This window comes from Phyllostomus discolor, chromosome 5 (genome assembly GCF_004126475.2).
Source record: "Phyllostomus discolor isolate MPI-MPIP mPhyDis1 chromosome 5, mPhyDis1.pri.v3, whole genome shotgun sequence".
In the NCBI taxonomy this organism is placed as follows: Eukaryota; Metazoa; Chordata; class Mammalia; order Chiroptera; family Phyllostomidae; genus Phyllostomus; species Phyllostomus discolor.
The window spans coordinates 146,782,317-146,854,405 of NC_040907.2; the positions used below are offsets into that span (position 1 = coordinate 146,782,317).

General features: G+C 37.3%; 1 protein-coding gene and 1 non-coding gene across 3 annotated transcripts; one reads left to right on the plus strand and one right to left on the minus strand.

The window, feature by feature from the left end:
* The first annotated feature begins 1,374 nt into the window (after positions 1-1,374).
* On the plus strand, positions 1,375-53,738 carry KIF11 (kinesin family member 11). Of its 2 annotated transcripts, none has more exons than XM_028512319.2 (22): positions 1,375-1,710; positions 9,277-9,409; positions 9,878-9,975; positions 10,062-10,140; positions 11,460-11,645; positions 11,762-11,886; positions 14,661-14,751; positions 15,676-15,918; positions 17,770-17,865; positions 24,525-24,613; positions 27,819-27,906; positions 28,577-28,765; positions 29,353-29,560; positions 30,484-30,656; positions 32,107-32,232; positions 32,856-33,014; positions 35,464-35,570; positions 45,525-45,804; positions 48,559-48,781; positions 49,916-50,064; positions 50,748-50,864; positions 52,713-53,738. In XM_028512319.2, exons 1-22 carry the CDS (start codon positions 1,634-1,636, stop codon positions 52,842-52,844), a joined length of 3,168 nt encoding a protein of 1,055 aa, XP_028368120.1. In that variant the 5' UTR covers positions 1,375-1,633; the 3' UTR covers positions 52,845-53,738. The 2 variants fall into 2 exon arrangements, with proteins under 2 accessions (XP_028368120.1, XP_035882892.1); XM_036026999.1 differs by having other exon boundaries at positions 1,410-1,710; positions 50,748-50,904; positions 52,713-52,830.
* On the minus strand, positions 40,748-40,855 carry LOC114498251. The gene has a single exon (XR_003684695.1). It is a non-coding gene; the product is annotated as a U6 spliceosomal RNA (small nuclear RNA).
* Positions 53,739-72,089: the final 18,351 nt, after the last annotated feature.

Below are 72,089 nucleotides of genomic sequence, written 5' to 3' on the forward strand. Positions count from 1 at the left end.
TACTGCAAGGTTAAAAAGTAGATGAAGGGCACGATCGCTTTTGTTATTTTTAAAAAGATCCTTCCATTTGCTGAGTGAATGCAGTGGGGAGAGAAGAAAAGAGGAAGCAGGGAGACCTACAATATTAAGGAAGTTAAGAACAGTTGTTTAGGGAAGAGATAAAGAAGACTTGAACTAGAGTGGTCAGCAGATGTGATAAAACCAACAGGATTACACTGGACGAGGAGAACAATAGTCTAGTTAGCGCCATTTGTCTGGATGAGAAAGATGAGGACAGAGGTAAAGGGAATAAAGGATTTCGCTTTGGATAGTTCCATTTTTGAGATGCCAGTGAGCCTTCTAAGAGATGTCAGTAGGTATCTGACTTTGCAGAATCTCCATTGACCAGCGATGGAGGTTTTAGACGTAGATGCTTTCTTGGGGGAATAAGGAGCTTTCCACTCCATCTGGTCATTAGGAAGCTAAAATGACGCCTAGACTGCTGTGGGGTAAAGGTAGCCCAAAAGCGCAGCTTCCCGAGCTGACTATGGCAAAGGCCCATAATTCAGTATTTCCCTAGGCTGGTATACACAACGAAAAAGGTGGAAGGAATCCCAGCATTGCCAACAAGCCCCTAAGACGCCTACGGAAAACCGGAGTCACTGAGCGTGGGCGGGACCCAGAGAGTGCTGCCTGCTGGGATTTGCAGGGTGACCCTGGCGGACGTTTTCGCAACTTCCTCTAGACGCCCACTGGACGTTGTGGCAGATACTTGAAGGGAAGCACCCCCTGATCCTGCATCAGTTACTGCAAAAACATCCCAATGGGCGTCTAATCTTCATTTCATGCTTGGAATCACTTGGCAATGGCGACTACAGTTAAAGGATACATTCAGAGTCCTAAAAATGACATGCAGTGTCTCTTTCATCACGAGTTGGTACCCGTCGTAGTCTTACCTCTTAACATTGCCGAATTATTTTTCCAGACTAGACGGGAAGCTTCCTCCGAGATAGGGACTCGCTTCGGATCTCTATCCTCTGTGCTTCCTCTTACAATTCTTCAATAATAATTATAATCATGGCCAGTCTTCCTGAGCACTTAACTGTATGTTCTAACCTATTTTACCCGCACTAGCTCATTCTCACAAAAGCCCTCTGAAACGGTTGCTATTACTTTCATTGTGAGGACACTTTTAGTTTAGGGACGTTAAGTAATTTAAGAAATACCGCGTTGAAGTACGACACTGTTTCACTGTTTACGCCTGCGTGTCTCCCAATGAACTACAAGTTCTAGTGGAGCACCTACGTATCGGCTTTTTACTTGCCCGCAGGCTACGCCCCAAGGGCGGGGCTCTGGAAATACTCCGCGTCCCATCGTGCCTTGCGTGCCCGCGCGGCAATTGGCCAGGCTACAGGGCTCGTTTTTCAAATTGAGGCGCCGAGACGTTGTTCCGTTTCTGGGCGTCCGGTGGAGGCGAGGTTCGTAATTTGACGGCTCCGCCGGTGCGGGACGGAAGACGCGTCCAGTCAGAGCCCCTCCCTAGTGGAGAGCGGGGACTCGGAGCTGCTTTCGTTGGTGTCCCTCTCCAAGCCGGTACCCGGCAGGGGAGGAGGTCGTCCCAGTACCAGGCTTTGTTTTGTCGGAGGGTTCCGTCATGGCGTCCCAGCCGAATTCCTCCTCGAAGAAGAAAGAGGAGAAGGGGAAGAACATCCAGGTGGTGGTGAGATGCAGGTAGGGCGAGGATGGTGGGATTCAAAGAGCCCTTCTTTGCTGCTGTGCTCCCTCCTTCGCGGTCGGAGAGGAATTTTAATTTCTAAGGGGACCAAATCTTTCTGTTTCATAGTCCCCCGCAGTCTATTGGATGAAATTACCCCATGTTCCTGTGAGGAGTAAATTAGTGTTTGTTTCTTTTATAAAAAGGGATGTGTGGGGGGCGCAAAAAATAATTTTTTCTTCCACCTTCTAAATTCTTTTAACTGGGCTAATAAATTAATGTGAGGCAGATAAGCAAGAGAAAATGTCCACAATTTATTATGGATGTACATTCAGAGGTGCCATAAGAACATGAGACCTCAATACGCATTGGGCATTTACGGTTTGATACACTGTTTTGGACAAAGGAGAAATGGGGCAGGGGTCTGGGGTTTCAAAGAAAGTAGGAAATTTACAGGTTTGGAAAAAGCAAATTCTTGCTAAACCACCCACAAACAATGGTACACAAAAGGAAGTTAAAAAACAGGCTTTGCTGGATTTCTCTCTGCCACATTTATAATAGTTGTATATTATGGTGCTAAGGTGATGCTCCCTTCGTTTAAGCATATTTTTGTATCTGAATTCGTTTGAGCAGGTAAGGAGGAGGGTCAAAGTTTCTGTGTCATTTGTTTCTTAACAACTAGCCTAAAATCAAAATCCCAAAAGGTGTATTTTGGGGTTGCAAAACTTTGGTGCCCTCAGAGATTTGTGTCAGAGGTTATAGTTTAAACTGCTATATTCAGATGGAGAATGTGATCACTGTTCTTTAGTGAAAAATGCATCCTGTTTTGAAAGTAATTCAACAATGATTTAGGTGTTGCTTCTATATGCCACTCCTTGCAGTTAGCTGGTTTGGAAAATAAGACTGCGTACCCACTTTCCAGATGTTTTGGCACTTACATTGTGATTGCCATCCTCTCCACCCCTACAAACGTAATCGATCATCTGTTTATTCTAGATGCAATGTTTTCTTAATTCCTACTAGAAGTAAATAAACATCAATGTATGTAAGGTTTAAAAATTAAGTTATAATACAGTGACTTTAAAAGATCAGAGAGACCACCTAAGCCAACATAGACATCTGGTTGTGCTACAACTTAGTCTCTCCTATGCCAAAGGAGACAGCTTTTTCCCGGTGGGTGGAGGTGTTCAATTCTCCCCTGATGGATTTCCAAATAACTTCTCAGTTTTAAAACTAGCTGGTACAGGAAGAACATACTTGTTGTTCAAACTGTTGCTTAATTAGAGATTGATTTATTTAGCTTTTTAGAGGCCTTCCACAGTTTTCTGGTGAATGTGTGTTTTGTGTGTCTCTTTGTTGCTGTTGTTTTAAAAACTACCAACTACCAGCAGATTTTCTGTAAATCCAAAAATATTCTAAGATTAAAATATCATTTTAAAAATGTGCCAATGAACTTTTCTAGGTTATTGTTTAATCGGTTTTGGTGACTTAATCGTACATATCAAAGGTAATAGCTAGCTTTTTAAATTAGGTGCCAGAGAGGAAATTAGACAGGTAACCTTATATCTAGCTAATTACCAGTTGCATTCTAGGGCTTCTGTTAATAATTGCTTACTTGAAGGTTTTTAAAAAATCAACAGTTTAGGCCTGGCTGGCATAGCTCAGTGGATTGAGCGTGGGGTGCGAACCAAAGTGTCACAGGTTCGATTCCCAGCCAGGTTAGCCATGACCTCCACCAACCGCACACTGATGTTTCTCTCTCTCTCTCCTTCCCTCCCTTCCCTCTCTAAAAATAAATAAATAAAATCTTTTTAAAAATCAAGTTTTACAAATGCAAATTCTTAGATTATTTTGATCAGTTAATAAACCTAGGCAGTATTACATTATTACATTCTTGTGTGGTTTTATTTTCTTTCTTTCTTTCTTTTTTTTTTGACAAAATATGTCAGGCCCATAAAAAGTTATAAAGAACCATGTAACAGACATCTGTACATACATCACCCAGATTAGAAACAGAACAGTCATTATACCTGGAGCCCCAGTGTTTCCTCCCTATTTCCCAACCTTCTCCCCAACCCCAACAGTTAAATATTACCCTGAACTTCATGTTTATTACCTCCATAAATTTCACGCTTAAGCTTAGAAGGAATTTTTTACTTAAAAAATTTTTATTTATTTATTTTTAGAGAGGAGAAGGGAGGGAGAAAGAAAGGGAGAGAAACATTGCTTGTCCCCAGTCATGTCTCCACTGGGGACCTGGCCAGCAACCCAGGCATGTGCCCTGACTGGGAATTGAACTGGCGAGCTTTTGGTTTACAGGCAGGCACTCAATTCACTGAACCATACAACCAGGGCTTTTATTTTATCACTACTGAAAAGTGCTTAGGTTGTGTGGTATAAAGAGAAGTTTTTTCAGATTAGCCAGGCTTTTTTGTTTGTGTGGTTTTGTTTTCAAATAGTCTTTGTAATGCAAATATGTTCTATCATTAGTAAATAAACAACTTAAGAGGTTCTCAGGGTGATCATATCTTTGCTGTGAAGGGCCTAGATAGTAAATATTTTAGGCTTTTCAGACTACATATGGTCTCTGTCACCTCCTACCCTTTTTCTTTTTCAGTTAAAAATTTTTTAAAAATTGACTTTAGAAAGAGAGAAGAAAGAAGGGAAGGATGGAGGGAGAGAGAAAAAAAGAGAGAAACATTGATTTGTTGTTTATTATTCATTGGTTGATTCTTTTGTGTATCTTCACCAGGGATCCAACCCACAACCTTAGCATATGGGGACAGCACTCTAACCAACTTGGCCAGGGCTAATTTTTTTTCCAGTTTTAAATTTTTAATTCTCACAGTTTATTATAGCCTGACTTCATTACTTGATTACATTGAATACAGTCTTTAGGATGTTCTTTTCTTGTACAGTAACATATGAAGAGAAGTTTTTATTCTACCGGTACATAGCTCAAGATAAAGGTATAACTGGAACTGAGAAACTGAAATGTTTTAATCAGGATATTGCTTTGATACAAAGACACACATATACACAAAACACCCCTCCCTTTTGTATACTCTACAGCTGGGGTGTCCGACCTTCTGGCACCTCTGGGCCACACTGGAAGAAGAGTTGTCTTGGGCCACACATAAAATAATTGCAACATGTAATCACACACAAAAAATCTCATAATGTGTTAAGTAAATTTGCGGTTTTGTGTTGGGCTGCATTCATGGGCATCCTGAGCCACGCATGACCCATGGGCTGCAGGTTGGACACCCCTGCTACAGGTTGGCACAAACCCTATGAAGAACATAATACAGAGGTTTTAGGATTTGTTATTTTTTTTTGACATTTTAATTTAAACAGGTGCTTAGGCAATGTAGGTATTAACATATCTGAATTACTCATATATTTTAAAGTATATAATTATTTTTTTAATGACCCAGATCAACCTCCGTTAAACAGTAACCCCATATGATGCCAGTTACCAAATAGAAAACAAAATTGTGAATCTGTATTAAATCAGCAGAGGATATTATAGAGAAAGGACAACTTGGAAAATAAAGACTTCAGAGTCATTTTTCCAAGTTAAGGACATTTTAGTTATTAGTAGTGGTTACAAATAAGCTGAAGGTAAATCTCTTTGAGGAGCTGCTTATAATTTACTTTGTTGAAAAGAGACTATCTCACTATTTCACTATACTATGATGCAAGTTTTTTTGTTGTTGTTTTTAATAATTCTCACCTAAGGACATTTTGTTTTCGTTGCTATTATAGAGAGGGAAAGAGAGAGGTATTGATGGGTTTCCTCACCTATGTGCCCGGACCAGGGATGGAACCCACAACCTAGGCATGTGCCCTGACTGGAAATCAAACTACAACCTTTTGTTTACTGATTTAACCAACTGATCCAAGTGTTTTTTAACCTTGAAAGGTTTTCTGAAGTTGGTATCTTATCAGCAAAGCATTATTCCTGGCATATTCCTCATAGTAGGACATGAGGTCCATGGTGCTGTTGAAACCTTTATTCTTTCACTGGAGGCTTCTAATCAAAACTGCTGCACAGTTCTTCCCTGGGCTATGTTGTGTGTGCTTGCTGATTTGCTGGACATCTTTTACTTGAAATCAGTAAGACATTGTGTGACCCAATGTTTGAGGTTTTAAATGGTGGAATGAATCTGCCAGTGTACTGCTTCTACCACCTTCAGACACCCAGTATCTGAATTTTTTTTTTTTTATTTATCTACTGATGTGCGAGAGAAGCATCAGTCAGTTACCTCTCACGCTCCCAACCCTGGATGTTCCCTGACCTGGAATCCAGGAATGCAGGATGACACCCAACCCATTGAGCCATACCAGTCAGGGCTGATATATATAGATATATAAAATATATCTATATATATTTTTAAATAACCTTTAAAATTGTCAATTTATTCTTTGACAAGACAAAGGCTAGATTTGTCCCACAGGTTGAAAGATATTATAAACCCCTACATGATATAGCTACTAGCTATCTTTCTGATTTCCTGCCTAACTCCCCTGCCCTGTCCTCCCCCTTCACACACACACATTTTAAAAACACATCTACCACCCAGGTGGGTTGACTCCCTTGGTTGGAGTGTGGTCCGTACACAAAAGGTCTCCAGTTTGATCTGAGGTCAGAGCACATACCTAGGTTTCTGGTTTGATCTCCATCGAAGGGCATAAAAGAGGCAACTGATCGCTGTTTCTCATTTCTATTTTCTCTCACCATCCCCTTCTTCTTTATTTGAAATCAATAAATATATCCTCGGGTGAGGATTAAAAAACTAAACAAAACACATGTACCATACTCTACTTTGGGGCCTTTGCAATTTCTTTCTCTGCCTGGAAAGCTTTTTCTACTGGAATAGTTACATGGCTGGCTCTCTCACTTATTTTGCTTAAATATCACTTTTATCAGAGAAACCTTCCCTGGTCACTCTAAAATAACAATAGCAACCGCCCAATTTCCCCATTCATCACTTCCTATCCCCTGGTCTGCTATTTTCATTTCGAATTTATCAGCACCAAATATATTTACTTGTTTGTTTTATTGTCATCTCTTCCTGATCCCCCTACACACACACATTAGGATAAAAACTCCCTGAGAGTGAGAACTTGGATGTTTTGGATTTTTTTCCTGATACTTGGTTATGATCCCTGCTATATTCCAAGTGCCTAGAAAAGTGTCTGTCGCATTATATGTGTTTGATGAATGTTTATGGGATGAATGAATAATTTAGCATAGGACAGGACTTTCTTCCCCCTCTTTTCAAAAAAAATTTCAGTTACAGTTGACATTTAGTATTATACTAGTTTTAGGTGTACAGCATAGTGGTAAGACATTTATATAACTTACGAAGCATCCCCTCCATAAGTCATTTATGACTTATACCTATACATAGTTATTATAATATTATTGACATATATTTACTATGCTGATCTCTACATCTCCATGACTATTTTATAACAGCCAGTTTGTACTTATTAATCCCTTCACCTTTTTCACACAGTGCCCCAATTTCCCTTCCCTCTGGCAACCATGAGTTTGTTCTCTGTGAGTTAGTTGGAATCTGTTCTGTTTGTTCGTTTATTTTGTTTTTTAGATTCCACATGTAGGTAAAATCATGATATTTGTCTTTGTCTGACCTAAGGACTTTTTAAATTTTTAAAATTTGTTTATGTGAGAGAGATGTTGGTTTGTTGTTCCACTTACATGTGCATTTATTGGTTACTTCATATATGTGTCTTGACCTGAGATCCAACTCACAACCTTGGCTATCAGGACAGTGTTCTAACCAATTGAGCTATTTGGCCAGGGCTTAAGGACTTTTTGAAACAATCTACAATCTTCCCTCCCTCACCATTTTGGTTGTTTGAATTTGAACATAACTCTAGTAAAACCAAGAAATTGATGGGTTTGTTAGTGTCATCAATAGAAACCTTGCAATTTTCTTTTAAAGATTTTTTTGTGTATTTATTTTTAGACTGGGGAAGGGAAGGACAAAGAGAGGGAGAAAAACATCAGTGTGTGTTTGCCTCTCGCACACCCCCAACTGGGAGGACCTGGCTTGTAACCCAGGCTTGTGCCCTGATGGGGAATCGAGCCATTGACCCCTTGCTTTGTAGGTTGGCATGCAATTCACTGAGACACACCAGGCAGGGCACTCTACTTTATATTCTTGGCCTTCCTTAGTATAAGTTGGTTTTTACTTAGTTTTGTTGAACTTTTAATAATGCATGCTGTCAATTATGTGCATTGTTTACATTTCAGTACATTTGGCAGATGACAGCATTACCAGATATTACCTGAGAGTTGCTGAGTTATATTTCCTTGGACTACAAATTTAATCTTCTGACCAGTCAAAAATGTGCTGGGCAGTGGGGTATGTCAGAGTAAGTTGAGGTGTTCTTCTTAAAGTAAATAGCAACTCAGTTTGTCTAGTGATGAGGAGAGAGATAATTTCTTATTTGGCACATCCTTCCTTAATATTTGGTATTCTTTGGGAAAAATGAACTCCGGTCAGGAGTATATCTCTCCTTTTGGCTCAGATGTATGTTAAGTACTGTATATAAATAAACCTATGGATGCCACTTTGTGGACCATGGTTTTTTGTTTTTTGTTTTTAAAGCTTTCCCATCATTCCCCTTAGGGTGACATTTGTTAAGCTGTGTAGTTTGACAGATATTTGAGTGCCTACTGGACGCTAAGCATAGTAGCAGGCACTGGGAAAACAGTAAGCTAAACAGGATTTCTTTCCCTACATTGCCGGTTGGTTGGTACTATAATGACTGGCAACATTACTAGCCCCATTTTAAAATGAGGACACAGTCACAAAGTGCCACACTAGCACTCACACTGGATGAGAGTCCTCGCTGTACTGAAATGCCTATGGAGGAATTTAGCTTACAGGATTAGTTCCTCAGGAATTCTTTGACATTACTCATGCCTCCTCCACCAGACTCTGTTCCAATCAGGACCACATTAAATCTTTACTGTATGTTCCCAACAGTATCCTTTGCATACTCTTTCTAAACATCACCTCTTGTATAATCCTGTTTTGTCACTGTTTGCTACTAGACCTCACAGTGCTGTGAGGACAAACTGAGTTAACACATACAAAGCACTTAGAATAGTGATTACCTGAGACATAGTAAGTATTCTACATATTTGTCATTATTTGTATCTTTTTTATTCTGTTCCACTTATCCACTGGCAGGTTCATATTTTGAGCACAAATTTGGCATATTCTTTCTCCTATATCATAAACTAACATGGTAAGATTCCAAGAACATGGAAATAGAATTCTGAAAAATAAGTTTGGCATCTTTTGCAAGTTAATTCTGTTAGCATCTACTCCAAGAAATTGTCAGAATTGTAATGTTTTACATATCCTTGAAAATTCAAAAAACTAGTAATATTTCTTGGTATTGAAACACTTAAAAAGCAGTATCATTTAGTCCCTATCTCTAATAGTGCAGGCAAAATGTCGCATTATTTTTGTCTCAGGTAATGTCATCAGTAATGTCATAAGTATGTATTGAATAACATCATGTATTTCTTTTTATAGACCATTTAATTTGGCAGAGCGGAAAGCATGCGCCCATTCTGTAGTAGAATGTGATCATGTACGAAAAGAAGTTAGTGTACGAACTGGAGGATTGGCCGACAAGAGCTCAAGGAAAACATATACTTTTGATATGGTACTTACTTCTTAAAATGCTGTTACTTCTCTGTTACTCACTAATGCAAAGGTATCCTAGTATACATACTTCCTCTAGGTTCTAGTGTACAGTGACAAATTTCAGTTGACTCTGAATTGTCCATGGTTTCTAGAGGGCTGAATGAGTTAATTTAAAAAAAATTATTTATTTTTAGAGAGAGGGGAAGGGAGGGAGAAAGAGGGAGCGAAACATCTGAGTGAGAGAGAAACATTAATTGGTTGCTTCGTGTTTGTGCCCCCACTGGGGACCTAACCTGCAACCCAGGCATGTGCCCTGACTGGGGAATCGAACTGGACACTTTGCACTTTGTGGGATGACACCCAACCAACCAAGCCAACCAGTCAGGGCTGAATGAGTTAATATATTAAAAATAAAATTATTAAAGTGGGTAATTTTTAAAATGTTTTTCTTGAAAAAAATGCTTTGATTTTTTTTTTTTTTTGATAGGTTTTTGGAGCATCTACTAAACAAATAGACGTTTATCGAAGTGTTGTTTGTCCAATTCTGGATGAAGTTATTATGGGCTATAACTGCACTATTTTTGCGTGAGTGGATTATTTTTCAAATTGATGAAAAGTTTTAATAATGTATGTGTTCGTTTCTTATTCAACATTTTTGTTAATCCTGACAGATATGGCCAAACTGGCACTGGAAAAACCTTTACAATGGAAGGTGAAAGGTCACCTAATGAAGAATATACTTGGGAGGAGGTATTTGTTGATTATAACACACTTTTGTCTCTGAAGTAGCTGAAATTTAACTGAATAAAACTTGGCTGAAGGACTTTGTCTTGAAATAGAGAAGAGTACCCATGTTAATAACAGCAGGAATTTATGATGAACTACTACTATAGTAAAATTAGTATATATGATATGCCTTCTGTTTAAGAAATATATAGTCCCATTGGGAGAGACTGGGCCAGTCCATATGGTACAGTTAAGTGATAAGAGAGGGGTCTGTCTGGGACAGAATAGGTGGAGAAGAATATTGTGGAGAAATGGAATGTGAGTGGGGTTTAGAGGGGAAGACTTTGCAAGGAGGGAATGAATCTCAAAGTTAACGTAGCAAGGGGCAGTATCATGGTTGGTATGATTACCATGAGCGTGCAAGAAATTAAGGCCACTGCATTGTTGAACATAGTAGGGAACAAATAGTACATTTCACAAAAGTTTTCACCAAGTGTTTCACTGAATTTAGTGACTAAGTCAATTAGTCATTATTAACATTTAAGTGTTATTAACATTTAGGTAGGTCCTTTTTTCCTAAAGGTTACATAGTTGAGGCATCAACTTTATGCATGGATAATAAAGTTATGGAATTGTAACTGTAGGAGATTATAGAATAGGCTTAATGCACAGTTTCAAAATTTAGGGATTTACAATAATTTTATTAAGGATACTTACATATTTGAGAATCAATCCTATTTCATGTTAGATTAGGGAATATACTTTTTAAAAAGATTTTATTTATTTATTTTTAGAAAGAAGGCAAGGGAGGGAGAAAGAGAGGGAGAGGAACATCAGTGTGTGGTTGCCTCTCACATGCCCCCAACAGGGACCTGGCCTATCATCCAGGCATGTGCCCTGACTGGGAATTGCACTGGTGACCTTTGGTTCACAGGCCAGCCCTCAATCCACTGAGCCACACCAGCCAGGGCAGGTTAGGGAATACACTTTTAATGGGCTATTTTCCTGATTAAAATGGTGATATTATGTACTCATAAGAACAGTTGGAAAGAATTATTGAACTTGGCTTTATAGGTAGCTTGATTCAGCTGGTTTTTGTTTAATGCTCAGTCACAAAGTGTCTGGCAGGCATGAAAGATTAGTGGAAGGTATAGAGAATAATTGCTGTTTAATAGACTTGCAAGTGACTTGGCTTCTCTAACATTAGCTTATATTTTTAAACTCGTTTTAATGTAATTACACTTAAATATACTATAAAGCAGGCCCTTGTTATATGTGTTTTAATTGCCACAGTAAATGCTGTTCTACCTTTATTTTAGCCCTCATTAATATTGCAATTTCAGGATCCTTTGGCTGGTATAATTCCACGTACTCTTCATCAGATTTTTGAGAAACTTACTGATAATGGTACTGAATTTTCCGTCAAAGTGTCTTTGTTGGAAATCTATAATGAAGAACTTTTTGACCTCCTTAATCCATCCTCTGATGTTTCTGAGAGACTACAGATGTTTGATGATCCTCGTAACAAGGTAACTTCAGTCTTTGGGAATGGAATGTCTGCAAATTTTAATGTGTGTTGCTTTGAGAAGTGTGTGTGTGTCTGTGTGTACCAATCTAATGGGTGCTTTTTTTGATATTTGGTCAGAGGGGAGTGATAATCAAAGGTTTAGAAGAAATTACAGTACATAACAAGGATGAAGTTTATCAAATTTTGGAGAAGGGAGCAGCAAAAAGGACAACTGCAGCAACATTAATGAATGCATACTCTAGGTAAGAAAGCCACTGTCCCCGCATGTTCCATTTTCTTTTTAAGAATAATTACGAACTTGGGGGAAATCAAATTGGGGTGGGTCAAAATATATGAGTCACATACCTAGGTGTTATGCTAGGTTGCATGTAGTAATTGGTTTGAGGTTTATAGGGAAGCACCAATATTGGAAGAATGCTGAAGGGAGAACCAAGACAAGTTGAACTATTAAGCAGAAGTATCAAACTTCTTTTAAGTTAGATTTTTTCCACCTCAAATGAAATTGTACATGGGATCCCAGATTAAAATATAGCTGTTGTGGTTGATTTGGGGATGGAATTCTCTGAGGCTTATCTTCTCAACCTTAAGAAGGTTTATTCTGAGCATTTTTCTGAAGTCTCTGTATGCACTTAAAAAGCAATTTGAAAACCCTCAGTTTAAGTAAGGATTAGGAGAAAGTCAAATGACTTTATTTTATTTCTTTAACTTTATTTTGGTATGATTAACAAAACTGTTTATATTTAATTTGTACAACATTTGTTTTCTCAAATAGCTTCATTTTAATGTAGGAGAATAGATAATCACTAACACTGACTTCCAAGGGGGAAGGGGGCATACTTGATAGCACCGTCTATAGGGTGAATCCCAGACTCTAAAAATGCAGTTTACCAAGTTAGAAGTAACTTTCTCCCTCTTGGTCTTTGAAGGAAACATCAGAGTATAATTGATAGAGCTTTGGGTTGGAAATTAGGTATTTGTGTTTAGTTCCAGTTCCACAGTTAACTAAATACAACTTCAGGTGAGTAAGTGAACATCTGTATATCAGTTTCCTGAGCTACAAAATATTGTTAGGACTAGATCTCTTATTTCCTTGCTTCCTTATTATTGAAAATTTGTACAGTATTCTATAACAATTATAACTGCAACTTTATACAAATATATATATATATATATATACATTTAAAGAAAGAACAAAAACAACATGGAAGTAATTAAAATCATGGAATTATGAGTGATTTTATAATTTTATTTAACTTTTCCTATAATAGCTTTCCATTTTTGAAACTTACATTATAAATGCAAATTTTCATTGAAAATTCAATTCTGTGATTGATTTGTAACTTTTATATAGAATGAAATGGAGGAATGAATTTAAGACTAGGTAAAATTTCTTTTCTCTAAAAACACTGAAATACAAAATTCCTATTTTGTAAATTTGTATAATTTGGGTCTCCTTTTTTTATATACATGTAGACTGGAATAAATAGCTCTTTTAAAAAAAAAAACCTTTTATTTACTTATTTTAGAGAGGGAGAGAGAAACACCAGATTGTTGTTCCACTTATATATGCATTCATCGGTAGCTTCTAATATGTGCCCTGACCAGGGATCAAATCCACAACCTTGGCATATTGGCATGATGCTCTAGCCAATTGAGCCACCCTGGCCAGGGCAATGTCACTTTTTATGAATGTAAGTGATAACGAGAAGGAAGACATAATTAAATTTTCCAAAATCAGAGTTGACGTCTATGCTTAATTTCAATTAATTGCAGTCTGAGATTAGGAATGGATAAATGTTGGTAGAAAAACATGAAATGTATGTTATGGTTTAGATGTATAGTTTATATTTTTCCTGTACATGTCCTTTTTTCAGTAATTTTAAATAATTTAAATTTTGTAAAAATGGTATTTATTATAAAATTTTTCAAGTAACATGAAAAGTACAAAAAAGAAGATTACCATATTCCCTACTATTAATGACATTAACACACTGGTCACCAGAAGATACAGAAAGGAAAGATGTCTTCGGATGTCTCTACAGTCGTGAGCCACATAACAGTGTTTGGTTATGATGGATGGTATATATGACAGTGGTCTCCTATTATTGTAGTGTAGCTGAAATGTTCCTATCACCTAGTGATTATGATATCACTAGGTGATATCACTGTTGTCAACAGTGTAGAGTTAAATTACTAATGTGTTTCCAGCAATGCTGATGTAAACAAACCTACTGTGCTTTTAGTCAAATAAAAGTAAAGCACATAGAATTATGGTTCTATACTATATACCATTTAGTTTGAGTAAGTACAGTCTATGAGGTTTGCATAAATGTAGCCCAACAACACATTTCTCAGAACATATTTCTGTTCATTTGTATGTGACTAATTTTTGTATCCTTCAGATAAAGCCAAATGTCAGTATGCAACATAAGATATACTTTGGAACACTTTATAATCTAACAGTGATTATCTAATGGTATTTTGGTAATCATTGTTATGTACTACTTCTGCTGTTCAGGGAAGGGAATTTTACCTGTTTCTTATGACATTCTCCAAGCAGAGCGATGTACTTTTACAGCAGTTGACACTGGCAGGGAGTAATCAGATATGGCTTGCCTGGTGCTATTTGAATTTATGGTAATGACATATTTCAGATAGTTCTTATGAATAGGAAGATTGATCACAAGCCTTCTCCTCAGACACACCAGCAGCTGTCCCAATCCTATCCACATTCACCTTTCAGAGGTGCCTGAGGATTCTGGTTCCTAAATCTTTTAGAGTGTTTTAAATAGCTCCTTGTTGTATTCTCTGATAGGCAGTAGGTACAAGAAAGCAAAAACCTAATCGTTGTTTTATCTACCTTCTGTCTTCCAAAATCTTATTGGTATCTCCAGTCAGATACTATCTTTTCTTTACTTTTGTGGATTAAGATCTTTCCTGGCTGTTTTCATTTTTTTACAGAAAGCAAATAGTATTTTGTATTATAATGACTGCGCAACTTGATCTTGTTTTCTAGTCGTTCCCACTCAGTTTTCTCCGTTACAATACATATGAAAGAAACTACAATTGATGGAGAGGAGCTTGTTAAAATTGGAAAGTTGAACTTGGTAAGCACCTATCTTAATACCAGTGTTTCATTCTTTTTGTTTTTTACTCCAGCTTTATTGAGGTATAATTGACAAGTAAAATTACATATTTAAAGTATACAATATGATAATTTGATATAGTATACTTTGTAAAATGATTAATACAATCACATTAACATATCCATTACCTCACATAGTTACTTTTTTTTTTTGTGAGAACACTTATGAAATCTGCTCTCCTAGCAAATTTCAGTATAGTATTATTAACTGTACTAGTGTGTTTCAGATCCCCAAACTTACTCATCTTATCACCGAAGGCTTGTACCCTTTGACCAGTGTCTCCCTATCTCCCCAACCTCTCTGCTCCCGATAACCAAATTCATCTCTTCTTTCTCCCTGCCTCCCCCGCTAATTACACATATAAGTGAGATCATACAGTATTTGTATTTTTGTCTTGTCTGGCTTATTTCACTTAGCATAATGTCCTTTAGATTCATTTATGTTGTTGTAAGTGGTAGAATTTCCTTTCTCATGGTTGAATAATATTTCATTGTGTGTATTGTATGTAGCACATTTTTATCTGTTCATCCATTGACAGACGCGTTTCCATGTCTTGGCTATTTTGAATAATGCCATAGACATGGAAGTACACATATCTCTGTGAGAAACTGATTTCATTCCCTTAGGATATATACCCAAAAGTGGGGTTGGTAATTCTATTCTACTGTTTCCTTCTTGATCCCCTCATAGAGCAGCCTGAAATTTTGTATTTCTAGAAAACATTTTTGTAGTTACTGGGTTATTAGCTTTGTAGTGAGTTGCTAATCATAGAAAAATTATTTTGCTGGCTATTTAATACATTATGTATAATACGGGAATGAAAGTCTTCAAGTCCAAATCCAATAGCCTGACAACCTTTTTTTTTTTTTTTTTTTTCAATTCAAGGTTGATCTTGCAGGAAGCGAAAATATTGGCCGTTCTGGAGCAGTTGACAAGAGAGCTCGGGAAGCTGGAAATATCAATCAATCCCTGTTGACTTTGGGAAGGGTTATTACTGCTCTTGTAGAAAGAACACCTCACGTTCCCTACCGAGAATCTAAACTAACTAGAATCCTCCAGGATTCTCTTGGGGGACGTACAAGAACATCTATAATTGCAACAATTTCTCCTGCATCGCTCAATCTTGAGGTAAGCTCTTTTTGAAAGGTTTCTGCAAGTGTGGTAGCTGAAATTCTTATTTAGCTATCACATTGTCTTCAAAGTTTGTTAAATGGCTTTGTTAATTCTATATTATAACAAAAAGAATCTGGACGTTGCATATGGACACTGAAAAAAATTTCTTTCTCCTTTCCTGACAGAGTTTTTAATTTTAAAAAGCCAGTTACTTACTGGCTTTCCCTACACAGTCATCAAAGAAAATTGCTGTGGTCATCAGCAGTATATGGTTACATGGGGTATGGAGATTTAATTGAGGACTTAGCAGTGGGTTACGTGAATGTTAGTATTATAGAGACTGCTTAGAGAGCAGTGAGGATGGGGTTGGGTGTGTGGGAACAGGTGCGAAAACTAAAAGAAGAAACAAAGATGGCAAAATCTACTCTTATTTTATTGTAATCATGTACTTTAAATGGAATTAGAAAAGCTTTGTAAGGTCTCTAACTCTCCTTTCCTTTTAAAAAATATTTTTATTGAGATAATTTACATACCATGAAATTCACCTGTTAAATGTATATAATTCAGTGATTTTACTATATTCACGGAGCTGTGCAATCATCACCAAAATTTAAGTTTAGAATATTTTCATCACTTCAGAAAGAAACCCTGTAACCCATAAGCAGTCACTCTACATGTGTCCCCAATCCCAGTCCTCGGTAACTGCTAATCTACTCCTTTTAATCTGTAGATTGGCCTATTCTGGGCATTTCATGTAGATGGAATCATATAATAAGTGTTCTTTTGTGGCTGGTTTCATTCATTTAGCATAATGTTTTCATTGTTCATCCATGTTGTACCATGTATCAGTATTTCATTCATTTTTGTGGATGAGTAAATATGAGGTCTGTCTGGGAAAAATCCAGCCATTGTTAATATAATGAGAATGGTTTCCACGACGTCCATGTAACCTGGCAGCCAAGGAGAGTGGACTGGAATGCATGTGTGTGAACTATGACAACTTCACTGTACTGGTCAGTGGGGGCAGTAGATGCTGTTGAGTGAGCATGTATGGTGGGTGGCCATTGCATTCAAAATGACTGAACGAGTAGCGCAATGAAGCTGCATCAGACTTTGTGTTAAGCTTGAACATTCCTCCACAGAATCTATTCAGATGATTCAGAAGCTATGGGCAATTGGTGATTGGCACCTTCATTACCACAACTTGCCTGCTCATGAATCATGTTTCATGCAGAGTTTTTTGGCGAAACATCAGATCACCCAGGTGACTCAGCCCTGCTACAGCTCAGATTTGGTGCCCTGGGACTTCTGGCTTTTCCCAAAACTAAAATCACCTTTGAAAGGGAAGAGATTTCAGACCATCAATGAGATTCGGGAAAATTTACAACAGGGCAGCTGATGGCAATTGGGAGAACTGTGTGAGGTCCCAAGGTGCCTACTTAGAAGGGGACTGAGGCATCATTGTCCTGTGTACAATGTTTCTTGTATCTTCTTCAATAAACGTGTCTACTTTTCTTATTACATGGTTGGATACCTTCTGGACAGACCTCGTATTCCATTGATTGGATATAGAACATTTTGTTTATTCATCAGTTGATTGAATTTACTGAGTTTTGAAGACTAGTTTAAAGTAAAAAATTACTTGATCAAGTTATTAAAAAGTTAAAGGCCCTAAAATCAAAGAGAAAGAAAAAAGATAAGGATGTTTTGGCCAATCTCTTTTTTAAAGGTTGGGTATAGTAGTCTCAGTAGATTTTCAGATTAGCTATAACCATAAATTATTAGTTACAAGTTACTACATAGTACATTTTGTGTAATAGAACTACAATCTCATATTATCTTAAGTAAATTGCCTTTTCATCACAGGAAACTCTGAGTACATTGGAATATGCTCACAGAGCAAAGAACATACTAAATAAGCCTGAAGTTAACCAAAAACTAACAAAAAAAGCCCTGATTAAGGTAATTGTGAATTTTTATGGAATAATACAATCTTTTTGACAATTGTGAAAGTAAATTGCAGTATATAATTGTTAAATGATTTGTTAAATTGCCTGTGGTGAGACTTCTCATCTGATGATTTAAACTAAATACCCTGTGTGTTAAAATACTTTTTCTAATGCTAATGTGTTGGCTTTACCAGCTCTATTAAATCAGCAAAATTTGAAAATATTTACATTTACAAAATTTATTTATTTATTTATTTATAGCTTAAGGGTATAATTACCATATATTAGGGTATAATTACTGTAGCATTCACCCATTATAAGTCTACAGTTTCATGATTTTTGTTCAATAGATTCCACACATGGGTGAAATCTTACGGTATTTCTCTTTCTCTGACTGACTTATTTCACTTAGCATAATGTTCTCCAGGCCCATCCAGATGTCCAAAGGGTAATATTTCCTTCATTTTTATGGCCGAGTAATATTCCATTTGTAAATGTATCACAGCTTTTTTTATGCCATTATCAACTGATGGACACTTGGGCTACTTTCAGATATTGGCGATTATAAGTAACACTGCAGTGAACATAGGGGTCTTTCAAATGAGCATTTTTGTGTTTCTTTGAATATATTCCCAGCAGAGTAATTTCTGGGTGATAAGAAAGTTACATTTTAAATTTTTTTTTTTTTAATTTTTTTTTTTTTTATTTATTTTTAGAGAGGGAAGGGAGGGGGAGAAGAGAGGGGGGGGGGAGAGAGAGGGAGAGAGGGAGAGAAACATCAATGTGCGGTTGCTGGGGGTTATGGCCTGCAACCCAGGCATGTGCCCTGACTGGGAATCGAACCTGGGACACTTTGGTTCCCAGCCTGCACTCAATCCACTGAGCTACGCCAGCCAGGGCCATTTTTAATTTTTTGATGTAAGTCCGTACTCTTTTCCACAGAGGCTGCACAAATCTGCATTCCTACCCACAGTGCACAAGAATTCCCTTTTTTTTACGTCGTCACCAACACTTGTTTTTTGATTTATTTATGATAGCCATTCTGACAGGTGTGCTATGATATCTCATTTGTTTTTTTTTTTTTTAATTTTTTAAGTATATTTTAATGGTTATGATATTACAGTTGTCCCATTTTTTTCTCCCCTTTATTCCCCTCCACCCTGCACCCCTACTCCTACCACCATTCCCTTCTCCTTAGTGTGTGTACTTGGATCCTACATATAAGTTCTTTGGCTTCTGCATTTCCTGTTATTCTTAACCTTCCCGTCTGTTTTGAACCTACCATTTATGCGTCTTATTCCCTGTACCTTTTCCCCCATTCTCCCCGCTCTGCTGATAACCCTCCATGTGATCTCCATTTCTGTGATTCTGTTCATGTTCTAGTTGTTTGCTTAGTTTGTTTTTGTTTTCTTTTAGGTTTGGTTGTTGATAGTTGTGTTTGTCATTTTACTGTTCATAGTTCAGTTTTTGCAGTTTTGATCAGTTCTTTCATTTGGGCCACATTTCTTTGTCTTGGGGCAGCTGTTACATTATAAGGGATGTAGCCTTAGGCATTTGCTAGGGCAGGCTTGTGGCACTGTATGTGGGGGAGGGGTCACAGGGAACAATGTCGCTTGCTCGGTTTCCCCAGCTTTGAGTTACTCCCCCAACTACCCACAAACAAATTGGGCCTTTCTGGTGCTGATTTCTGGGTGGGTGGGTTTGTGTACGTTCTAGGACCTTGTGTGTCTCTCCAACAAACTCTCCTGTGAGGCTGGGAGTTTTTCCTGCTGCCACAATCCCCACATATTTTTATAGCCAGGGGTTTTGAGGGTTTGGAACCCTGGGTTGTGCTGTCTCACTCCCCAGTTATTCCTCCCAGTTTATCTGCACACAAATGTGGGACCCCTAGTCCACCAGGTGCTGTTGCATCACCCATCCAGTCCTCCTGTTGCTGCCTTGCCCCAAGTCCTCTCCACCCCAGCTGCCCATCTCTGCCCCTCCTACCAGTCTGGATGAATGTTTCTTCTTTAACTCCTTGGTTCTCAGACTTCCATACAGTTCGATTATCTGTCAGTTCTGATTGTTTCTTATTTTTATTTGTTGTCCTTTTGGTTGTGCAAGGAGGCACAGTGTGTCTACCTATGCTTCCATCTTGGCCGGAAATAAATGTTTTTACTTTCAGTGTGATCCATTTTTGATTTTATGGATTGTGCTTTTGGTATCAGTTCTAACACCTCTGTCTAGCTCTATGTCCTGAAGACTTTTTTCTTTAAAAAAATATCTACATTTCACATTTAATTCCATGTCCCATTTTGAACTGACTCTTGTTAAAGGGGTAAAACTTGGGTCAGGCTGCAATTTTTTGCCTGGTGGTTGTGGCAGCGGTAGTGATTTTGTTGATTTAGATTGCTTTAGCATTCTTTGTTGAAAAGGCTATATTTTCTCAGTTGAATTGATTTTGTAACTTTGTGAAAAATCAGTTGGGTATATTTGTGTGGGCACATCTCTGGACTCCTATTTCTGTTGCATTGATTTATATATCCTTTCCCCAATACTAAACAGTTTTAATTACCATAGCTGTGTAATAACTTTTAGAATGAAGTACAATTTAAATGAAAGTATATGAGAAAACGTTTTTCCTTTTTTTTTTTTTTTTTTAAGATTTTATTTATTTATTTTTAGGGAGGGAAGGGAGGGTGGGGGGGAGAGAGAGAGAGAGAGAGAGAGAGAGAGAGAGAGAGAGAGAGAGAGAGAGAGAGAGAGAGAGAGAGAGAGAGAAAGAAACATCAATGTGCGGTTGCTGGGGGTTATAGCCTGCAACCCAGGAATGTACCCTAGCTGGGAATCGAACCTGGGACACTTTGGTTCCCAGCCCGTGCTCAATCCACTGAGCTAGAAAACATTTTTCTTTATAAAAGATTTCAAAATAGGCCCAGAGAAAAACTACATTACTTTTATATGTATTAGTTATAGAATATTAGGCTTTTAAATAAACATTATTTTATTTAGATTCTTGAATTTTTGAACCCTAATTCTTTTATTAAATCTAAAAATATTTAGCAGTAATTCTTTAATATTTATCAAAATATGTAGCCATTTTTTAAAATATATTTTATTGATTATGCTATTACAGTTGTCCTGATTTTTCTGCATTTGCCCTTCTGCACCCAGTACCCCCCATTCCCTCAGGCAATCCTCCCACCATTGTTCATGTCCATGGGTCATGCATGTAAGATCTTGGGCTACTCCATTTCCTGTACTGTACTTTACACCCCATGGCTATTCTGTAACTACCTATTTGTACTTCTTAGTTCTCTCACCTCTTCACTCTCTCCACCACACCCACCTCTCATCTGGCAATACTGGAAACCTTCTCTGTGTCCATGATTCTGTCTTCTTTCTTTGTTTGCTTAGTTTGTTTTTTAGATTCAGTTGTTGATAGATATGTATTTATTGCTATTTTACTGTTCATAGTTTTTATCTTTTTTGTACATAAGTTCCTTTAAATTTTTATATAATAATGTTTTGATGATGATGAACTCCTTTAGTTTCTTCTTGTCTGGGAAGCCTTTTATCTGCTCTTTGATTCTAAATGATACCTTTTCTGGGTATAGCAATCTTGGTTGTATGTCCCTGCTTTTCATGGCTTTGAATATTTCTTGCCAGTCCCTTTTTGCCTGTGCAGTTTCTTTTGAGAAATCACATGACAGTCTTATGGGAACTTCTTTTGTCTTGCTGCTTTTAAGATTCTCTCTTTATCTTTTACCTTTGGCATTTTAATTATGGAGAGGTCTTGGAGTGGGCCTCTTTGCATCCATCCTGTTTGGGGCCCTCTGTGCTTCCTGGACTTGCATGTCTATTTCCTTCACCAAATTAGGGAATTTTTCTTTCATTATTTTTTATAGATTTCTAATAGATTTCTAATTTCTTGCTCTTTCTCTTCCCCTTCTGGCACCCCTATGATGAGAATGTTGTACTGCTTGAAGTTGTCCCAGAGGCTGCTTACACTATCCTCATTTTTGGGGGGGATTCTTTTTTTTTTCTTGGTCTGATTGGTTGTTTTTGCTTCCTTATGTTCCAAATCATGGATTTGATTCTCAGCTTCATCCACTCTCCTGTTGTTTCCCTGTAAATTGTTCTTTATTTTTTAGTGTATTCTTCATTTCTGACTGTTTTTATGCTGTTCCTTGAGCATGAGTTCCTTGAGCATGAGTTTAAGTTCCTCAGGTGCAGAGTTCAAATCAGTGTTTTGATAAGCAAACTCTAGATTGCTTATCATCATTTTGTTTAGTTCTTTTTCTGGAGTTTTGGCCCATTCTTTCATTTGGGCCATGTTTCTTTGTCTCCTTGTTTTGGCAGCCTCCCTGTATTTGTTTCTATGTATTAGGAAGAGTTGCTTTGACTCTGTGTCTTGGTAGTATGACCTAGTATAGTAGGTGTTCTATAGGGTTAAGTGGCACACCCTCCCCTACTACCCAAGCTGGGTGTTTGAGGTGCGCCCTTTGTGTAGGCTGAGTACACCCTCCTCTTGTAGTTGATCCTTGATTGCTGTTGGCATTCAGGTGCAAGGATTAGCTCTGACCACTGACCACCAACCTCTGACCTCTGGAGGACCAGCTGTGTAGGGGCAGGGTGATGGTGTTCCAGCACAGTCTGTAGTTGTCCACTGAGTGAGCAGGTTCTGGGATTTGCCAGATGGTATAGGCCGAGGTCAGCCCCTACCTGTGTTCTGCCTGGGGCCACCCTGCATGAACTATAGACCTGTCTGAGATGTGTGCTACTTGTGTTGGGATTGGAGATTCCCAAGTGAAGCCAAACTGTGAATCTACACTGGCTGCTGCTAGTCCTAGGACTGGGGCTCACTAAGGCCAACTGTTGCTTGTTTGAGAGAATTTGGGAAGTTGTGAAGCATGAGCCATGGCCAGCCATTCGTATGGAAAAGCAGGTGGGTGGGCCCACAAATCGAATGGGTTGGAGTCTCATGGGATCTCCAGGGCAGGGCAAACAGTGTTAGCCAGGTTTTGGAGTCTCAGACATGGCACCAGCTTGTCAGCTGTGTGGTTCTGTGTGGGCAGGGTTTAAAAAAGGGACAATGGCCTCTGCTCGCCTTGATGCCAGACACTTCTGTTTCTCTTGTATGTCACTAGTGCCTTTCAAGCTGCTATCTCGGTGCTGAAGCTCAGAGGGAGTGAGTCTAAATAGGTGAGTCCATGTGAGGGTTCTTTAAGAGGAACTGCTTGGGGCTCTAGCAGTTTCTTCAACTGATTGAATCCTCGCTGGTTTTTGCAGCCAGAAGTTGTGGGGGCTTACCTTCTGGGCACTGGAACCCTAAGCTGGGGGGCCTGGCGTGGGGCTGGGACTCCTCTACCTGAGATATCCCTCCCTAATTTTTATCAACCTGACGTAGATGTGGCACCTGCTTGTTCTGCTTCTGCCCCTATTACCAGTCTGAATGGATGTGGTTTCTTTAATTCCGTAGTTGTCAGACTTCCATTCAATTTGATTTCTAATGGTTCTGAGTGATTATTGTTCTATATTTTAGTTGTAATTTTGATATGGTGTGGGAGAAGGCAAGTCATGTCTGCCTATGCCGCCATCATAACTGGAAGTCCTATATACTTTTTTTAGTAGTTTGTTTTAGGATCCAGATAAGGTTTACCCTTTGCAGTTTTTGGATATCTTTGGTTTCAGTACATTGGTTATCTTTGGTCTTAATACATTGGTTCTCCTTTCATCTCCCCCCCTCCCCCATAATTTATTTGAGAAAGTACCTGTATTATTTGTCCTGTGGTATCTCAGATATGTTCTCTTCTTTGTATTTTTCTATAAATTGGTAGTTGGATCTCAAGGCTTCATAGATTCACGTTTTATTGTATTTATGTATTTTTGGCAAAATTGTTTCATAGATGGTGGTATGTTCTCCCACCAGGAAACATGTCTGCTTCTTTATCTTTCTGTGAGGAATTGATGATTGATATTCAGTGATTTGATACCATTTGCAAAATGGTAATGTTCTAATTCAGTTGCTCTTAATTGATTGCCGGACCACCTCTATAAAGAGGATCTTGCGTTAGCTACCCAAGAGTATAGTTCTTACAGGGAAGGCAGGAAAAATAACTTGATTCATTTCCTTTATATGACAGTTTTGAGAATGAGTTGGTTTCATAACTTTCATAATGTCATTATAAACTCATGGACTTAAAATCTTTATGTTAACTGTAACTTAAAATTGTAGTTTTTATCATCACTGATATTTAAATTGTTTTTCCTTTGGTCTGTAGTAACCTCTTCATGTGAGTTCTTGAGTCCCTTTTCCTAGCCTAAGCTTTTTTATCTTCTCTCCTATTTTGTTTGACAAAGTGTTCTGGGTTCATCTCGAATGTTTCTTGCCCCATTAGAGTCGGACAATTCCCCAAGGAATCCTGTTTCTTGTGTGAAATGCTATTTGGAGACCAACCTGGGTACTGGAGGTTGTTGGTTTTTTTTTTTTTTCCCCAGAAGCCTGTGTTTTTATGAGTACATTTAAGGGCTCTTTGAAAGCTGTTGAAAGACTTTATTCTAAACAGATTAATATTCAATGAAAAACATGGTTATGACTTTTTAGGCCAACTTTATTTGTTGTATATCCTCCCAAAATCTCATTTTAAAAAAGTTAAGTTCTAAATTTACACCTACAACATTCTTGTTTAGGAATATACAGAAGAGATAGAGCGTCTGAAGCGAGATCTTGCCGCAGCCCGTGAAAAAAATGGGGTGTACATTTCTGAAGAAAATTTTAGGTAAGCCCTTGTGTCATTCATACATGTTCTTCGACTAGTCCCTTCCCCTTCCTTCCACTGGTATCCTCCTCTGCCTCCCCAAATATAAGCATTTTCTGATAACAGCCTGTTTGAAGTAAAATTTACTTATCTGACAGTAAATAAAATCTTATATATAGTTCCTCCTACAAATGCTTGTTTCTCTTTTGATATTAACAAGTAGTTATCAAACAGTTTAAAAAGTTTTTATATAATTTTATTTTTAGAATAATTTAATTATAGATTCATATGAAATTACAAGAAGAGTGCAAAGAAGTTCCGTTTGTTTTCCATTCAGTCATCCATTGGTTACCTCTTAAATAACTATAGTACAGTGTCAAAATTGGGAAATTGACATTGGTACAATGTATGTGTATATTTCTATGCCATTTTATCACATTTGTAGATTTGTGTAGTTCTACATTTAAGGTACAGAACTATCCTATCATCACAAAAATCTCCCTCTTGACACCTCTTTATAAGTAATATCCACCTTCTTCTCCAGTGATCCCTAACCCTCAGCAACCACTAATCTATTCACTTTTTAAAGCCCTGGAGTAGTTTGTTCAAAGGAAAACTTCTAATGAAGCTTTAGGTAGAAGCAATAACAACAACAAATTAAACAAAGGGCAGAGGATTATAAATTGAAAAATTTTTAGTGCTTTTATCCCTGAAGATATTAAGGAGGGTGACTTTCACATGGCATTTTTTAATAATAATGATAAAAGGTATTTAGAACTAATTAATAATAATCAGAAACATTTTAATAGAATCTTGTACTTTTTAATAGAGATATAATCATTCCAATAGTATATAAATCATTTAATAAACTCATTTTTCCTATGTTATTTTCAATTGTCAAGGTGCTATATTCTCCTGAATGGTTCACATGTTACTTTTACAAATACTTAAATTGATGTATTTTGAGCATCACAGCTTATTAAACAATATTTCTTTTATTCTTTCTGTGTAACTTCAGTTTTATTTACTTCTGTTATAGCCTATACCCAGTTGACAAAACCATTTTTACAAAAATCTTTTATAAATTTGTACTTAATTCTTAAACTTGATTTTTTTTTTTTGCATGTGTTTCTCTGGTTTTCAGAAATACTTCTTCACTCTACACATGAGAGTATTTCATTATATCTTTCAATTGTTCACTTTACAGGTATCACTATTTCATTTTTATATTTTCAAACATTAATTTTAATTGAATAAACATTTTATTTTAAGTTAGGTATCAGATGCTCTTGGTTGTTAGAATACTGAACTTAAACTGTCTTAAAACAGCAAGGGATAGAATGAATTTCAAGATTATTTAATCCAGCAACTCAAAGGTCTAGTTTCTCTCTGTTCCCACTCCTGTTCTTCATGGTGGCTTCCTCCTAGAGCTGGCTGTTCATCAGGGAATGATGGTCAGCAGCAGGGCAGCTACATGCGGTCATTCAGGTCTGTTGTAGATGAGAGGCTTTCTGTCCTTTTACTGTCAAAACTGGCCACGGGGATATCACTTAATGATAGTTTAGGCCTGAGTTGTGCATATATATGAACTAGTAACTGGAAGAGGAATTGAGTTGCCCTACCTGTTGTGAGCCAGTCAGGCTTAGTCCGCAGATCTCGGGATGGGGTCAAGCACCGCCATTCAGCTGAGTCGGGAGAATCGTTCCCTGAAGGAAATCTGGATGCTGGAAATGGGTGCTTAACCAATGAATATCTACAGAGGTTTTTGTTCCTTGATTTGCTTATATAGTGTTTTCTTCTATTAGTAGTCAAACATGAGACATTGGGGACTGATTGTCTAATTTTCTTATCTCTTTGATGTGTTTTAGATTAAGAAATAGCTTTATTTTTAGTTTGTAAATCCCATGATTGAAGATAGTGTTTGATTTTAATAGACAAAGTTCTTTCTTGGAAGTCAGAGAAGGATCACAAAAGCTGCAGCCAACATTTCAAACAAGATAATGCTTTATTTATACCAAGCTTAATAGACCTTTTGAAACTATATTATCAGTGAAATAATAATGTTGCATTACCTGTACATTCAATATAAGAAAAACATTTCAGCCCTAGCTGGTGTGGCTCTGTGGATTGAGTGTGGGCCTGCAAACCAAAGGGTCACTGGTTCGATTCCCAGTCAGGGAACATGCCTGGATTGTGGACCTGGTCCCCAGTAGGGGGTGCACGAGAGGCAACCACACATTGCTGTTTCCTTCCCTTCCCTCCCCTTCTCAAAAAAATAAATAAAATCTTCAAAAAACAAAAAGAAAAGCATTTCAATTATCCTATTCTATATAAAAGACCCACTTCCAATAAAGAACTATATATAATAGTTAATCAAAAGACTGTTAGAATTGTCCTCTCATACCTCAGTTCCAGCTTTTCCTTTAATCCACAATTCTCTAGCTAATAATTTGATAAGATTTTCATTCACAAGAGAATCTCTGTCATTTAGCACAGTGTGGAATAGAAAATTGTTGGTAGTTATGAAGGAACTGGCAGGTGGAGGAATGTAAAAAACAGCACTCACTCCCAAAACTTGCTAGTGCTCAAGAAATAAGAGACCCATTAAAGTGGACCAGAATTATCTAGTGCAAAATGTCAGTAGTGCTGAGGCTGAGGAACTGTGCTCTAGAGAGTAATCCTGTGCTCTTCTGAGAATTTCTGTGGTGATGTGATATTGGGGTATATTGGGTATATAAGTTAATGGTAAGAGGTATAATTGCCCTGTCTACATACTTTAACTTAGTTCTCCAATTTTTAGCCCCTTATTTCATTCCTTCCTCCTGTAATACCTGATGCCTTCAAGTCCCAAGCCTTTCCTGGATTTTCTATGTCCTATTTATGCTCCATATTTTTGATTATAGACACTTAGGTTGTATTCCCCCTACTTCTACTTTGTGTGAGTTATATTCTGTTGTTGTTGCTTCTCAATTTTTATATGCATATATTTCCCCCCTTTTAGGTAAAGATTCTTATTTTCAAAATGGAGATAACAGGAAAAACAATTATTAAACAAGAACCAAAAATACATTTGTTTTTCACAATTTATATTGACATGTAGGCATCATCACAATAGTGATAAATGGTACAGCTGATGTGTAATTGCCACAATTGTGTTGGAATAAATTGTATCAGAATTAGGAAAAAATACTAATTGTTAATAAATTCATATTAAACTTTGTTTTAGAGTTATGAATGGAAAACTAACTGTTCAAGAAGAACAGATTGTAGAATTGACTGAAAAAATTGGTGCCCTTGAGGAGGAGCTAAGTAGGGTAAGTATTCCAAACAATATTGAATGTTATGTAAAAAGCAGATATTTAAAGAAAATTTCAAAATGTGAGGGACCTGGTAATTTTTCTTTAAGATTTTTTTTCTTGCTGATCCTTACAGTAGAAATAAGTTGTATCATAATTTTATTAACAATTGTAATGAAGAAACTATTTTGACACTTAGCATTAATGCAACATTACAAAAAATTAACAGAAAATTACAAGAAATTAATTGAATTGTGTGATATTATTGTTCAAGCTCAATAGTTAATGCTGACACACTTGCTTTAATGTGTTTATCAGATGAGAGAATGTGATATTGGGAAAAAACAGATGTTAAATAATTAAGATGTAAAGACCTGTTCCTTCTGTGCCACCCTCACATTGGCAGTGTTGGCTAAATCCTGAGGAATTAAAACCACTACACTGTTATTTGTTTTTAATTAACTTACAGGAAGAAACTAGGTGCCATAAAAAAGGTGCTAACCTACCTGGTAACTTACAATTTGTTACAATTTTGCATGGAAACAATTTGTTTAACTTAAAACTTGTTACAATTTTGCATGGAATTAATTTGGGTTTTTTTAATATTATATTATGAACTAGCTAGGTGTCTCACCAACCAGTTCAGTATTTTTAATTCTTAAAAAAATGTTTAATATGTTAAACTTAGGTTTCAGAATTGTTCATGGATAATAAAAATGAACTTGACCAGTGTAAATCTGACCTGCAAAATAAGACACAGGAACTTAAAACCACTCAAAAACATTTACAAGAAACTAAACTACAGCTTGTTAAAGAAGAGTATATCACATCAGTTTTGGAAAGTACTGAGAAGAAACTTCATGATACTGCCAGCAAGGTTTGTCCTTTGTTTTGATTGTGTTTTCACTAAAGAAATTAGAGAATAGGCACAAGTAACTTACTTTGCTTTAGCATTGTGAAATTTTATTTATTTACCTTAAGCGACATTTTATATAAATTTTCTTCTCTGGAGATGCTAACTTAAGAAACCCTTTCAGAAGTTTTGTGAATAGAACATGACTTTAATATACTTTGTGGACTTTTAGAATAATGATGTAATGCTTTTTCCTGTGGTCATGATTGAAATTAATCAGTCATTGAGAGTTTAGTACCTTCTGATGATGGAAGATGTTGAGAGAACTTAATTTTTTATTAGGTGTACTTTTAAGGATATAGTAACACATAATGGGAAAAAACTTGTAGGGGAGCATAATTACTATAATTGGCAAAATCAGTTTTCCTTGCCTAGATGGCTAAGGAGGGGAAATAAATATTCCTAGATAAGTTAGCATGAGTTTAATTTTTTTTTTTCTGATGCAGCATATAAAACCTGCAAGCTTTCTTTAGGAGACAATCCTTGTGTAACACAGATATTTTTTGTCATAACCATCTGATCAACATTTATTTTTTAAAAATCATATACAGTTGCTTAACACAGTTGAAGAAACTACAAAAGATGTATCTGGTCTCCATACCAAGCTGGACCGTAAGAAGGCAGTTGATCAGCACAATGCAGAAGCTCAGGATATTTTTGGCAAAAATCTGAATGGTCTTTTTAATAGTATGAAAGAATTAATAAAGGATGGCAGTTCAAAACAAAAGGCCATGTTGGAAGTTCACAAGACCTTGTTTGGTAAGTTCAGGCATTTCTAATTATTCTAGTCTTTGTGTGTTCAGGGTGAGACTAATTTTGAAACTAATAGTTTAATGTCATAAAAAATGCAGGTGACAGTGTCATTAGTTCACTCCAGTGCACACAGTATCTGTTCAGACTAGGGTTTAATGCTTTCACTGCCTGTGCATTAAAACAAATCTTGGTTGTTGTTGTTTTTTTTTCTGTTTTCTATAAAATAACTTATGTTTATTAAACAATAACTAAGTATATAAACTTTAAAAGTAAAAGTTCCTTTAACCTGACCCTGCCTCATTCTCCATAGGTACTACTGTTAAATTTCTTGAGTTTCTAGAAATTTTCTATACATAAATATTTTGTATCTTTTTTTTTTTTTTAGAATGTGTATCTTGAATGTTTGCTGCATTGTCAGAATGTGTATATGTATCATTTGTTATCTTCATTTAGGAAAAATACTCTCTAAGTATTAGCTTATTAATTATGAAGGTATTATCCTCATAGAAAATTTGGGAGATACAGAAATGTAAAAATTGTTTTAAATCACCCACAGGCTAGTCATTATAAGCCCACCACTATACATTTTGTTTATCGATTTCTAGTTTCTCTTTTACCTACAATAATATTGTTTATTAAATTTTAAAAATGATTCATTTTAGAATATTCTAATTCTTGGTTTACTGTGAGTTACTAGCTTTGCATCTAGTATACCTACAGATATGTCAAATGCTTATAGAATACTGTAGAACAAATATAATTTATATTTAAAATTTTTCCTTATGTAGTGAGATAATTATATTAAGCTCATTTGTTATAACAAATTTCCACAACAAAGATATAATTCTGCCAACCTCTTTGAGGTGGTTGTAACTGTATTTAAATATGTTTATGTTAAAGCTTACATCTATTTTATTTTTTTGGTATAGGTAACCTGCTGTCTTCCAGTGTTTCTGCATTAGACACCATTGCTACGATAGCACTTGGATCTCTCACATGTATTCCAGAAAATGTGTCTACACATGTTTCTCAGATTTCTAATATGATATTAAAAGAACAGTCAATTGCAGAAGAAAGTAAAACTGTACTTCAGACATTGATTGTTAGTAAATATTTTAAAGTATTTTTGAAGGGTTATGTTTGCTAAGTCTTCAAAAACAATATTAAATATTTCATCTTAGCTTTATTAGATACAGTGATAAACACATCACTTTAAGAAAGTAGGTTTAAAGGGAAGAGAGGTGGGGGACTCAGAAAAAAAAAAAGAAAGAAAGTAGGTTTATATTTTAAAGATAAATCTCTCCATTGTTTTCTTGCCCAGAAAGATTAATTTCCAAATGCATACAGCCAGCCTTTGAAACTTTTTTCACTTATGTCTTGTAACATTAAAAGCAAGAACTATGGGCCCTGGCTGGGTCGCTCCACTGGTTAGAGCATTGTCCTGATATGCCAAGTTTGTGGGTTCCATCTCTGGTCAGGTCACGTAGAAGAATCAATCGATGAATGTGTAAACAAGTGGAAAAACAAAATTGATGTTTCTCTATCCCTCCCTCTCTCTCAAGTTAAGAAATGGGAATTAAGAAAACAAAAAAGAGCCTCCTAATTACTAAAAAGGATAGATTTAGCTCCAGATGAAGTCAAGGACCCATGACTTTGCCAGCTGGCTCAGAAGTAGGTAAATTATTCTTTCTGTAGGAGTCCTGGAATGGTCCTGCTGATATTACACTGACCCAACCAGAAAGAGATATTAAGTGGTTAATTACTTAATTTTAAAACTACAGTAATGTAAAAAGATGTGCAAGAAAAATAGTTTAGAATATAGAATGCTCGAATCACAGAACAATTTGTGAGGCCAAATCTGTATGATCAAGTCCTTATGGGCCTTAACGATAAGACTCTCTTTCACAGTTCTATAGAAGTCACTTGTCTTATTATACTTAATAATACCTCCTCCATACTTTATTGCATTGTATATTCTTTATTTTGTAATTGTGTGATTTGTCTAGGAAGTTCTTTGCCATATCACTTCTTTATGTAGGCTCTTTGTTTCCCTTCTTGAGATTGACAATAGTTGTTGAACATTTTCCAAGTAGATACCACAAATGTTAGCTGACACTGCCTAGATTCAGTGCTTGTATGACATTATTTGATAGATTTCAACACCAAAATTTGACAAAGTTAGGAGATGCTGTCAATACTAACTTTTTGGAAATTGATTCATTAACTAGATGATCTGTATTTATTGATGTCTTTCTACCAGGTCATAAGCATTGCTTGAGTCAAAGAGATGACTGCTGCTCCCACAGAATGATTTGAAATTAGAGTGATACTTCTTTCCCAATGAATGATAGCCTTTCAAAAAAAGTATTTAATACTTTTTACAGAATATAAACTCTTGTAACAATAGGCTTTAAAGAATAGAAAATGGGATACTTAGAATTTGAATATGAACATATTTAGTTAACAAAGTATTTAAGAGATTTAACCAGCCAGGTTTATGGACAGGAAAATATTACTTTTAAAGACTTGTTTGTTTTTATTTTTAAAACCAGAATGTACTTAAGACTGACCTTCTAAGTTCACTGGAAACAATTTTATCCCCCACTGTGTTGGCTATACTGAAAATTGATAGTCAGCTCAAGCATATTTTCAAGACTTCACTGACAGTGGCTAATAAGGTAATACATGTTATCTCAAAATCAAATTGTTTAAGAAAAAAACGTAACTGTTGTCACACCTGGAGATTTGTCTACATGCAAAACTCATGGGTTCTGAGAAGGAATCTAAGAGGAAGAAGGAGCTACATGCACTCTGCCATTGATGTAGTCAGCAGAATCATGGCTAAGAAAAGTGAGAGGGAATGATAAAGATAAATGTTAAAGCTCACAAAGTAACATGCAGCATGGTATCATGTGGTGGGTGAGGAAGATACATGTATGTATGCATGCATGTATGCCTAATTATACATAAAATGTCTTTGGAATTGTTTAAAAATGGTACGAATCTTTCAGGTGAGAGTAGGAATGAGGTTCTAGGGACTAGAGAGAAGAAAGGACTTTGCATAATGTTTTCTACCTTTTCTATTTTGTATGTATTCAAAAAATAAAAACAAACTTAAATTTTTTTTAAAGATTTTATTTATTTATTTTTAGAGAGGGAAGGGAAGGAGAAAGAGAGAGAGAGAAACATCAATGTGCGGTTGCTGGGGGCCATGGCCTGCAACCCAGGCATGTGCCCTGACTGGGAATCAACAGAATTAAATTTTTTAATTTAAAAAAAAATTAATGTTTTTCTTTCAAAGATAGAAGATCAGAAAAAGGAAATGGATGGCTTTCTCAGTATGCTCTCTGACAATCTACGTGAACTACAAGAAAATACGATTTCTTCCTTGGCTGAGTCACAGAAGCTATGTGAAAATTTAACTGAAGACCTGAAGACAATAAAGAAAATCCATTCACAGGTATCTTATTTGGATGATTTGGAGAGTGTAAAAAGAAAGTTTTTTTATGATCTTTAGCTCGATAATCCTTGTTACACAATCTGAATGTTATATAACTAATTTAGAAACTTGAAAATGCCAAAGCCACTGTTGCTTTTAACAGTAATTAATGTAAAATAATGAGAATGCTTTTCTCAATCAGTTACTATTTGAGAATTTGCCACATTTAGAACCATACGCTAAAGCACAATCAGACAAACAGGGCAGTCTTTTCCTCACACTACAATGAACAATGATGCTGGAGAAACATACCTTTGGGAATACAATTAGAAGAATATGGTTATAGTCTTTTAAATGAACCTGTATCTACATTGATACTTAGAAAATTGTTTTTTTCCTAGGGTGACATGGATAGTTACTGTCATAAACTCTACCTTGCTTTCCTCTTACTGTCTCTATCTCACCCATGTCAGACATTTAAATTGTAGTAAATGAATATAGTTCTCAGTTTTTATTCATTTGATTATAAATGTAATTCATGACTTATCTTCCTGCATGTAAACTATTTCTTAGTATATGAGCCTTTAAACTAAAACCAAACCTTCAAACCAAGAAGGTCATAATCTATAAATATCAGACATATGGAAAACAACTGGTATTTTTAAGGCCTTAGTAATGAATGTCTAAAGTTTTTATTAAGTGAGGCTATTATACATGGCAGAACTCTTCAGTCAATAAAACCGTTGACATCATTTAGTGGGTAGTAAAGTATTCTTTGGCGGGGGGAAGTGAGGGAGAGAGAAAATATCCATGTCATCAAAAATGAGAAGAACAACAACATGTCCAAGATTTTTAGGTAAGAAATAAAGCAACTTTTAAAAAAGTTGAATCGTTTTCCTAATTGATGCTAATAAACTTTTCAGAGAAAGGATTGACATCAGAAATTAGTAAAAATAATTAAAATTTTTTGAGCAACTTATGTTTAATTTCTCCTACCAACCAATATAGATACAAGTTTTATTACTAGCCCAGTTTCTAATGAGGAAACAGAGGCCTTGCAAGAATCTAGCAGTATTCATATCATCTTTCAGGGTGCTAGTGATTACATTGCCTGAAAGGCATTTATTTTTGAGTGCTCTTCATATATATTTTCTCTTTTTTAAGATTTACTTATTTATTTTTTAGAGAGGGGAAGGGAGAGAGAAAGGGAGAGGCACATCAATGTGTGGTTGCCTCTCTTGTGTCCCCTATGGGGGACCTGCCCTGCAACCCAGGCATGTGCTCTGACTGGGAATTGAGCCAGTGACCTTTTGGTTTGCAGGCTGGCACTCAACCACTGAGCCACCAATCAGGTCTGTATATTTTCTTGCACTTTGAAATTGCAGCAATGACTCATGCCTCTGCATAGGGTTATTTACCTTAAACCTGTTTAGAACTTTTTTAGGTATATATTCTAAGGTAGATAAACTTTTTATAAATTAGCTGTTTTGAATGTTTAAAATGGGTATTGAAATGTTTAAAAACAAGCACAATACCTATGATCTAAAAAGTATTTTAGTGTGGATGTTTGAATTCTCTGGCTTTGAGGAAGCAAGTTTACTAAGTGAGAATTTCTTCGACTTTGTAGAACTTGAAGTTAGCACTAACAAAAACAATTATGTAAAACTCTGAACACCTGTTTACATGTAGGTTTTTCTGATAAAACCTGCATTTCCTTCTATTCTGAGACTAGTAAAAATATCGACAGACTTTATACATAATCAAAGTGTTAGTTATGTTTTATCTGCTGATGTGTTATTCAAAGATGTTGGTCAACTAATGGACTGAACAGTGATAAGAATACTTGGTTCTTTTTCAAGTCTTCCTTGGTCTTTAGTGTAGCTTCTTCATTTTGCAGTATAAGTCTCTAGCATGTTGTATGCCTATAAGAGCTTGTTTTTAAGGATACCAAGTATGAGTAAAGTTAACACTCTATACTGACATTATTAATATGATCCAACTAGGCTCTGTAAAATGTTTCAGCTCTGGTAACAGTTTTGGACTGCTTGACCCATGAGTTTATCAGCATCACCTTTTCCTTCTAGTGGTGTTACCACTTAAGAAGCAACTATGTATTTGTTAAAGTGGCTCTCAAACATAATGTGTCATTTTGATATATTTGGTTACTTTAGAGGAACACTAAAAGTAAGTTTTAAAATACCAAGTTGCTCATTATTTACTCTTTAAAAAATCCCTATAATATTACAGGTTGATATCCTTTTAATATCAACCTCCACTGCTTCCCTCTATGGGAGAGAGGCAGCGTTAAAGAACTCTTTTTTAAAAAAATTTACTTGTTTATTTTAATTAAGTAACTCTTGTAAGGAAATTGTATAATTGTCACCTATGGGAAAATACTTGATGGCAGTATAGGAAAAAAGTTCAAGTATCATAATTTCATTCTCTTCCCCTCCCCATACCTTTCTTACAGGAACTTTGCCAGTTAATCAATCTTTGGGGAGAGAGGTTCTGTGCTTTGGAGGAAAAGTGTGAAAACATCCAGAAACCACTTAAGAATATCCAAGAAAATACAGAGCAGTAAGCTGTTTTAAAATTCTATTTAACTTTTCTCTACTTCTGAAATAATTCTGAAATTATTTCAGTATAAAAAGCTTCAAATAGTACAAAAACAACCCAGTTTCTCATTTAACATTTTATTATGTTTGTTTTATCATTCTCATTCCTTTCACTTGCCCCCTCTAATATTATATAATTATATCATTTATGAAGTAGCTGAGAATAAGTTACAGATGTGATGCAAAGTTTCTCCTAAATACTTCAATGTATATTTCCTAAAAACAAGTATACTCTTAAATAACTTTTATATTAGATCAGAAATTAATATTGATAACTATCACCTAATATATACACCTAATTCAAATTTTGTCAATTATCTCACTAATGTTCTTTATAGGAAAAGAAAAAGATATTTCTTCTGGTCCAGGATTCAGTCTAGAATCATGCATTGCATTTGTTGTATCTCTTGAGTCTTCTTTAATCTGGAGCAGTTCCTTAGTTTTTGTCTTTCATGACCTTTACTTTTTTAAGAGTATAGAATATTTATGTATCTCAGTTGAGGATGGCCATCATGATAAGTTGGAATTATCAAAAAATACCACAAGAGGCATATTTTTAATTATTTTTTATTTATGCTATTATAGTTGTCCCGATTTTCCCCTCTTGTGTCCCCCTCCACTCAGTTCCACTCCCCCCATGCACACCCTCAGGCAATCCCCACACTGTTATCCATGTCCATGGGTCATGCGTATATGTTCTTTGGCTACTCTATTCCCTATGCATTCCCTTCATATCCTCATGACTATTCTGTAACTACCCATTTGTACTTCTTAATCCCCTCACCTTTTTTGTCCATGCCTCCAACCCCACTTTGAGCTGGCAACCATCAAAATGTTCTCTGTATCTATGATTCTAATTTCTGTTTTGCTTGTTTATTTCTTTTTAATTTTTAGATTCAATTGTTGATAGGTAAGTATTTATTGCCATTTTATTCATATTTTTTATCTTCTTAAGGAAGAACCTTTAACATTTCATATAATACTGGTTTGGTGGTGATGAACTCCTTTAGCTTTTTCTTGTCCTTCAATTCTAAACGATATCTTTGCTGGGTAGAGTAATCTCAGTTGCAGGTCCTTGCTTTTCATTACTTTGCATATTTCTTGTCAATCCCTTCTAGATGCAGTTTCTTTTGAGAAATAAGCTCATAGTCTTATGGAAGCTCCCTTGTAGGTAACTGACTACTTTCTCTTGCTGCTTTTAAGATTCTTTGTATTTAACCTTTGACATCTTAACTATGATGTGTCTGGTGTAGTCCTCTTTGGGTTCATCTTGATTTGGACTCTCTGCGCTTCCTGAACTTGTATGTCTATTTCCTTCATCAAGTTAGGGAAGTTTTCAGTCATTTTTCACATAGGTTTACAATTTCTTGCTCTCTCTCTCTCTTCTCCTTCCAGCACCCCCATGAGGTGAATGTTGGCACACTTGAAATTGTCCCAGAGGCTCTTTACACTATCCTCAATTTTTTTTTCCAGATTCTTTTCTTTTCTTGCTGTTCTGATTGGGGTTTTTTTCCTTCCTTATATTCCAGTTTGCTGATGTGATTCTCAGCTTCATCCACTCTACTGTTAATTCCCTGTAAATTGTTCTTTATTTTAGTTAATTATCCTTTGTTTCTGACTGGATCTTTTTTTATGCTGTTGAGAGTCTCACTAAGTTTCTTGAGCATCCATATAACCAGCGTTTTGAATTCTGCATTTAGTAGATTACTGGTCTTCAGTTTGTCTACCTCTTTTTCTGGAGTTTTGATCTATTCTCTCATTTGGGCCTTGTTTCTTTGTCTCCTTATTTTGGCAGCCATCCTATGTTTATTTCTGTGGTAGAGCAGCTCTGCCTGTCAGGCTTGGTTGAGTGGCCTAATGTAGCAGGTGTCTTGTAGGGTCCAGTGGCACAGCCTCCCCTATAACTCAAGCTGGGAACTCAAGGTGCACCCATGATGTGGGATGTGTACACCCTCCTGTTGTAGTTGAGCCTTGATTGCTATTGGCATGTCCAAGGTCAGCCACTGACCGTGTTCTGTCTGGGTTCACACAGCATAAGCGACAAAGCAATCTGCAGATGGCTGCTACTTGTGCTGGGCTCGAAGGTGCCCAGGCAAGGCCAAGCTGTGAACCAAGGCCATCTGCTGCTAGTGCTGGGCTTAGGGCCACTTAGAATACGGGGCTTGTTGAAGCCAGATGCTGCTTGTTTTAGAGTATTTAGGAAAATCTGGAGCATGGGCCAAGACAGGCTGTTCATATGGAAAAGCCACTGGAAACAAGCTTTGGTGGGCCCAAAAGTTGGTTGGGCCAGGGCAACAGGGATTTACCAGGGTGGGGCAAACAGTGTTAGCCAGATTGAAGGAGTCTCAGATATGGAGCTTGCCTGCTGGCTCTGTGGCTCTATGGTGGAAGGGCTCAAAAAAGGAACAGTGGCCTCTGCTGGCACTTATGTCTGAGTAAAAACATTCCCCCAGCTGTCACCCTGATGCCAAAAAGTTCAGTTTCTCCCTGTATGCTTCTCGTACCGTTCAAGTTGCTGCTCTGATGCTGGAGCTCAGAGGGAGTGATTCAAGTAATTCTGTGTGAAGGCACTTGGAGGAAAGGAGGAAGTCCAGCAGTTTCTGTCTTCCACAGCTTCAACTCCCACTGGTTTTTACAACAAGAAGTTATGGAGACTTATCTTCCTAGCACTGGAATCCTAGGCTAGGGGTCCTGGTGTGGGGCTGGGACCCCTCTCTCCCAAAATATCCCTCCCAATTTTTATCTGCCGCCTGTGGGTGTGGGACCAGCTTGTTCCATGTCTCTTCTTCTACCAGTCTTAATGTGGTTTCTTCTTTAATTCCATAGTGTAGGAATTCCATTCAGCTTAATTTCTGACAGTTCTGAATGATTGTTGTTCTATAGTTTAGTTGTAATTTTGATGTCACAAAAGTGATTTGGTCTTAATGCATCTCAGATATCACAAGGTAGATGATACCTATTTGTCTCATAATTAGTGTTTCATTTAACTCTGATAATTTAGTTACAGTGTTGTCCTCCAGATTTCTCCACAGTAAAGTTACTCTTTTCCTTTGCAATTCTTAAAGAATTTATGGGGAGATTCTTTGCAACTATGTAACTATCCATATCCTTTTAGCACCTATTGATAACAGGTCTGAAACAACCATAAGGATAGTATCTGTCCAATGATCTTTTCTAATTTCATCATTTCTTCTACTTTTGTTAGTTGGCAATATGCTGAGAGGAAGAGTTTTTCCCTTCCCCTCCCGTTTATTTTTTATTAATTTCTTTATGTTAGCATATACTGATGGAATCTTTTGTTCTCTGGGTTATTTATTTTGATACCCAAATTACCCCAATTTTCACTAGTGAGAGCCTCTTCAAGTTGGCTCCTGTATCCTTTTAATATGACCTATCATTTTTTAGCATTTTCTTACTTTCTGGTATAGGAAGATGTTACAGGCCCATCTTCTGCTTTCTCAGCCCCAGCTCTAGAATCTTAATAATAGAAACTTTGATCTGGGCACTAGGTACTGTTATCACTACTGGGGTGTCATTTCTTCTAGATATCCTAGGTAATACTGCTAGAAGTATTTGTGGGTATGTGTACATATACGTGCATATAAATACTCTATATTTGTGCTCCCTTTCACACAGTGAGAAACCTGGATCTCATTCACAGTATATTTACTTATTTGCTCTGTCTCACAATATATAGTAAGTAATTTGACTATGTCTAACCCATGGCAGTAATGAAATATATTCTTACTAACTAGAGCAGGGTTTGGCTGGTGGCTTGGATGCCTGTGATTGCAATTAATTTTATTGGACATGGATATTTCTGTTTGTTTACACGTTGCCTTTGGCTATATTTGGCTGCCTTTTTGCTGCAAAAGTACACAAAAGACTATGTAACCTCTAAGCCTAAAATATTTTTATCTGGACTCTTAAGAAGTTTTCTGATTCCTTCATTAGAATGTAATGTTGCTTTATAGCCTCCTTGCTTGCCAGTTTCACATACTTACATACATTCCAGTCAGACTTAGTTTTTTTCCTAGAAGTTTTAAAATTTTATTTTTTTTAATTTTTTATTTAAGTTTCAAAAAATTTATTGGGGCAACATTGGTTAATAAAATTACTTAGGTTTCATGTGTACAATCTTTTCTTTTTTTAAGTATACAACTCTATAAGTTCAAGTGTACAACTCTATAATACATCATCTGTATATTGCATTGTTTGTTTACTACATAAAGTCACCATTTATCCATCCTTATGTAAAATTTATTAATTTATTTTATTGTTACAAGGTTTTCTTTTATTTGTAGACATACACAATCTTGATTAGTAGAAATAGGGAAAGAGGTGAAAGGCTTGTATATTAAAAATTAAAACCATTGCTAAACAAAATGAGTAAATAAATGAAAAACCATCCTATATACAAGTATGGGAAGATTTAACATTGATAAGATGGTAGTACTTCCTGATGCAATATAAAGATTCAGTGCAACCCCCTCAAAATTCCAAAGGCCTTTTTGCAGTAATGGAATAGCCCATCCTCCAAATTCGTATGGAACTACAGGGGAAGGACTCAACTCCCCAATTTGATAACTTGCTATACAGCTGCCATAGTCAAAGCAATAAACTTCTGGCAAAAAAAAAAAAAAAAAAAAAAAAGACAAAGAAAAAAAGAGAGGAAACGAGTCCAATGAAATAGAATTGAAATCTAGATATAAACCAAAACACCTATTGCCAATTTATTTTCAACAAGGGTGTTGAGATTATTTAATCCATAAGAAGAGTCTCTTCAACAAATGAACCTGGAATAACTGGATAACCATGTGAAAGTAGATAAGTTGTACCTCTGCGTCAGTCCATATGCAAAATATAACTCAAAGTAGATGAAAACTTAAATATGAGAGCTAAACCTAGAAAACTTTTATAAGAAACCATGAGATAGATCTTCACAAATTCAGGCTTGGCAATAGATACTTCGATTTGACACCAACGAAACAGAAGAAAATATATATAAATCAGACTTCATCAAAATAAAAATGTGCATCAAAGGACCTAAGAATGGGAAATGACAACCTAAAGAATGGGAGGAAATATTGTATTTGCCTTTCACATATATATAAATGTTTAATGTCCAAAATATATCATAAATATGGGTTGCTTCACAAATTTGAATTTGCGTGTCATCCTTACACAGGAGCCATGGTGATCTCTCTATCGTTCCAATATTAGTAAATGTGCTGCCAAAGAAAGCACCCCATGTAGGATTTAAGTCTATGATTCATTTTAAATTTTTATATAAGGTGTGAGGTTTGTCAAGTTTCAGTTTTTTGCCTGTGGATATTCTAAACTCATGAGGAAAGGGATTTTCTATTGTATTTACCCCTAATTTTGTTCATAAAATTGTGCCTGAAGTTTCAAGCTTCCTTCTGTTTGGAAACTTTCTTTAGTTTTTAAGGTCTGCTGGTCAGAAGTTCTGTTTTTGCTCAGAATGCCTTGATTTTCCCATTCATACTGAAAGATTCTTTCATTGGATATAGAATTCAGGGTTTTTCGTATCTGGAATACATTGTTTCATTTCATTTTGGCTTCTATGAGAGATCTTCTCTCATTCAAGTAATTGTTCACCTATAAGGAATTTCTCTAGCTGTTTTTAAGATTTTTTCTCTGTCTTATGTTTTTAGGTGTTTTGTTATACTTTGTCTTATATATATAGAGTCTGGCAGAAGTAAGGCCTGCTTGAGTGTGGTTGGTAGGGTAATAATATGAGTATAATAATTTATAGTTTTAATTTGAACATTTCACCTAAAATGTTATATGGTGTGCTTGAGTTTGATATTGTTATGTTACAGAATTACTTGCTTATGATTTTGTGATAAAGGATTTTGTAATTAAAAAGGAGCATTATTTGTGCTGGACCCTATATTTCTTTGAGTGTTTCCTATTTGGGTTTGCTCAGTTTCTTGCATCTGTAGACTTAATGCTTTCACCAAACTTGGAAACTTTCATCTATTATTTCTTTGAATATTTCTCAGCCCTATAATCTTTGTCCTCTACTTCTAGGACTTTGATGACACAAATGTTAGATCTTTTATTATGGTCATAGGTCTCTGAGGCTATAGATGTATAGTTTATTTTCTCTTTGTTGTTGTCCACAGATTCTGTATATGATCTGTGTTCATGTTCACTGATTCTTCTTCTGTCACCTCTAACTTAATGTTGAATCTATTAAATGAAGTGTTTTTTCAGGGCAGGGATGATAATTTTCATTTGCTTCTTTTTTTTTTTAATCTCTTCTATTTCTTTGCCAATTTTTTCCCCCCAGAAGTATTATAATTGCTCATTGAAACATTTTTATAATGGCTGCTTTAAAATCCTTGCCAATAATTCCAACAGCTAAATCATCTCAATGCTGGCTGGCACTTGTTATCTTTTCTCATTCAAGTTGTGATTTTCTGGAGTAGGGTTTTTTGTTGTTGTTTTTTTTTTTTAATTTGTTTTATTTTAGAGGGGGGGGAAGGGAGGAAGAAAGAGAAGAAGAGAAACATCAATCCATTGCCTCTTGCATGTATCCAGCTGGGTATCTATCCTGCCACCCAGGCATGTGCCCTGAGTGGGAATTGAACCAACGACTTCTTGGTTTCCAGGCCAGCGCTCAACCCCCTGAGCCACACTAGCCAGGACTCCAGAGTGGGTTTTGATGGTATCTTGAGCATTTTGGTTATTATTTTAGAAGATTCAGGATCCTATATGCCTTCTTTTTTAGCAGGCATTCACTCTGTTTAGGTTTAGTGTGCAGGTCTTGCTGGCCCACTTTTTGGACTGTGGTTCCAATGACTATTTAATTTTATGAGCTTTTCCAGTTGTGACTACTATGTAAGAATAATATGTATTCTGCTGTTGATGGATGAGATGTTCTAGACTAAGAGAGGGGTATGGGAATATCTAACTAATTGTGGATTTGTCTGTTTCTCTTATCAATTCTATCAGTTTCTGCCTCATGTGATGTTTTATTGTTAGATGTATACACATTTAGGGTTGATATATCTTGGAGAATTGACCCCTTTATCACTATGTAGTGTATTTTGATACCTGACAATCTTCCTTGTTCTAAAGTCTACTTTGTCTGAAATTAATAAGTATTTCAGCTATTTGCATAATAACTTATATTCATTTTTTTACTTTGGTCTAAGTATTTATATTTAAAGTGGATTTCTTATAGATAACATAATTGGGCCTTGCTTTTTCATCAAATTTCACAATGTGACTTTTAACTGGTGTGTTTAGACCATTCTCATTAAAGTATTGATATAGTTGGGTTAAAATCTACCATTTCTCTATTTTCTGTTTGTTGCATTGTTTGTGCTTTGTTTCCATTTTCCCATTCCTGGTATAAGGTGAGCATTTTTGTTTTCATTTTATCTTTCCATTGACTTATCAGTTACACTTTTTAAATTACTTTTTTAAGTGTTTTTTTAGGGTTAATAATAAACATTTTTAATTGACTTTATTGGGGTGGTATTGGTTTGCAAAACCATATAGGTTTCAACTGTACAACTCAATAAAACATCATCTGCACACTGCATCGTGTGCCCACCACCCCAGGCAAAGTCGTTCTGTCCTCATTTTTCCCTGCTTCACCCACCTTCACCTAGCCCTCACCTCCATTCTCTCTGGCCATCACCACACTGTTGTCCATGTCTATGTGTTACGTATATGTGTTTTTTGGCTAATCCTTTCACCTTATTTTATCCAGTCCTCCAACCCCATCTGCTCTGACAGTTGTCAGCCTTCCATGTGTCCTTGCCTGTGTTTCTATTTTGTTTGTCAGTTTATTTTATTCACTAGATTCCACATGTAAGTGATAGCATATGTTATTTTTCTTCTTCTGACTGACGTATTTCACTTAATAATCATAATAATCGCATAATAATCTTAAGTTCCATCCATGCTGTCACAAAAGGTAAGATTTCCTTCCTTTTTTATGGCTTTGTAGTATTCCGTTGTGTAAATGTACCACAGCTTTTTTATCCAATCATCTGAGCTGTTTCAGATCTTGGCTATTGTAAGCAACACTGCAGTTAGCCTGGGGCCGGGGGGGGGGGGGTGTTCTTTTGTATTAGTGTTTCAGGTTTCTCAGGATATATTCCCAGAAGTCGAATTGCTAGGTCAAAAATATAATAAACATTTTGAAATAATTTTAATCCACCTTCAAATAATTTGCTGTTTCATGTGTAATGAAAGGACCTTATAACAGTATATTTCCAATTCTTCCACATTTCTTATGCCTTATTTTTATATTTTTTACTTTTATATATTCTATATATACCCAAGACATTATTACTCTGATTGCTTTTCTGTTTTCTTTTTTAATATGACTACTAGTAATACTTATTTTTAAAATGTTATTAAATGATGACATTTATTAATAAGTTCCCATTATTCAGTGTTACTTATTGGTAATGTTGCTTAATAAGATTATATAAGTTTCAAGTGTACACTTCTAAAATACATCATCTATCTATTGCATTGTGTGCTCGCTCCTGTCACTTGACCCCTTTACCTTCTTCAGCCTCTCCCCACCCCCTTACCCTCTGGTATCCACCATACGTTGTCTGTGTCTATGAGGTTTTTTTGTTTGTTTTTGTTCATTTGTTGCCTTCTATAAGTTTTTAAACTGCATGTGTGGTTCCCGCTATATTTCTATTGAACAGTGCTGCTGTAGCGTTGTGCCTGTCACGTATCCTACTACCTAACTCCTCTCATCTGTTTTCCAGTCCTGTTGTTGGTACTGTTCATTATATCATGTTCTATTTTGAATTTTTCTTTCTAGGATCTGAATGTTGGAAGTGTTTCCCTACTTTGTTTTCTCAGCGTCTAGTCAGAAGGATTTTGGTCTTATTCCATAGCTTTGAAGGGATAAGATTGAAATGGGAAGGGAACTATGGTATACTTTCTTTAAGGTTTAGGCAAGTCATTTTTCCTATCATCCTGGCATTGGCTACATGCAAAAGAATTAGTCAGGAGCAGGGCCCAGGAATCTAGATGACAGTTATGTATACTGAAGTTTGAGACCCACTGCCTTTGCCATTTATTGTCATAGTTTATAGTCACTTATGAATAAATTTCATCTTCCTACTAGATTGCAATTCCTTAACGGGACAGATTTGTGTTGGTAGTTTTCAAATTTACCACTTAAAATTTTTTCTCTGTCATTTCTACTTAATCTGGGGTTGAACTTTTGTTCTAACACATTTTCTTACTCACATGGTGTGCCACCTAGTGGTAGTAGAGGGTAACTATGGGGTAAACTTTCATTCCCCAACGTTTAATTCCGTGGTGCTATATGATGACTTGGAATGCTATTGTAGGAAGCTTTATTGAGAGAAGGAAGCCACCAGTGGGTTTTAAATGTATGTTCTAACACACATCAGTTTTATATCAGGGTTATGTTTCTGTGTACTATGTGTGCTTTGTGTATAGTTTGCCACACACCAATATTATTTGTCTTAATTAGAAGACTTTGTAGTTGACTTTTGTTTTATAAGATTTATAATTTTTATGACTTATGTTATAAGCAAGGCAAAACTACCTAAGAACAGAATGACCTGACAGTTTAGGGACTAGACAAGAGGCTGTAGATGCCCTTAAATAACAATATAGCGAAGCATCATATCTGGAGGTGGACTGAGAAACGCTTTATGAGAAAAGACATTTCCAAAGGTCATCTAGTGGCATATGTGATGTCAGTCTGCTATGAAAAGACACTGGCCAAAGCATCCCTTCTCGGTGTTGAAGACTAATTAAGAAGAACATGGGCTCTGGAGCCAGGCTGCTTGGGTTTGATCTGTGTAATCTTGAGGAAGTTATAGATCCTTTCAGTCTTAGTTTTCCATTTTAACAATGTTGTTCTCTTTTCTTATAGGAAATCTAAGGATATAATCAGCAACACAACTTCTCACAGTACGAAATTCTGTGCTGATTGTGATGACTTATCACAGGAGCTCAGACATTTTAGCCAAGAAGGTACACAGTTGGTTGAAGAGTGTGCGAAACACTGTGATAAACTCAACAGCAACCTTGAAATAACATCTCAAGAGACTGAACAGAGATGTGAAGCTCTGAACACAAGCGTACTTGGTTTTTCTGAACAGTGGCTATGTTGCTTAAACAAAAGGGCAGAGGAAATTCAGAACCTATTGGAGGTAATAACTTTGTAACTGAAACCTTACTTTGGGGTGAATAGTGATAATCAAAAAATTAAGTATTCTTGGCTAAGAATTGGTTTCAAAACAAATGACATTTAAAAATATAATAATGACTTAAATTTTTTTTCTATTAAAAGATTTTATTTATTTATTTTTTAGCGAGGGAAGGGAGGGAGAAAGAGAGAGAGAGAGAAACATCAATGTGCAGTTGCTGGGGGTCATGGCCTGCAACCCAGGCATGTACCCTGACTGGGAATCAAACCTGTGACACTTTGGTTCGCAGCCCGTGCTCAATCCACTGAGCTACGCCAGCCAGGCTAATGACTTAAATTTTTAAGTGTATTATAGTTGGTATGTTTATCCATGATCTTGTTTGATGTGTATGTCTCCTAGATCTCAAAATTATTTAACATTTGTCTGCTCTGTATCTGTTCTTGGTTTTTGACTTGCTAGTTCCTTCAGTTAAGGGCACTCTGCCTTTTGGTATATAATCTTCCACTTATGTACCTTTTTCACTTTTCTCTTTCTTTTTTTTTAGATTTATTTATTTTTAGACAGAGGGGAAGGGAGGGAGAAAAGGAAGAGAAACACCAATGTGTGGTTGCTTGTCACGCACCCCTACTGGGGACTTGGGCCCTGCCACCCAGGCCTGTGCCCTGACTGGGAATCGAATTGGCAACCCTTTGGTACTCAGGCTGACACTCAATCCACTGAGCCACACCAGCGAGGATGCTTTTTACTTTTTTTAGTAGATTCAAATTTGTTATTTCTTTTAAGTATTTAGGATGTTGTTCTGGTTGCTCAAAGAGTACTTGATAGGTTTCTGAGTTCGCTTGAATTTAACACTTGCATGAACCCTTTGTTGGCTTTGTTTTTCTTTCTGTGCAATAACAAGATTTCTCTAATATTCTTAGGAATTAGGTAAAAGAATTTAAGTATTTTATGCTATATAAGCTATCTGAACTAAAAGGAATCAGGATAAAATGGAAAAAACAGCAGATTTCAGGTTTGTAGCAGAAAATATACCAGATGAGCCTAAATATCTTGTCATACCAAACAATAAGGAATCTATTCTATCTTCATTAGGCAGAATAATGAATAAAGGTAAATGTTTGGGTGACCATACCCAAACTGACTGATTGATTTTTAAAAGTTTTTTTATTGATCGATTTTAGAGGGAGAGAGAAAGGGGGAGAGAGAGAAACATTGATTTGTTGTTCCACTTATGCATTCATTAGTTTTTTCTTATATGTCTGATGGGGGATGAAACTTGCAACCTTTGTGTATCAGAGCGATGCTCTAAACAACCGAGCTACCTGGCCAGGGCCACTGCTTAATCTTAAATTAAAAGATATAACCAGGTATTATGTGCTTTCAGTACCAGCTATGAAATATTCTTGCCAAAAAATTAAGCCTACTGTAGCCTTGTCTGACCTGCTCCACAATCTGCTGCCTCGCTAGGTCCGCCAGCTGCTGCCTTGCTGTGAGTCCTCTGCCTGGCTGTCTGTCTCTGCCCCTTCTACTGGTCTGGATGAATATATCTTTTTTAACGCCTTGGTTCTTGGACTTCCATACAGTTCGATTTTCTGTCAGTTCTGGTTGTTTTTTGTTTTTAAATTGTCCTTCTTTTGGTTGTGCGAGGAGGCACAGCGTGTCTACCTACACCTCCATCTTGGCCAGAAGCCAAAACTATGGTCTGCCTCATTCTTTTTTAGAGTTACCAGTAATTTAGATCAAGCCTTTGGGTCTAACTAGTTTGTAGAAAATAGAGGACATATAGATATGAAAATACTGCATAGGGTTGTAATTGACCAAATCCAGAATTTGAGATATTTTTTAGAGCAAAGGCCTGATTTCTTTGACAGCAACATTTTTTTTCAAGGAGAAAAATATGAGGAAGAATGAGCCTGTATTAAAAGATTAAGACTAGATGGTCTTTTCCTAGGTGATGTGGCTCAGTTGGTTGGAGCATTGTCCTGTAACTGAAAGATTGTGGGTTCAATTCCCAGGGCACATACCTAGGTTTCCAGTTCAGTCCCTGGTCTGGGTGCATGGGGGAGGCAAGCAATCGATGTTTCTCTCTCACATCAATGTTTCTCTGCCTCCCTCTCTCTAAAAAATCAATTAAAAACCATCCTCGGGTGAGGATTTAAAAAAAGAAGAAGAAAGACTAGATGGCCTTAAGTCCTAGTTTGTCTGGGATAGCCCTTGTTTCACATCTTTTGCAGTAGGGGAATTATTAAGAATGGCCCTTTTCACTCTGAAGAATATTCCAGTTTGCATGATAAATTATATAGGACTTACTTAGGGCACATCGACCAAATGTAATAATAAATTCTGATTCAAACAAAATTTGAAAAACACTTGGCAACTGGTGAAATTTGAATGCTGATTAGACATTTGATATAAAGAAATTATTGTTAAATTATTTTGATGTGAGAATGGTCTTAAAAAGCTCTTAACTCTTAGAGATGTATGTTGAAGTAAATGGATGAAATGATGCCGGGTTTGTTTCAAAATAATACTGGAGGGAGATGGAATAAATGGCCAATCTTTTTGAGCTATAACCCATTTGTTGATAAACGTTGAGGCTGGGAAGTGAATACAAGAGGGTTAATTATATTCTCTATACTTTTGCATGTGTTTTAAAAACTTTATGGAAAATTTCAAGGTGAGGGGAAATGATATATTGAGTAAAGCAATGACAACTTTGATTTTTAGTAATAAAAGTGCATTTGCAATCACTTACAGGTTGTAAACCAAGGTTGTGAGGCTTCAAGTTCAAAGATTACTGAAAAATTAAGTGAACACGAAGCAGCTAATGAGAAACAGCGTAACGTTTTTCTTGGTCAGATAAATATGGATGAAGAAAAATTAATGGCACAAAGTCTAGAACTTAATGAAAACATAAAAATTGGTTTGACGAAGCTTAATTGCTTTCTACATGAGGATCTGAAACTGGATATCCCAACAGGTACTTTAAGAGGGAAATAGAATTATTAAAGTTTCGAAGTTAAATTCAACCTTGTACAGTGCCAGATGTACTGAAAAACTAGGTCCTGCCATTGCCTGATAGGAATTTACCACATGTAATCAACTTAAATGTGGAAAAATGGGAACCATAAAGTAGCTTTAATGAAGCATCAGATGTCATGATATAGGTGACGCATACTCCTAGAAATTTGGGCATCACGATTCAGCAAATTTAACAGACATTAAAGAAACTGCCATTGTTATTAGAGAACATTTTAAAAACAGGAAAGCAACCAACCATCTATCTAGCCCTGTGATTTATTTAATTACATTCCTCTATTTTTTGTTCATATAAAAATTAGGAATGTAATTGAATAAATCTAGTTTAATGCAAAGCTTACCACATTGTGCATTTTCTTATGCGCACCTCTCATGTTGTCATGGGCTGTTAGATTGGCGTTTATGACTCACCATTTTGGGGAGTCTAACAAGCTAGTTAGCACAGGATGAGTGATTGAGTTACTCATTGGATTGTGGCAAATCCACTGGATTGCGGTAATGGTTGCATATCCTGGAAAGTTACTAAAAATTCAGTAAATTTTATGGTATATACATTACACTTGAGAGTATTTTTAAAAAGGCAATTGTAAAAGGATTTTGCGATAAATATTAGTTCACTTTTTCCCTAAGAGTCCTGTAATATTTTGGTCCAGTTTTCAATAAAATTAGGAATACAAATGTTAAGCAGAAATGTTACATGTTAAGCAAGTGCCCATGTAAATTATGAGAGCATGAGTTCATTATAAAGCAGTTTAACTGGTTAATATTTAGTTCCTATCAAATTTATATGAAATGATCATTCCTCCCAGTATGATCATGTTGGGAAAACTGCTTTTATTCCATTAACGCTGCCTATGACCCCTCTTCTATACAGCCTCAGAGGTACAAAATTTCATGTTTTGAAAACAGTTGTCTCTATTTAAGATCAGTTGTCAAGTTAGGAAATACTTAATAGTTGTAAGCAATATATGCCCAGTAGGTGACAAGACTAATAGTGTAAGTTGTAGCATTAAAAAAGAAATCTTATTCACATCCCACTCTTCAATTGTTCCTGCTTAAATGATGTCTACTAAAGGTACAACACCACAGAGGAAGAATTATTCATACCCGTCAACACTGGTGAGAACTGAACCACGCAGACAGCTCCTTGATCAGTTGAAAAAGAAACAGCCTGAGCTGTTAATGATGATAAGCTGTCCAGAAAACAAAGAAGACAGCGGTCAGGTAAAATTTAAAACATCAGAATTTTAGAGCTCTCCTATAAACTCTTGATGTCATCGACTGCATGTGGAGAGTTTTATTCTTTGCCCTTCAATCCTACCCTGTCTCATTTATAACAGTTGTGTGACCATTACGCCTGTTTCTTTTAATCTGGCCATTTTTTCATTAGACTACTGGATAATAATAATATCTAGTATTTATGTTGTGCTTATGTGCCAGATACTGATTCTAAGCTCTTTACAGATATATTTACTCAGTTCTCTTAATTACTCTGTGAGGTGGATGCTAGTACTATGTCCATTTAATAGGTGAGGAAACTGAGTTATGTTATCCCAAGCCACAAGGATGGAGTTGGTATTAGAACCTAGACAAGCTCCACAATTTGTGCTCTGAAGCATAGTAATTATAGAATAGTTGGGAAATCACAAAGTAAAAAGAAGAAAATAAAAAAGAAACTATAATCCCATTCTGAGAATACCACTTCTCACATTTTATTTTAGGTACTTGTCTGTATGAGAACATATTAGGGATTATTTTAATTATTTTGTAGACTTTTTACTAATTTTGTTGAAGTATAAACTTTTATACAGTGGAAAATGTGTTACTTTCCAAGGAGAAAGTTGCCTTTACTTTTAGGAAGATTTTTAAGCGCTTGGACTTAATACTCATCCTGCTTCTTATTTTAGGACTCAGATGAAGAAAAGGCAGTTCTGGAGCACACTACAGAAGAACCTCTAAGTCAGGAGCCATCTGTAGATGCCAATGTGGATTGTTCATCAAGTGGTGGGGTTCCATTTTTCCAGGTACATGATTATATCCTGTCAGATAACCCTTTCACATCTGGTATGTCGGTCATTTGCTAGTTAGCATAAACACATTACTTTTGGTGGGTGGAACAATGAAATATTTTTAGTCATTCACTTGGAATGGCTTGTGAACTTCTCTGATTTAAATTAATTACACAAATTAGATCATTGTTCAGAGGTTTTCTGTAGGACAAAGGCAAAATTTGATTTAATCTCCTTCTTCAGTTGGTAACCTGCAACTGCCCTTTTTCTGCTTCCTACTCACTCGGAATGGATACTGAGAACAGTCATTTGTCTTCCCTCCACCTTGGACGTGGAAGTCCTGGGGCCTCTCTGCCCATAAGCAGACTTTGAGGGCTGTGAGGGTTTAAAAGCTTCAGAGACAAAAGGCCTCTTAGGTTATATTAATGATTTCTTTTGCCTGAGGCTTTGCTCTTGTTAATTATTCCTCGTTTCCTAATTATTCCTCGTACCTTGATGTTGTACGATTAAATCCTGTGAAGACTCCTACCCCCTTTTAAACACTTTTGGGGAGTATGGCACTATGAACTGCCTAGCACCTTTTCCTGTGTTTTGAAGACAAGAGCCTAGACAGTCTGTGAGATAAAGATTTCATTACATAGCACAGTGATGTCTCCATTTTACAGTCACAGTGCTGCTTCTGATACGTCTATGCTTATACTTGTCTTGAACGGACTTGTAGGTGTTTCCACTAGGTTCCAAAGATTCTGTCCCTAATTTAAGCTGTTAAAACTTCTAGCTCAGATTCTGTTAAATTCCTCTCTGCCTGACTTAGGCAATTTTATCTCCAAATTATTACTTTTGCTTTATTCCTTCCTAGTAGAGGATTCTCTATATATTTCTTTTCATTTTCAACCCTCTCTTCTATCTTACAAAGTTAAGAAAAGAGGGAAAGTTAAAAGAAGCTAATTAGTGTTTGAAAATCCACTCATTATTACTGTTGAAGGCATTTTGAAGGCCAGGCTTAGTGGTTCAGTTGTGAGGAAGTCCCTACAGTACTAGGAAAGATTTGGGATTGGATTTTAGACCTTTAGCTGAAGTCTGGAAGTTATTTTTTCCCTGATAGCATTCTGATGGGGAAAAGTTTTCTGGGTTTAAAACTCTAAAGTAGGTCATGTTTGTCTCAGCATTGAGACTGGGCCTGCAACTGATGGCCAGCCCCATGTGACAGCACATGTAAGGATTCCAATGAAATGTAAGTTGCTAAATGAGAAATATGAAATAAGTTTAAATAAAGATAAAATATAGTTTTTAAAAAAGTGTCTTAAGGTACCCCATATATCAGATTCTCTGCTTAAAATAGTATTGTCTTTTGGGGGGCGGTGCTGACAGCAAATCTCTGTTTCCCTACAGGGTTTCTTCACAGCAGCACTACTGGCATTTGGAGCTGGACAGTCCTTTGTTGCGTTGGCCTGTCCTGTGTGCTGTGTATTATGTTTCCCAGGATCCCTGGCTTCTGCCCCCTAGTTTTAACAACCACAAATGTCTTCAGACATTGAAATGTCCCCTAAGGGGGGGATGAGGGACAAAATTGCTCCCTGTTGAGGATCACTGTACTACAGTGAAATTTGTAATTGTGCTTTGGAATATCATACAGAAAAGTAGTATCTTTTTACTCCACTCTTTCCATTGGTGGTAAACGAAGCAGGCATTCGTTTAAACTTGCCAGACAGATTTCTGGTTCAAGTTGGTGCTGAGCCTTTTTGGAAGTTCTTCACACTTAAATTTCTTTCCTACAATCCAGAAACTTTTGAAAATAGAGTATAGCTAATTTGTATTAAATGTTACTTTATCTTGACCTAATTTCTCCCCTTAAATCCACAGCATAAAAAATCACATGGAAAGGACAAAGAAAATAGAGGCATTAATCCAGTGGAGAGGTCTAAAGTCGAAGAAACTACTGAGCAATCTGTTACAAAGAGCAGATTACCTCTACGGGCCCAGATAAATGTTTAGATAACCTGAGGGTTTTGATTTTATTTTTAAGAAAATTGAAAACTAAAACCCGTAACCCCAGAACTTGAGCCTTGTGTATAGATTAAAAACAGTAGAAAACATCAAGGTAATACTGTAAATTTACTTACATTTAATGTTTCTACTCATTTTTTCTGTCATCCCTCTGTAATTCACTATATATTAAGTTGGGTTTCATTTGGAATTTTCATTGACTACGTATTTCTAGGTTTTGCTATAAAATTGTCTTTTCATAACAAATGAAAAATATTTTTCTTGTCTATTACTAAATAGCAAATGTACAGAAGTGTCACTGTTATTCTAGGATTGAGCTTATAGATAAATATCACCAGTAGTTGCTCTCGGGAAGGACATTCTCTCTTTTTTTTTTTGTATGATTGAATTATGTCTATATTTGCTTGCCTCCTTCCTAGACTTTTCATTCTGCCTTCTTAGCTCAATTTCTCCCATTTTATTTGTCAATAAACCATTTGTAGAGCTCCGGAGTGGTATCCATTATTATTATAAAATAGTCAGAATTTTACCTGGATACCTTTAACAGTTTTCTGTGGTTATTTCTAAAATCACTGTCAACAATAAACAACCCTAGAAGGTCTTTTCAATATTTTTAATTTGTTCCCCTGTAGGTGTGAAAGCATTTAATTCCTTTATGAGGCCAAACACATGAGCCTTCACAGAGCTCTTGTTATTATGGGAGACTACCTAGATCTCTGAAGGGCTGGGTAACCCTGTCATAATGCCTGCCTGTGTCTTGTGCAGAAAGTCACAGTGGTTTAAGGGCTTTTTGAGCTATTAATTATGATTATAATTTGTATTCCTTTGTTTACCTGATGAAACTTTGTATTCTTTGTATATAATAAAATGTGTATATGTATATTTTTTCTATTGAAACATTAACCTTTAAAAGAGCTCTGACAATTTTGATCTGACAACCAAATTTCTGGAAGTTGAGATATTTCAGCATGAACAACCAGAACATTTAGGAGGAATTAAATAGTCCCCTCTTATCCACAGTTTTGCTTTGTAGTTTCAGTTAATCACGGTCCAAAAATATTAAATGGAAAATTCAAGAAATAAACAATTCATAAGTTTTAAATTGCACACCTTTCTGAGTAAAATGGTGAAATCTTGCGCCGCCCTGCTCCATCCCACCCGGGATGTGAATCGTCTTTGTCCAGCATCCCCACACTGCATGCGTTGCTGCTCTGTTAGTCAGTAGCAGCCTCCATTGTCAGATTGTTGCGGTGCAGCAGTGCTCCTCTTCGGGGAACCCTCATTTTCTCATTTTATTTCATGTCCCCCAAACGTAAGAGTACTGGTGCTGGCAATTTGGTTATGTTAAAAAGAAGCCGGAAAGTGCATCCTTTAAGTGAAAAAATGAAAGTTCTCCACGTAAGAAAATAAAAAAACCATACTCTGAAGTTGCTAAGACCTACAATAAGAACAAATTTTCTGTCTGTGAAATTGCGAAGAAGGGAAAAGAAATTTGTGCTAGTTTTGCTGTTGCACCTCAAACTGCAAAAATTATGGCCACAGTGTGCAATAAATGCTTAGTTGAGACAGAGAAGGCATTCAGTTTGTGGGTAAAAGACATGAACAGCAAATGTGCTAGAAAACATTGAGCATATACGAACACTTTAAGGGAGCTTCTGAAATGAATAATACTTTATTTACTGCAAGTCAGGGACAGTTACCTATTCAGGAGGAATAGGTTTGGAGTGAAAAGTGTAAAAATTACTGGAGAGGCTGTGTCTGCTGAGGAAGAAGTTGCTACCACATTTCTGGCAGAGTTGGAGTTGATTAGGTTTGGTACTATCCATGGTTGCCGGCATCCACCAGGGTGGGAATGTTTTCTGTGTGGGTTAGGGGTGACTACTGTGTGTGCAAAGAAGAAATTATGTGCCCATGTTAAACATAAATTTAGAGAGGTATAAATTTGATAGCCAAGTAAAATCAAACTCTACTAGAGAATTAGAAAATGTGCTACTTTGAGGAATAAGTTTACCTTGCAGAAGTATTCTCTTTATAAAAATGATATTTCTTTACAAAATCAGATGTCAATGGAAGCTATAGATAATATCTAATAAAATAAACTGTCCTCAGTAAATCCATGATTAATACATTTGGTTTGTATGTTAAACTTGCGTGCCCCATTATTTCTTATTTGGCGATGGGTATGTTTTTAGAGTTAAGCAAATTGTGTTAAGATTTCTTAAATAAACTTCTGTACAGGAACCACCAAGGAAGAAAGCCTTGGTAACATCCCAGGCTTTCTGTTCTACTCCAAAGGGCTACATCTTGGTGTAAGAGTAATGAGAAATAGACTAGTCCTCACAGGGCCTGATGTCCAGCTTTAAGTCACCTCATTCCCTGACTGTTTTAAGGTTATTTAGGGATGTCAGTGCAACTAGTTTAACTATCTCACAGAAGTAAAAAATCTCTGGAAAATTTAAGCATCCAGAGCCTTAAGTTAGCTCTACAAATTTACATGTACAATGTCAAAAAATAACCACTGACAGAAATAGAATAAACAGCTTCAAAGACCCATTCCTCCTCAGAGGTGAAAGAGAAACAACTTAGTCAGGATTCTGGGAAACAAAGATTTACGGCAAACAATTAAATGGTGAATCAAGAAGGAGAGCTAAAAACTAGCAAAGCTTTTTGGTGTTTGACTCGCCCTTACTCTGTTCCCATCTCTGAGGTGGTCTTGAAGATGGACAGCAACCCAAGTTTTAGGAGTGAGACGTTGGTTCCTGGTTGCAGGGAAGTAGATATGATCTCAAAAAATTATTCTCACCTATCTGAGCTGTGTGACGGACTGAAGCAAGGCACTTGCCTCTGTTTCATCTAACTCAGAACTCTGGGCAAATGGCAGGCATTTCTTTAATACTGCTATGGCAAATTAACAACCTGCTGCCATCTGGGACAAAAGATTACAATGGAAGTAAATAAAGGAGTGCCTAAATCTTGAGAGGAAGAAATGCAAGAGAATTTCCTGAAGGAAAGTAGGCCACACAAAAACCACTGTGTACTGGGAAGTTGAGAAAGCCCTTTATGTTCAGGCCAAGATGCATGCTTAGAAGAGACCTGAGACAGGTCTAAGCTTTTACTGCTGGCTGATACCTTGGATCAGTACAAGCAGGAAGGGAAGACTAAGGCAGATTGAAAATGACCCGCCTAAGCATTGAAGGTGTGCTCCAACAGGCAATATGCAAAGACTGGAAGGATCTTTTTCTTTTAAAAAATTTGTTTTACTTATTTTTTTTGGACCCTGGTATTCAAGAAAATCTCTGTCAACACACTAGCTGACCACAAGAGAAAAGAAGACTTCAGTGACTACATTAGTCAAATAATTGAGACTTCAGCAAAAAAAGTAGTTTAGTAAAGTCACTAAACAAATTGCCACAGCTCATAGCAACAGAAACATACCCTGAGGCATGACAAAAACTTGATTTCCAGAGTTACATTATAATATTCAAAATGTTTTAATTTCAACCATAAACTAAGGAGCATGCAAAGAAGTAAAGCCCATTCAAAGAAGGGATTACATGAGCCATCCCTGTGGAAGTACAGACATTGCTTTAAATTAACTGACTCAAATATAGAGTTGCAGGAAACCAGAGCAATGTTTCAACACAGAATATCAATGAAGAAACAAAGGAAACATACATATTTGGAGCTGGAAGCTATAATTGAAATGAAAAAGGTCACCAGAATGTCCCAATAGATGTGAGCCAGTGAACCTGAAGCTAGGTTAATTAAAAATGTCCAATTGCCTGGCTGGCATAGCTCAGTGGATTGAGCACAGCCTGTGAACCAAAGTGTCGCTGGTTCGATTCCCAGTCAGGGCACATGCCTGGGTTGTGGGCCAGATTCCTAGTGGGGGGCCACGTGAGAGGCAACCACACACTGATGTTTCTTCCTCCCTCCCCTCCCTAAATAATAAAAAGTCTTAAAAAAAAAGAAAATGTCCATTGGAGGAGCAGAAAGAAAAAAGTATAAAAGAAAAATAGAGCCTAAGACACCCAGGGGACACAAACATAACCAACATTTGCAGAAAGTGAGTACCAGAAGGGCAGAAAGGAATAATGGCTTGAAGAGATAATGGCTGAAAATTTGTTAAACTACTTGAATCTGTACATCCAAGAAGCCCAACAAACCAAACAGGATAAATCAGAGATCCATAACAAGACATTATAATCGAACTGTCAGAAGTGGAAAACAGGATCTTGAAAGCAGCAAGTGTAGCCTTCAGGGAAAGGCAAATCAAAAGCACAATGAGACAGTACTTCATAGCCACAAGGATAGCTATAGAGAAAAAAAGTTGAAGTTCAACAGCAACCCTTGAACATTGTTGGTGGGAATAAAAAATGGTTCAGCCACTAGAAAAGCTTGGTGGTTCCTAAAGATGTGAAACAATCACCACATGACCCAGCAATTCCACTTAGGTATCTGCCCAAGAGAAAAGAAAAATTTATCCACAATAATTTCTACACAAATGCTCATAGTGGCACTATCGCAATAGTTAAGTGGTACAAACAACCTATGTGTTTATTAACATATGAATGGATAAATGGTGGTAAATACAGTACATACAATGAATTATTATAGAAGTGAAGTATGGATAAATGCTACCATGTGGATGAGTTTTGAAAACAAAATGCTAACTAAAAGAAGTCAGATGCAAAATTCGTATGTTGTATTCTGTTTAAATGGAATATCCAGAATGGGCTAGTTCACAGAAACAGATTGGTGTTTGCCAAAGTTGTCTGAAAGGGGAAAGAGCTGACTGCTAATGAGTGGTGTTTTCTTTTGGGATGTTGGGAATGCGTTGGTTGGAACTATATAAATGTGGTTGTACAACATTGTGAACATACTAAATGAGGTGTACTTGCATATACCATTTAAGTTTCAACTGTACAAACATGATGTAGTACTTGCATACATGGCAAAATGATCACCAATATAGTCTTTAAATCCTTTTTTCTTCTTTTTTTAGATTTTATTTATTTTTAGAGTGGGAAGTGGGGGAGAAAGAGAAAGAGAGAAAGAAACATCAATGTGCGGTTGCTGGGGGCCATGGCCTGCAACCCAGGCATGTGCCCTGACTGGGAATCGAACCTGCGATGCTTTGGTTCGCAGCCCGCGCTCAATCCACTGAGCTACGCCAGCCAGGGTGAAATCCTTTTCTATTATGTGATTTGACCTAAAAATAAAAGCCATTCACCATATAAGGGGATTCTTACCATCTACTGAAGAAGAGGTAATTGAATCATAGAGCTATCAATATTGTAGGTAGAGTTAACTAGCTGAGAGAAAATAGTTCTTAAACTCATGCTATAGTTTAAATATTAAAAATAAAATAAAAATGAAAGTATCAAAAAAGGAAAAAATAAAAATGTATATATTGTGTGCCCATAAAACACATCTGTTTATACTTTTTAAAAAAATAACCCATTAAGTCTTCCCATTGAATTGACCCATTAATTTATTAATATAGATACTCCCTTTATTAATGTAGACCCTTTATTAATGTAGATACTCCAGCTTTCTTTGGATTTGTGTTTACATAGTATACTTTTTTTTTTTTTTGCTTTTACTTATAAAGAAACCATATTTGGAGTGTGTTTCTTATAGATAGATTATAATTGCTTTTTAAGAAGATTTTATTCAGTTTTTAGAAAGATGGGGAGGGAGAGAGAAAGAGAGGTAGACCAATGTTTGAAAGGTACATTAGTCAGTTGCTTCTCACATGCCCCCAACTGGAGATGTGGCCCATAACCCAGGAATGTGCCCTGATTGGGAATCGAATGGATGACCTTTAGGTTCATAGGCTGGCACTCTGTCCACTGAGCCACACCAGCCAGGGCTATAGTTGCTTTTTTCCCAATCTGACTAGCTCTTCAATTAGTTTATTTAGACCACTTATGTGATTATTTGGTTTAAATATATAATCTTTTATTTGTTCCCTTTGTTCTATTTTTCTGTTTCCTCTTTTTCTGCCTCCATTAGAATTAATTGAATATTTTTATGAATCCATTTTTCCTTCATTAAAAATTTTGTTTAAGGAGGATCCAAGATGGCAGTGGAATAGTTGGAAGATACATTCACTTCCTCCCATAACCAAACTGGAACTAAAACTAAATTATGCAACAATCATCCTGAAAAACAAACTGAAGACTAAAGAGGTACCTTATGACCAAAGATTTACAGAAGAAGCCATATTGAGACTGGTAGGAAGGGAAGAGATGTGGAAAGAGCCGGCCCCACTCCCATGGGCAGTAGCTGAGGTTCTGGAGGGATCTCTGAGCTGTGAGGGTTCCCCTGAGAAGCATGGGGCCTCAACCCCAAGATGGGCTCCCTAGCCCAGAGCACCAGAGCCAGGAAGAGATGCCCACATAATCCGGCTATGAAAAGCAAGGGGTTTTCTGTCCATTTGGGGTTTGTGGCTAAGGGGAGAGAGCTGAAGGGACAGCTGCCAGGATCCCCATGTGAGTCATACTCCCATACCACAGATACCATCATCTTTTCTGGGAGGAGCACTCTCCTCCATGTGGTATCAGCTTGGGGGAAAGCAATAGCTTCCACGCTGAACTGCATCTTGCGCTACATTGTGAAGCTTACAACCTGCTGAGGAGTCAGCTGCCTTGGCTAGGGTATAAACACCTGGGCAGAATCAGGGGGTGTCAGTTGTGTAGCTCTGGGGCAGGAGCCATATCCCTCACATTCCCGTGAAACTGGCTGGTGCTTTGTTCTCATGGGAGATCTGCTAGAACCACCATCCAGGCTTCTGGAAGACCCACCCACCGTGCTTCTGGTGGCCCCACACACCCAACTCCCAGTGACATTGGCCCGCTGCGCTCCCTCTCTTCCCTGCTGAATCTGGGGCAGACTGAGTTTTGTGGCTCTAGGACAGGGGCCATTTTTCCATCACACACCCAACCAGAGCAGAGCCTCCCTTCATGTGGCCAAATCTTGGTCTATTTGGCCCTGATAAACTCTGTTGGCCTCACCCTGGCAATTTGTTGAGACCTCACCTCAGTCACTGACATCCCAAGATAAAGGAATATGAGCACCCAGTGGGTGGCAGCTAGATTGGTATACCCAGGTACATTTGCTGAGTGGCCTCAGACAGAACTGGCACCATGTTTGAACCTGTATCAGTTAGATGAATACCACATGCCCCAACCTGGTGACTTACTGAGAACCTATCTCATGCAATTCAAGTACTGCCAGAGGTTCTTCCAGTGACTGAGCCTAACAGGAAGCTGGCAGGCAAGGCAGACACAGGCAGACCTCAGGGTGCCTTGGGACTTTTGCTGACCCACCCCTGGGCACCTTGCTGGTAAAAGCCAGCCTTGGTCCTTCCAATGTGCATCTAGCCCCAGAAGAGGCAGCCACAAACTGCAGATGGCTTATAGCTCCAACCAGGTTGCCCAGGGCCAGGCACAGGCAGCATCTGACATTGGCTGCACCAGAATCACTCCCAAGAGGCCCAGAACCAACACACGCATTGGCCAGCCTCAGACAATATCAGAGCAGGGTTCAATGAGCTTCACACGTGGCATATTTAAAGGAACACCTTGGCAGGCACCAGACCCTGCTGAGGCAAATTCTGCTTTGTGTGATCAGCACCTGCACAGCAGCTTGCATGCTGTGGTCAGGGTTAAGCCTCACAGTTAGCCAGCCTGAGTGAGGGTCAGTCACATGCATGAACAGGCCAATAGCAATCAAGACTCAATAACAACAGGAGGGTCCACATAACCCACAGAGGGGACAATCCTGAGGCACGCAGCTCAGGTGATCAAGGAGAGTGAGCCACTGGACCCCACAGGAAACCTACTACATAAGGCCACCCAACAAAGACTGGGAGTCATAGTCATTCTATGTAATACATATAATAGAAACAAACACAATTGGCAGCCAAAATGGGGAGACAAAGAAACATCCCAAATGAAAAAATAGGAGAAATTTCCAGAAAAAGAACTAAATGATATGGAGGCAAACAATTTATCAGATATTGCATTCAAAGCAATGACTATAAAGTTCCTCAGCAACATGAAAAAGGACATAGAAACTGTAAAAAAGGACCAGTCAGAAATGAAGAATACAGTATCTGATAAGAAAAATACACTAGAAGGAATAAACAGTAGGTTGAAAATACAAAGGATTGTAAGAAATGTTACAAACAACTATATGCCCACAAATTGCACAGCCTGGACTAAATGGATAAATTACTAGCAACATACAATCTCCCAAAACTGAATCAGGAAGAATCAGAGAATCTGGACAGAGAGACTACAACTAGTGAAATTGAAGCAATAATCAAAGAACTCCCAATGAACAAAGTCCTAGACCAGACGGCTTCACAGGGTTATTTTATCAAATATTCAAAGCAGAACTAACACCAATCCTTCTCAAACTATTACAAAAAATTCAAGAAGAGGAAAGTTTCCAAGCTCATTTTATGAGGCCAGTATTGTCCTATTTTCTTTTCTTTTTTTTTTATCCTTACCGGAGGATGTGCTTATTGATTTTAGAAATTGGGGAGGGAAGGGAGAGTACTGTAAGTCCTAGCCACAGAAATAAGACAAGAAGAAGAAATAAAGACATCCAAGTTGGAAAGGAAGAAGTAAATTGTCATTATTTGCAGATGACATGATACTGTGTATAGAAAACCCTAAAGATTCCAACAAAAAAAAACCACTAGAACTAATAAATGAATTCAGTAAAGTAGCAGGATACAAAATAAATATCCAGAAATCAGTTGCATTTTTATAAATCAATTATTAACTATCAGAAAGGGAAACTAAGAAAACTATCCCATTCACAATTGCTTAAAAAATGCCTAGGAATAAATTTAACCAAGGATATAAAGCACCTGTACTCAGAAAATTATAAGATACTGAAGAAATAAATGGAAGAAGATCCAAATAAATGGAAGCACATATCACGTTCATAGGTAGGAAGAATTAACATTGTTAAAATGTCCATGCTATCTAAAGCAGCCTATAGATTCAGTGTAATTCCTATCAAGACACTAAGGGCATATTTCACAGAACTAGAATGAATATTGCAAATGTTTATATGGAAACTCCAAAGACCCCAATAGCCACAGTAATCTTGGGAAAGAAGAACAAAGTTGGAGGAATCACACTATCTGATATCAAACTATTACAAGGCCATAGTAATGAAAACAGCATGGTTCTGGCATCAAAACAGGTCACTGGCACATAGGTCAATGGAATTGAATAGAGAGCCCAGAAATAAACCCATGCTTTTATGGTCAATTAATATTTGACAAAGGAGGCAAAACATACAATCAGGTAAAGATAATCTTCCACAAATGGTGTCGGGGAAATTGGAGAGATACATGCAAAAAAATGAAAATAGACACCGCTGTTACACCATACACAAGAAAAAACTAAAAAATGTATTAAAGTCTTAAATGTTATGCTCAAAACCATAAAAATCCTAGAAAAAAAACATAAGCAGTCAAATCTAGGACATTTCACCTAGCAATATTTTTTTTCCTAATATATTCCATCAAGACAGGGAACAAAAGGAAAAATCAACAAGTGGGACTACATCAAACTAAAGAGTTTTTACACAGCAAAGGAAACCACCAACAAAATGAAAAGACAACCTACTGAATGGGAGAACATACTCATCAATGATACATCTGATAAAGGGTTAATATCCAAATTTATAAAGAAGTTATAAAACTCAACACCAAAAACCCAAACACCCTATTAAAAAATGGGCAAAGGATTTGAATAGACACTTCTCCAAAGAGGACATAAAGATGGCCCACAGACATATAAAAACATTCTCAACATCATCAATCATCAGAGAAATGCAAATTAAAACCACAATGAGGTATCACATCACACCTGCAGAGTGGCTGTCAGCAATAAATCAACAACCAGCAAGTGTTGGTGAGGATGTGGGGAAAAGGAAACGAACCCTCGGGCATTGTTGGTGGAATGCAGATTGGTGAAGCCACTGTGGAGAGCAGTATGGAGTTACCTCAGAAAATTAAAAATAGAATTGCCTTATGACCACACAACTCTGCTTCTGGGAACACATCCAAAGAAACCCGAAACACTAATTTAAAAGAATATGTGCTCCCCTATGTTCATTGCAGCATTATTTACAGTAGCCAAGATTTGGAAGCAGCCCAAGTGTCCGTCAATAGATTAGTAGATGGAAAAGCTGTGGTACATTTCTACAATGGAATACTACTTGGCTGTAAAAAAATAAGAAAAAATAAAAGAAGGAAATCTTACCTTTTGCAACAGCATGGATGGACCTGGAGAGCATTATGCTAAGACAAATCAGCCAGGCAGAGAAAGACAAGTACCATATGATTTCACTCATATGTGGAAGCTAATGAACAAAATAAATAAATAAACAAACTATAAACAAGACTCAGAGAATAGACCGACAGTTGTCTGAGATGAGGGAGGCTGTAGTGTGGGGTGAAACAGGTGAATGGACTAAGCGAAATATAAAGCCCAAAAGCCAAAAAATCCCCCCAAAAGTCATAAACACAGACAACAGTGTGGTGATTTCCAGGGGAAAAGGGGGCTGGGAAGAGGTAGAAGTGGGTGTAGGGAGATAAATGGTGATGGAAGGAGACTTGACTTGGGGTGGTGAGCACACAACACAATACACAGATGGTGTGTTATAGAACTGTACACCTGAAACTTATATAATTTTATTAACCAATGTCACCCCAATAAATTTAATTAAAAAGTAAAAAAAAATTGTTACTGCTCAGAAAGTTAAAATATATATTGTTAATTACCCATAGAATACCTTCAAAAATTATACTTATTCATGTATAGTTTAGGGCCTAAAAATGGCACATTTCTTACTCTTCTTGCTCATCTTTTCTGTGGTTGCTTTCATTTTACTTTTATATTTGTGATAAAACAGCACATCACTATGCACCTCTTTTTATAAATCAGTGATCTTTTAGAGATAAAAAATAAGAGAATGTTCTATTATTTTCATTTTAACCATTTCCAGAGATCATTTATTTTTGTAGATCCATCTTTGTGTATGATACCAGATTATCTGCTATCACATTCCTCTTGCTTGAAGAACTGCCTTTAACATTTCTTATAGTACAGAACTGCTGGTAACAAATTCTATCAGCTTTTATTTTTTAGTAAATTTTGTCTTTATTTTTAAAAATTCTCACCTGAGGATATGTTCCTTTATTGATTTTACAGAGAGGAAGGGAGAGACAGAAACATTGATTGGCTGCCTCCCATACACACCCCAACCGGGAATCGAACCCACACCCTTATGGTGTACAGGATGATGCTCCAACCAAGTGACCCAGCCTGCCAGGTCTTTTGTCTTTATTTTTGACAAATATTTCACAGAGTGTAAAATTCCGGTTTGACAGTTATTTTCTTTCAGTACTCGAAAGATGTCACTGCATTGTCTTCTGGTTTGCACGGTTTCTAATAAAAAGCCTGGCATGTAATTCTTATCTTTGTTCGCCCGCATTTAATGTATTATTTCTCAGGCTGCCCTCAAAATTTTAACTTTGGTTTTTATAACTGAATTAGGGTGTGTTTAGGTTGACGGAGGGTTTTCCTTAATGTCTGTGCTCCACAGTCAGCATTCAGCCTTTCCTGAGTGCTTGAGCCAGGGGAGGGTGTTTAAGCATAGTCTTGCCCTCCCACCATCCTTGAGTCCTGGGGTTTGCAGTGGGCAGTTGAGAAGTTTTTTCTGCTGTTCAGATCCAGCCTTAGTCCTAAGCAGGTCTTGGGGGAGCTGGGCTTTCTCAGGAATCCTGTCCCTTCCCAGGGTGGACAAACTACGTGTGGCAAGTTCTTTGTAGATGTTTCCTACCCTCTTCCTGGGAGTAGAAGCTTTTTGTTTGTTTGTTTTACCTTTATGGCAATCACAATGGTCTTCACCTGTTTCCTGGGAGCTACAAGATTTGCTGCCCTTCACCCTCTGGCTTTTGCCTGTAATGAAGAGGGTCTGGGCAGAGCTTCATGCCTTTCTTAAAGTGGTGGCTGCTCCCCATTTCCAGCCTGCATCACTGGTGAAGGCTTCCTCCGGTCTCCTGCCCACACTCGTCTTTCTTAGGCACCTGCTAACGTCTGTGGAGGAGAGCATGCTAGTGGAGGCAAATTCCCATAGTGTCTGCAGTCCTTAGGGATTCTGTACTTTCACGTTAGTTCACATTAAGCCTTTGGAAATTTGTTAAAAATGTTAGCTGAATCCTTACCTGCTTGCATGGTATCTGGTGTCTCATTCTTTCAGGTTCTAACTGCAGGTCAGCTGCTGCGCATCCCTGTTTCTCCTTGGAAGTCCTGTCTTACCGTAGAGTGCTTGACTGCTGAGACCTTAATTCTGATATTCAAGAAAAGTTATGGTTGTGTGGTTTATCTAGTTTTTTCTTGTTGGAGTGGAAACAATGCTCTTTCCAGATGTCCACATCCTAGGTGGCAGCAGAATCTGTGCAGTGTTCCCCTAACATTTTCTAACTCACTAGACAAATAGTGAAACTGATTTCAAGAGAGATTTCCTTTTCAAATGTGTGCCTAGCTTGTGTGTACTCTACCTTTCTTAAACAAAATTGTCATGTGTTTACTTATCATTTCTTCTCACCCTTGCCAGCCAAAAGTCTTTCCCAGTCTTGACAGTCCCCTTCCATGGTTTCCAAGTCACTTCCCCAATGCATACTTGAAAAGATCTACAAAATAAGAATCTGGTCTGATATCCTGTTAGGTTAAACCTAAATTCCTTATTCAAAAGCTTTTGTTTGAAGGGAACTTAAGATTTCATTTATTTATTTTTAGAAAGGGGAAGGGTGGGAGAAAGAGAGGGAGAGAAACATCACTGTGTGGTTTCCTCTTATGCGCCCTCTGTTGGGGACCTGGCTGGCAACCCAGGCATGTGCCCTGACTGGGAATTGAACCAAAGGCCCTTTGGTTCGCAGGCCAGCACTCAATCCACTGAGGCATATCAGCCAGGGGATGTTTGAAGGGAACTTAAAACCTTGCTTCTATACCTTGGCTTGGCAAATTATCTGATGAAGCAAGTGGCCTTTGTTGGCAGAACCATCAGTAGCAGATCTCACTGGGAACAGTTTTGCTCAAAGAGGAAGAGAAAGAAGAGAAACTGATGAAGTCATGTCATAAATATTCTATTAAAACCATTAGTTTAAATGTCCACTGTTTTACTTTCTCACTGAGTCATAAATCACTTAGTTGGATAACTCAAAATTAGCATACCAAAAAAAATCAAGTTACCCTATTAGAATCACTCGGACCTATCGTTTTTCTTTCTTTTCTTTTTCTTCCTTTCTTTTAATTCTTTTTTTCTCTTTTTTTTTCTTTCTACTTTTATCATCATTTATTTTATGCTGAATTTACTTCCAGGCCATAAGTTTACGTTCCTTCAGTTTTTTCTGGGGTATCGTTTCCTTCTGTGCAGCCTCCTCTTCTGGTTTAGGAACAATCTGCTCTTTTTCAGGAAGGACCATCTCAGCATGGCAGGGAGAAGTTGTGTGTGGGTTAATCCTCCCATGAGCTGTGTAAATTTTTGCCACACCTTGGTAGCTCTCTTCACCTGGATGTGCTCAATGACCAGAGAATGTACATCTAAACCCTTACATTTAGATGTACATTACTCTCTGCATTTTTAAGCCCGCGCAGCAAAAATTCAGTGCTCCTTTTGGGCTGCCAACCTGTGCTCAGCCCACCGTTTGGCCTGGGCACACCTGCCAGCTCCACCAGTGTAAAGACGGAGTGACACACATTGCTTCTGTAAAGTGACATCCATCGTGTGCTTGGTGACTTTTCAAATACGTACAACCTTGATGGTCTGGGCAGTTTCACAAACATTCTTAAAGTGAACACAAAGATTTGAACCTCTTGATTTGCATGATTTTGTGGGTTTTCCTGGATGAAGTGAAGAGTGAACCATTTTCAGAGGTCACTTCAGGCTGCTTTCAGGAAGAGCTGATTTTTCTTGATATCAATAGCAATAGACCATAAACTGATAACCTAATAATGTTTACTTGAATTTTTCTGTAAAGAGAAATAATAGGTCTGTTTTCTGTCCTTTGATGAAAGAGTATGACATGTTTTAAAGATTTTATTTATTTATTTTTAGAGAGGGAAGGGAGGGAGAAAGAGAGAGAGAGAGAGAAACATCAATGTGCGGTTGCTGGGGGTCATGGCCTCCAACCCAGGCATGTACCCTGACTGGGAATGGAACCTGAGACACTTTGGTTCGCAGCCTGCACTCAATCCACTGAGTTATGCCAGCCAGGGCTAAGAGTATGACATTTAAAATAAATATTGGATAATTAGAATATAATTAAAACATTTTTAATATATGGAGTTTGAAATATTATTTAATTATTATATTTTTTCAAATAAAAGAGAAATCAAATTTTTTAAAATGGTGCTAATTGGTTAATAATTTCACATACACTGTATCAATTTATGCATGTACTTATGTGCCTGACCATGACAGACAATTTTATTTGTTTATACATTTAGACTTAACATAACTTGGCTCTTTTTTTGTGGAGGCTTCCTGTTTTCAATTGAGTATTTCAGATCATCCAGCAATAGGTGCATACCCATGGAATAAAACACAGGTATGAGCTTCTTGCTTAAAAATAATGCTCACACACATGACCATTGCTTAGCCAATAGCAAGACTTTATGGAACCATAGAAAGTAGTTTAAGAACCATGCCTGAGATTAGGTGCTTGCCTTGCTATTTATTAGCTCTGTGCCTTTGGACAAGTTGTTTAACTTTTACGGGCCTGCTTCCTCGTCTATAAAATGGAGTTATCTATCTGTGAGACTACTAAAATGTAGCAAGTTTCTCAGATTTCTAGGCTGGAGGTGTTCTAAGGTGGGAAATAATGAGCAGTCATTTTGTGGCTGGTCTTCCGACAACTCCAAGGCTGGAACTCTGCGTGTGACATCCTCCCGCTCTACTCCCACAGTCAGTGCCCCTGAAGACCTCGGAAGAGCGGGGTGTCACGGACTCTGGCTCAGTGCCATGAACCACCAAGTGTAGGAGATGCTGCCTTTCATTCTGGCCCTTGTCATTTCCATAGCTGCTGCCACCATAGCCACCGCCACTGCGATGCTTCTGCTGTCATTATTCCTTGTCTTCACTCCCTCTGGGAATTCTTAACTATTCTGTCCCACCCAGATGTTCACCTTGACACTCAGAAGAATGCAATGGACACGTTCTGCCCTAGAAACTTCAGCCTGCTGTCCTAGCAGTGAAGGGGTGATTCTCAGTGACTCACTTTTGATGATGCCAACTTGGTGCTGGAACAGTGCTGGCTGCTGGTGAACGACACCAGAAGGAGATGAAGACACAGCTCCTGCTCCTCAGGAACAATTGGTCCAATGGTGTCCCCCTCTAGTCTTGGGGACTATACCCTATTTCATTAAGTTCAGCCTGCCAGTCAACCTGGGCACTCACCTTTTTCTCCGTTTCTTTTACGCCACTCCTGCTGCAACCATTCAAGCCCTCTTTCCCCTCCGTCCCCTCTTCCCCCTTTCAGGTACGGCTCTTTGTAGCGTGAGTGACTCAGTGTCTGGGGGTGCCAATAATCAAGATCATACGCCCAGAGGGAAGAACAAACCAGAACCATTTTTCCTCAACTGGCAAAGATCTAGAAGAAGAATACAGCCCTGCTCCCATTACAAGTTTTTGGTGTGTGTTTTTCCAGCAGACTTAGCACAACAGCACTTTGCATGGTTTATGAAGCCAAAAATATCAGTCAACCAAAAACTGTTTGAACTTCAACTTGGGAGGAGAGATGGGCTAAATTAAGTTCTTCATAACTTATTGCTTGCTGCGAGGCAAAATTTATTCTATTCCTCTCAAACAGAAAGAAGTTAGGAACATACTGGGTTGGGCATCGTGCTACAAATTTTAAAGTCCATGGATACACTTAATCCTTATAACTGTATGATATAGGTGTGATTATTAGCCTGGATTTTTAGGCTAAAATAAAAAAAGACATGGGCTATAAAAAATGGAAATCCTTTTCCAAGTTCATAGAGTTAGGAAGGGTCCAAGAAGATCCATGCTTTTAACCACTGGGTAACCCTACCATCTGTATCCATGAATATATACGGCCAGCATACAAAAAGCCCAAATGCCAAGAAAAGGGAAGATCAGAATGTTGTTCATGTGCCATCTGGCTCATTGCTACACTCATACCCGTAATGACTGCAGAATCTTGAGTATTAGCTTCACTGAATTTTCTAGCTCTTGAGTAACCATGCCATGTGTTCATTTTAATTAAATTTGCTACAATCACAACAGTAGAAATCACGTAGTCTGGAGTTTGTTTTCAGGATACTTATTCACTAATATTATAATAGCACGGCTCCTTGAGGGCAGGGGCCTTGTCCTATTAATTTTTCCTAATCCTCACCCAAGGATATGTTTTTTGATTTTAGAGAGAGAGGAAAGGAGGGGGAGAGGGAGAGAGAGAAACATCGCCTCCCATGTGCACCCCATTGGGGATGGAACCTGCAACATTTTTGGTGTATAGGACAATGCTTCAACCAAGTGAGCCGCCCAGCCAGGGCTGCTCATTACTCTGTACACCCCCTGCAGCATAATAGACTCAGGCAAACTTCTAATTGGAAAACCTCTCTGTAATCAAACACTCCCCAAACCCAGATGGTGTGCATTTGTTCTGAGCAACAGTTACCATACTATTATCATAAAAAAATTAGCACAGCCCTGTGGTCTCTTTCTCTTCTGGCATTACTGTGGCAGTTGTCATCATCATGGTTGTCACAGTCATCCCCGCAGCAGCTACCATTTGCCGAGTGCTTATTGCATGCCAGTGATTTACAAGCAATTATGAGAGAGAGACATTGTCACAACCCTTGCATTACTTTTGAGGGAACTGGGGTTCAAAATGGCTAATAAACTAATCAAGGTTCACAATAAGAAAGCGTGGGGCCAGAATGCAAAATCATGTTTTTCTGGCTCCATTCATTCACCTTTTCAATAATATCTATGGAGCCCCTGTTACATGCCAGACACTTTCAAGAACGGGGTTCAAAAATTTAGAAAGTACTAAAGGGCCCTGGCTGGTGTGGCCCAGTGGATTGAGCACTGGCCTGTGATCCAAAGGGTCACTGGTTCAATTACCAGTCAGGGCACGTGTCTGGGTTGCAGGCCAGGTTCCCCAGTGAGGGGTGCACAAGAGGCAACCACGCATTTAGGTTTCTCTCCCTTTCTTTCTCCCTCCCTTTCCGTCTGTCTAAAAATAATACATAAATTCTAAAAAAAAAAGTACTAAAGGGTACACAGCACAAAGCCATTTCCCACCTCATTCTTATTCCCAGCCCTATGTCTGCACTTCCATCCAGTTCCCTTCTAAGCAACCAATGTTATCAGTTTCTTGGGACTCATAACTTCAGGTAGGAATTTCCCTTTTAGGTCAAACCTTGGCATGATTAATATTTCCCACTTCTCCTAATGGTCCCAGACTTTGATGAATTGATTGTTAGTCATTCAGTATTTCAGGCTGATATCACAGCTGGGGGAAATATGTGTCCTTGGGAAGCCAGATTATGTTTTATCTGAGATGAGGTCATTGCCAAGCAAGACAGTGAGTTCTTGTAGGCTAACTCACAATGTCTTTACCATGATGCCCCCATTTTTCTAGGAGGTGACCATCCAAGCTCTAATTGGTCCCCACACTTCCACCTCTCTCTGTGAACCAAAGCTCTCTCCATGACCCCCACAGTCTGGCTGGACAGGGCCATGTGACTTCTTTGTGGTTCTGGCAGTATGACATTTGCTGCCTTTTCCTTTTCTCAGAATACAATCTCTAGAGTGCTCCTTAGAGTTAAGCATGGGGAAATTTGTACCCATAAGATCTCAAATGATTTCATGAGAATTAAAAATCAGAACCAGAATCTGGGCTGGCTTTCAATTTCCTTCAGACATCTGGTTCCTTGGCAATAAACTTCATCCTTCTCTCCTTTCCGGGTGGGGTTTAGAAGGACACCTGACAGGTGAACAAACATTCGAACAAAGGAGCATAGAATCAGAAGAAATGGGTTAGGGGGCTGAATAGGAGGGACCCGTGGTCCAGAGAGCCCGAGTCCCGGGTCATCATTTCTGATACTTTCTCAAGGGTTGTTAACTAGGAGTTCAGCTGCATATCCACAAATTTGGATAATGTGTCAAAATATCACTTCAGGTATTATAATGCTTTGTCAATTATTACACAATACATTCCTGGCTTTCATGTGACATTCTTTTATCATTTAGAAAATTATCTAATGACTTTATTGAGATATAATTCACATCATATAGTTCACCCATTTAATGTGTTTTTAAAGGATATTCACCAAGTTGTGTAACCATCACAATAACTTTTAGAAAATTTTTAATACTTCAGAAAGAAACACTACCCATTAGCAGTCATCTTCCACTTATGCCCAACTTCCTCAGCTCTAGGCAACCACTAATCTACTTTCTGTCTCTATAGAGTTGTCTCTTTTGGACATTTTATATAAATGCAATCATGGAATATAGTCTATCATATCTGCCTTCTTTCACTCAGCAAAATGTTTGCAAAGTTCATTCATGTCTCAGTACTTCGTTCCTACTTATTACTGAATAATATTCCATTGCTTGGATGGCCCACACTTTATCCATCCGTTCATCAGTTGATGGACATTTGGGTTGTTTCCACTTTCTGGTTATTAAGAATAATTCTGCTATTGACATTTGTGTACAAGTCTTAGTGTGGATGTATATTTTCATTTCTTGGGTATACACACAGGAGTGGAATTACTGGGTCCTATGGTAATTCTGTGTTTAACCTTTTCAGGAACTGCCAGATTGTTTTCCAAAGCAACTGCTTTACTTTACATTGCTGTAAGCACCGTATGAGAGTTTTAAATTCTCATACCCTTAATATCTATCATTTTTTGTTTTTTTAAAAAATTATTACAGGTATCCTATTGAGTATGAAATGGTACCTCATTGTGGTTTTGATTTGCATTTCTCTGATGGCTAATGATGCTGAACATCATTTTCATGTGCTTATTAGTCATTTGTGTACCATACCTTCTTTGGAGACATGTCTATTCAGATCTTTTGCCCAGTTAAAAAATTGGGTTCTCTGTCTTTTTATTGAGTTCTTCATCACTTTTAAAATTGAGCAAAAAACTATTA

Excerpts from the sequence above, each read along its gene's own strand:
- KIF11 (XM_028512319.2), top strand. The coding sequence starts at position 1,634 with ATGGCGTCCCAGCCGAATTCCTCCTCGAAGAAGAAAGAGGAGAAGGGG. Across the intron at positions 10,141-11,459 it reads AAGAATATACTTGGGAGGAG|GATCCTTTGGCTGGTATAAT; the intron begins GTATTTGTTGAT and ends TTGCAATTTCAG. Across the intron at positions 35,571-45,524 it reads ATCCAAGAAAATACAGAGCA|GAAATCTAAGGATATAATCA; the intron begins GTAAGCTGTTTT and ends CTTTTCTTATAG.